At 42.2% G+C, this 67,856-nt stretch overlaps 3 protein-coding genes across 3 annotated transcripts; 2 read left to right on the plus strand and 1 right to left on the minus strand.

The window, feature by feature from the left end:
• Positions 1 to 9,316: 9,316 nt before the first annotated feature.
• LOC129860109 (gastrula zinc finger protein XlCGF17.1-like) lies at positions 9,317 to 11,210 on the plus strand. The gene is made up of 2 exons (XM_055930429.1): positions 9,317 to 9,410; positions 9,701 to 11,210. The coding sequence occupies exons 1-2, from the start codon at positions 9,317 to 9,319 to the stop codon at positions 10,765 to 10,767; spliced, it is 1,161 nt and encodes a 386-aa protein (XP_055786404.1). The 3' UTR covers positions 10,768 to 11,210.
• Positions 11,211 to 30,961: 19,751 nt separating this feature from the next.
• On the plus strand, positions 30,962 to 35,145 carry LOC129860111 (zinc finger protein 239-like). Its single transcript, XM_055930430.1, has 2 exons — positions 30,962 to 30,986; positions 33,756 to 35,145. Exons 1-2 carry the CDS (start codon positions 30,962 to 30,964, stop codon positions 34,853 to 34,855), a joined length of 1,125 nt encoding a protein of 374 aa, XP_055786405.1. The 3' UTR covers positions 34,856 to 35,145.
• Positions 35,146 to 40,472: 5,327 nt separating this feature from the next.
• Positions 40,473 to 41,856, minus strand: LOC129860213 (zinc finger protein 239-like; the record flags this gene model as incomplete). The annotated part of the gene is made up of 1 exon (XM_055930603.1): positions 40,473 to 41,856. A coding segment is annotated over one exon (1,179 nt), but the record flags the coding sequence as incomplete, so codon positions are not given.
• Between the last annotated feature and the right edge of the window lie 26,000 nt (positions 41,857 to 67,856).

Below are 67,856 nucleotides of genomic sequence, written 5' to 3' on the forward strand. Positions count from 1 at the left end.
AAAAATGTTTGCAGCATTGAAGGTCCCCAAGAACACAGCGGGTCCTTCATCATTCTTAAATGGAAGAAGTTTGGAACCACCAAGACGCTTGCTCGAGCTGGCTGCCCGGGCAAACTATGCAAGCAGGGGAAAAGGGCCTTTGTCAGGGAGGTGAGCAAGAACCTGATGGTCACTCTGACACAGCCAAGACAACGCAGGAGTGGTTTCGGGACAAGTTTTGTAATGTCTCTGGAGAGACCTGAAAATAGCTGTGTAGCAACGCTCCCCTTTCAACCTGACAGAGCTTGAGAGGATCTGCAGAGAAGAATGGGAGAAAAACTCCCCAAATACATGTGTGCCAAGCTTGTCCTGTCATACCCAAGAGAACTCGATGCTGTAATCACTGCCAAAGGTGCATCAACAAAGTACTGAGTAAAGGGTCGGAAAATGTGATATTTCCAGGTTAAAAAAATATATAAATTGCAATTTATAAAAACCTGTTTTTTATTTGTCATTCTGGGGTATTGTGTGTAGATTGATGAGGGGGGGGGGGACACACACACACACACACTATTTAATCTATTTTAGAATAAGGCTGTAACATAACAAAATGTGGAAAAAGTCAAGGGGTCTGAATACTTTCAGAAGGCACTATATATCAAGTCATTTGTCACCCAGTACAGCCAGAAGAGGAGCGGCCACTGCTCGGAGCCGGGATCTTCTCTAGGTTTTTCCTAGGTTCCTTCTAAGGAGTTTTTACTAGCCACTCTGCTTCTGTATTGCTTGCCCTTTGGGGTTTTAGTCTCGGTACCTGCACCCTCAGCGGAGTCAACAAACACCGGGAGCATCCATTTTTCAGGAAGAAGGCAGAGAGGAAGCCAAAGCCTGAAACCTGGAAGGTTCTGGTTTCTGTCAACCTCATTTAGGTGTTTCTTTTACACCTTATACGTTAGGTTAGGGTATCTGTAAAGCACTTTGTGACAACTGCAGATGTAAAAAGGGCTTTATAAAATACATTTGATTGACATGTATATCACACCAACTGACTGGTTCTTTTGATGTTGTTCACACAGGAGACCATGTTGAGACATTCTCTACATCCAGAGAGCAACAACAGGAAGATCACAGAGCTCAGAGATCTCACCACTCTCCACATTGTGAGGAGATTTTCCAATTTTATCAAGCTAAAAATACAGACAATGTAGAATCTGTCTCCCTGCTCTGACTGTGGGAGAGCTGCAAAATATCAAGGGATCTGACAGTTCATAATTCAACACTGGAGAGAAGCCCTGCCCCTGTTCTGACTGTGAGAATATTTTCTCCCAGCAGAGCAACTTAAAAACACACCAACATATACACACAGGAGAGAAGCTTTACTCCTGCTCTGACCGTTGGAAGAGTTTCTCTCAACATGGCCCCTTAAAAAGACACCAACATATACATAAATGTGATATTCCTCATCAGTTCTCTGACTAGCTAAGATTAAAATCATTCCATCACTTAATTATCAAGAAAGTGTAGAACACTCTATTGTAATCCTATTTTTTCTCACTGTAAGAACTGTGCAGAGGAAAGGGAGCATTCTAGAATCTTTACTTTACTGATCAGTATTCACCTGGTCAGTTTTGGTGTGTTTTGTTAGTTTCTACTGTAAAGATATTGAGATTACCTTGGATTTGTCCTTATGATTGAATATCCTCTATGAGGCTGGTTGACGGGGTGGTACTGCTTCCCTCTGCAGTTTTCTGTCGGAATGAGTTAGTAGATACAACATGTATCAGATAGAGATGATGTGAAGATCAGTTTTCACCATTCATTTGGGTGGATACTTTTGTTTATTAAATTTGATTTGAAAATGGATGAGTTATTTTAGTCATTAATGATGAATATGTTTGGATAACTTAATTGAAACCTGCTTAATTTATCTGCCAATGAACAATAAAGTTTGTACACTTGTACTGGTCAAACTCTTCTCTTTTGTATAATGAATTACCAAAAAATGATGTTTCAAGTGACATATTTGCTGTTTTTCTGAAGCTGAACAAGACAGGAAGTTGAAATGAGCATCACAAAGCTAAATCTGACCTGTTCTCTAACATGTTTTGTCAGCATAAGCAGCTGTGAGACCTGCTAGAGTACTGCAACTTTATTGATCTACTGAATCATTGTAGTTTTGGGGGTTAACTTTACTGTAAATATAATGCTTTTGTTAAATTCATGACATTCAAATAAATATATCTGTATTTATCTACTCAATACGTGTCACGACACCTCTACACACTGGGACAAGCCAATTTGCTAGTCACCAATATTCTCTAAATCAAATCAGTGATGACTGTTTAACAGTCTTGTGGCCTGGAGATAGAAGCGGTTTCATTCTCGGTCCCAGCTTTGATGCACCTGTACTGTCTCCGCTTGCTAGATGGTAGCAGGGTGGATGAGGTTCTTGATCTTCCAAATAAAATGTTATTGATTGTATACACATGGTTAAACAGATGTTATTGCGAGTGTAACGAAATGCTTGTGCTTCTAGTTCCGACTGTGCAGCAATATCTAGCAAGTAATATCTAACAATTCCACAACAAATACCTAATACATACAAATCTAAGTAAAGGAAAGAATAAGAATATATATGAATATATGGATGAGCAATGTCAGAGTGGCATAGGCTAAGATGCAATAGATAGTATAGAATACAGTATATACATATGTGATGAGTAATGCAAGATATGTAAACATTATTAAACTGGCATTATCTCTGTGGCCTTCCACAGAGACCATCTACGATGCATATGTAATGTTTGAAAAACTTAGACACTAACACAGACAACCATTTAGTTTTCTTGAAGAGAAGGTTAATTTGTCTTGCTAATCAAGTTCACTTTATATTTTACATGCTTCAGCAGTAGTTAGTCCATCAGTCCAATACATGTCGCTGTGGCACTACGGTAGTGGGAAACAGGAAGTTCCGGGTTGGCGCCACCATTCTTCGGAATAAAGAAAACGACAGAACGGTGTTGTCCGTTTCGCTTTATTACTACAGGTATGTAATAGCACGTTTAAACAGTCTATTATCAAAAAGAACGTCATAACGTATTAGATAACACATCCTTCAAGATATTATCACGTTTGGGAAAGGTTTTGTGTAATTTCTCGTGTCAAACCGAGTGAGTGATGAACGTGATAAAAAATATTTGACAAGCACACGGAGCGGGGTCCACCACACGTTCATTTGTGAGGCTTTCCAGGTTCATACATAACACAGTCGTGTTCGCCTGGGGATGTTCAGTACAAAAACGTTGTGGAAAGTTGCAAATAGAAATCCCCTGAATAGAACTGACATGATTCCTTAAAATCAGAGGCATGTTTGTTATACATAATACATTTCTATCTGAATGTGGCCAACATTGTGGCCAACGTCTCCGTCCCCCTCCTGGAAGCAGCCATGGTACCCTCTTGTCCCTAGCTACGTGAAGCTAGCCAGAATAACGATTAGCCACAATAGTGGAATTTGCGGTTTGCCCTCAACATAAAAGTCCCCCATTGAAAGTGATGCAAACTGATACAAATTAGTGGAATCATTTCAAATGTGGATTAGGCAACACTAAACATTGTTAGAATGTTGTTACTTATTTTAAAATTGAGAAGAATGGCGCCAGAGTAGATAGCTGCCGTTTTATGGTTTTCTAACCAATTGTGATATTGTGTTTTTCGCCATTATTTGTGGGTAATCTGCCTCTACCCTCAGTCCAATTAGCCAACGTACAATGATTGGATGACAAAATAGACGAGCTTCGATCACAAATAAACTGTAATGTTTCACCGAGTCGTGGCTGAACGATGACACGGATAGTATACAGCTGGCAGGGTTTGCGCTGCATCTGCAAGATGGAACAGCTGCCTTTTGTAAGACAAGGGGTGGCGTCTGTGTATATTTGTAAACAACAGCCGGTGCACGAAATCTAATATTAAGGAAGTCTCAAGGTTTTGCTCGCCTGAGGTAGAGTATCTCACGATAAGCTGTAGACCACACTATTTACCAAGAGAGTTTTTGTCTATATTTTTCGTTGCTTTCTATTTACCACCACAAATCAATGCTGGCAGTAAGGCTGCACTCAATAAGCTGTATAAGGCCATAAGCAAACAAGAAAATGCTCATCCAAAGGCGGCACTCCTAGTGGCCGGAAACTTTAATGCAGGAAAGCTGAAATCTGTTTTTCCCCATTTCTACCAGCATGTCACGGATGCAAATAAAACTAATCTAGATCACCTTTACTCCACACACAGAGACGTGTTCAAAGCTCTCCCTCGCCCTCTATTTGGCAAATCTGACCATAATTCTATCCTCATGATTCCTGCTTCCAAGCATGTGTCAGGGCTTGCAAAATATTACAGACTACAAAAGAAAGCACAGCCGCGAGCTGCCCAGTGACACGAACCTACCAGACGAGCGAAATTACTTCTATGCTCACTTCGAGGCAAGCAACACCGAAGCATGCATGAGAGCATCAGCTGTTCCAGACGACTGTGATCACGCGCTCAGTAGCCGATGTAAGACCTTTTAACAGGTCAACATTCACAAGGCCACAGGGCCAGACAGATTACCAAGGACGTGTACTCCGAGCATGCACTGACCAACAGGAAAGTGTCTTCACTGACATTTTCAACCTGTCCCTGACTGAGTCTGTAATACCTACATTCAAGCAGACCACCATAGTCCCTGTGCCCAAGAACACTAAGATAACCTGCCTAAATGACTACCAACCTGTAGCACTCACGTCTGTAGCCATGAAAAAAGGCCGGTCATGGTTCACATCAACACCATTATCCCAGAAACCCTATTCCCACAACAATTTGCATACCGCCCCGACAGATCCACAGATGATGCAATCTCTTTTTAATTAATTTTTATTTATTTTATATATAGTTTAAAAAAATAATTTTACCCCCCTTTTTTCTCCCCAATTTTGTGGTATCCAATTGTTAGTACTTACTATCTTGTCTCATCGCTACAACTCCCGTACGGGCTTGGGAGAGACGAAGGTCGAAAGCCATGCGTCCTCCGAAACCCAATCAAGCCGCACTGCCTCTTAACACAGCGCACATCCAACCCGGAAGCCAGCTGCACCAATGAGTCGGAGGAAACACCGTGCACCTGGCGACCTGGTTAGTGCGCACTGCGCCCGGCCCCCCACAGGAGTAGCTAGTGCGCGATGAGACAAGGATATCCCTACCGGCCAAACCCTCCCTAACCCGGATCACACTAGGCCAATTGTGCGTCGACCCACGGACCTCCCGGTCGCGGCCGGCTGCGACAGGGCCTGGGCGCGAACCCAGAGCGTCTGGTGGCACAGCTAGCACTGCGATGCAGTGCCCTAGACCCCTGCGCCACCCGGGAGGCTGATGATGCAATCTCTATTGCACTCCACACTGCCCTTTCCCACCTGGACAAAAGGACCACCTATGTGAGATTGCTATTCATTGACTACAGATCAGCGTTCAACACCATAGTGCCCTCAAAGCTCATCACTAAGCTAAGGACACTGGGACTAAACACCTCCCTCTGCAACTGTCCCCAGGTGGTAAGGGTAGGTAACAACACATCTGCCAAGCTGATCCTAAACACGGGGGCCCCTCAGGGGTGCGTGCTCAGTCCCCTCCTGTACTCCCCGTTCACTCATGACTGCATGGCCAGGCACGACTCCAACACAGTCATTAAGTTTGCCGAAAAGTGTGCAAAGCTGTCATCAAGGCAAATAGTGGCTACTTTGAAGAGTTTCAAATATAACATTTATTTTGATTTGTTTAACACTTTTTATTTTGGATACTACATGATTCCATGTGTTACTTCATAGTTTTGATGTCTTCACTATTATTCTACAATGTAGAAAATAGTAAAATAAAGAAAAGCCCTTGAATGAGTGGATGTGCCCAAACGTTTGACTGGTACTGTGTATATTTACATTTTTTATGGGTTATTGGAAATGATGCAGACAATTACATTGATGGAAGCCACAATCTGTCTGCAATATTAAAGCTGATCTACCACCCCCCCAAAAAGTATAATAATAATCAACACAGACTAGAAAGCTAGTATAAAAGCCTTTGGCTAAAATGCTGCTAGCGGTACCAATACCGTGCGAGACAAACTGAACAAACTGAACATACATTAATGTTCATTGATACTCTGGTTTTAGTAGTGTAGCTCTGCTCTCAATCTGAGTAGTTGAGACATAAAAAGGGTATTGATAGAAAAGGTAACTTCTCTATTCCAGTAAAATAATGTCTCAATGTGTTTGTGTCCAAATGAACCATTCTTTTGGACCAAACCACAAATGTAAATAGCTAGTTGAAACCGCTTGCCAGAGAGGAAGATGTGATCTCGCAACTTTGTTGACGTGAAAGTCAGTAATTTATGCATTTATGTGAATTTAGGAAATATACTATAGGTTAAGTGCACTGTAATTTAAAGTGTGCACTTTGTCTAATGTGAAATTAATAAATTGTTTGTTTTCAATGTTTAGCTACCTGATCTAATATAACTTTTTGAGAATAAAGAAGCTACCAGAACTGTCAAGACAATAACTTTTGGGGGCCATTTTCTCTTCATTACTACAGGCCAACTCCGATTATGTCTGAGGCCGGTAACATCAAAAGTGAGGACAAACCCAATCTACAGTCACTGGGTCCTGATTGTGACAGTGCAGCCCAGTTTACACTGCAGGATCCAGAGATGGAATCAGTGAAGCTGGAAGACTGCAGTCAAACACTGGAGCTGAATGTCAACATTAAAGATGAGGAAGAGGAGGAGAAGATTGGCGAATCTGTTTATGATGGTAAGAGCAGGTTCTGTCTATAAGTTATCTTCATAAGTTAGACCTCCATAAGTTATTGATAGGTTTAATTCTGTAAATCTGACATCACACATCCTTGAACAAGTTCTATGAAATGAGTCTGTGTAGTTACTAACCCTTGTGATAGTGAGTGGAGGATTATATGACTCATAATATTCACCCCTTTTTGCCCTCAACTGTTGAACAGCTTTTAGGGCCAACCCCATTTAGTCGACTGGTCGATTGTTTGGTCGATAGATAGGCTGTTGGTCTACTAAGCTTTTTTTAATCGAGCAGTGGCAAATATATAAATTGCTTATATACAGTACCAGTCAAAGTTTGGGCACACAAATCAAAATATATTTTAGATTTTATATTCTTCAATGTAGCCACCCGTTGCTTTGCACATTCATGGCATTCTCTCAACCTACTTCACATGCTTTTCCAACTTTCTTGGAGTTCCCACATATGCTGAGCACTTCTTGGATGCTTTTCCTTCACTCTGCGGTCAAACTCATCCCAAACCATTGGGTTGGGTAAAAGTCGGGAGATTGTGGAGGTCAGGTCATCTGATGCAGCACTCCATCACTCCTGGAAATGTGGTTTGGGTCATTTGCCTGTTGAAAAACAAATGATAATCCCACTTAGCGCAATCCAGATGGGATGGCGTATCGCTGCAGAGTGCTGTGGTAGCCATGTGGGTTAATTGTGACTTGAATTCTAAATAAATCAATGACAGTGTCACCAGCAAAGCACCATCACAGCTCCTCCTCCATGCTTCTCGGTGGGAACCACACATGCGGAGATCATCCGTTCACCTAGTCTGTGTCTCACAAAGACAGAGGTTAGAACCAAAAATCTCAAATTTGGACTCATCAGACCAAAGGACAGATTTTCACCGGTCTAATTTCCATTGCTTGTGTTTCTTGGCCCAAGCAAGTCTCTTTTTCTTATTGGTGTCCTTTAGTAGTGGTTTCTTTGCAGCAATTCAACCATGAAGGCCTGATTTAATGCAGTCTCCTCAGAAAAGTTGATGTTGAGATGTGATGTGTCTGTTGAACTATGTGAAGCATTTATTTGGTCTGCCATCTGAGGTGAAGCTGGATAACAGGTACACATGTTAAGTGAAATGCATTCCAGGTAACTTCCTCATGAAGCTGGTTGAGAGTATACCAAGACACTGCAAAGCTGTCATCAAGGCAAAGGGTGGCTACTTTGAAGAATCTCAAATATAAAATATATTTTGATTTCACTTGATTTAGTTAATACATGATTCCATATGTGTTATTTCATACTTTTGATGTCTTCACTATTATTATACAATGTAGAAAATTGTAAAAATAAAGCAAACCCTTGAATGAGTAGGTGTGTCCAAACTTTTGATTGATACTGTATATATAAAAAATGACATCTGTCTTATTCACGTCTGTCTGAGTGGACTAGTCCATTGCGGAGGGCATGGCTCACCAATAGTACATTTAGCCTACCTTTTAATTGCCATAATTTCTAATCTACAATGTTTGTTTGGTTACGGTAATGCATAAAATATATTATTACAGTCTTACCATTGTCATTGTAGGAGTGGACACATTGTTTGCAGAGCCTACAACCTTGGCTATGCTTGTGAGAAAAAATTATTATTATTATTATTATTTGTCTTTTGTTGAGAGTGCTCCTGTCAATGTTGAGTAAGGACACGCACCTGATTATGCATAGAAGTAGTCCTATAGGCTACCTGGCCCTGATTACACATAGAAGTAGGCCTATAGGCTACCTGGCCTGATTACACATAGAAGAAGTAGGCCCATAGGCTACCTGGCCCTGATTACACATAGAAGTAGGCCTATAGGCTACCTGCCCTGCTTGCAAATGTAGGCCTATAAATGTGCCCATTTGGGGATCTGATACTATTTCTGATTGTCTTTACTCACCGTCACTGTGGAGTTTCTCAGATAAAAAATGTTCAGCTCAAACAGCAAGTGAGCAAATTTTTTTTATACAAAACAATCCAGTTCTCTACCTTTTGATAACCACTCAGCATGAAAGGGGGGGAAAAGTCATGCATTGATCCGGTGGAAAAGTCTTATCCCTTGTGCAAAATAGCCTACAGCTGTGTCTGTCTGTATGGAGCTCGCTGGCACGGGAAAGTCTGAGGGCCCTAAATATTTTTTACAATGTTGCAAGTTTGCTTGCACAGGCCAGACCAAATTAATAGTTGATTCAATGTTTCAAGTTTCTTGCAGATAGGCCATGTGCAGCCAATTTGATTTATAGAATATCTATTTTCATCTGGATATTTTCTACCTGCACGCTGCAATGTTTTTATTTGTTGCCTTTATGTAGGCTATTTTTACATATTGGCAATTGAAGTTACTTTTAGATTTGTATCATTTTGATAGAATTTTGATGAACCACATGACATTGATTTGAGATATGAAGACTTTATTATAAATTAAATGAAACTGTGCATATGAAAATCATAACTGGCACGCAGATCAGTAGAAATGGTACTATACATTGGCACTCAAAATGGAAAAAGGTTGCCGGCCGGCAACGTCAGGAGCATAACGGAAGGCCAGCAGCAGCGGGAGGAGGAGAGTCGGGAACAGATTTTTAAAAACTTCTGGTTATGCTATATTGATCTCTGGCTGCCTCTTGAGTAATTTGTGTCTTCATTTTCAATCGCAGTGCTTAAAGCATCAGACAAGCTCAGTAGCCTCCATATAGTTGATTTTATTTCAACACATATGTATGGAAAAATACACGTTTTAAAATTAAAACATTTGGTCAAATGAAAACAAGACTCTCGGTCGACCAGGAATATTTGTTTTTGTCGGGACAGCCCTAATAGCTTTATTCCCTGTATTGTACAGCCTACTGATATGAAGTTATATGTATATCACCCCAACTGACTGGTTCTTCTGATGTTGTTCACACAGGAGACCATGTTGAGACATTCTCTATATCCGGAGAGCAACAGCAGGAAGATCACAGAGATAAGAGGTCTCACCACTGCCCACATTGTGAGGAGATTTTCCCAATTCTATCAAAACTAGAAATACACTTAAAAATACACACAGGAGATAATCTGTATTCCTGCACGGACTGTGGGAAGAGTTTCACAACATCACAGGCTCTGACAGTTCATCTGCGAGTCCACACTGGAGAAAAACCTTACTCCTGCTCTATCTGTAGGGAGAGTTTCTCTCAACAGAGCAGCTTAAAAACACACCAACGTGTACACACAGGAGAGAAGCCTTACTCGTGCTCTGACTGTGGGAAGAGTTTCTCCATATCAAGCAACTTAAAAACACACCTAAAAATACACGCCGGGGAGAAGCCTTACTTCTGCTCTGACTGTGGGGCGAGTTTCTCTCAACAGAGCCACTTACAAACCCACCAACATATACATACAGGAGAGAAGCATTACTTATGCTCTGACTGCGGAAAATGCTTCATAACATCAGCTGAGTTAAGAGTTCATCAGAGAACACACACAGGAGAGAAGCCTTACTGCTGCTCTGACTGTGGGAAGAGTTTCTCTCAACAGAGCAACTTAAAATGTCACCAGCGAATACACACAGGAGAGAAGCCTTACTCCTGCTCTGACTGTGGGAAGAGTTTCACCCATTTGGATATATTAAAATGTCACCAGCGAATACACACAGGAGAGAAGCCTTACTCCTGCTCTGTCTGTGGGAAGAGTTTCTCCCAACAGGGCAACTTCAAAACACACCAACGTATGCATAAAGGAGAGAAGCCCTACTCCTGTTCTGACTGTGGAAAATGCTTCACAACATCAAGTGAGCTAAAATCTCATCAGAGAACACACACAGGAGAGAAGCCTTACTACTGCTCTGACTGTGGGAAGAGTTTCTCCCGATTGGCTACTTTAAAAACACATCAATGTATACTTAAAGGAGAAAAGTCTCATCACTTCTCTCAGACCAGCTAAGATTAAAGTCACTCCATCAATTAATCCTCATCTCATAAAATAAGTGGTAACAGTGAATTGGATCTATTGAAGAAAGCGTAGAACACTCTATTGTAATCCTATTGTTTCTCACTGTGAGAGAACTGTGCAGAGGAAAGGGAGCGTTATAGAATGATGACATTGGAAATCATCTTTTTCCATCTTTTTTGACTTCAAAACATAGAAACGCACCATTTTCACATGTGTTGATGTTGGGGTGGTGCTGGAGATGATGAATATGAAGTTGAAACATTTTAAAATGTCCCTTTTAAGGCAAAAACAATAGGATGGTGGTTGGTCGGGTGGATGGATGTGTCAGCATATAACATGAAAGTCTAGCAACCCAACGGTTGCGTGTTCAAATCTCATCACGGACAACTTTAGCATTTTAGCTAATAAGCAACTTTGCAACTACACTACATGACCAACAGTACAATACCGTTCAAAAGTTTGGGGTCACTTAGAAATGTCCTTGTTTTTTGAAAGAAAATACTTTTTTTTGTCCATTTTAAAATAACATCAAATTGATCATAAATACAGTGTAGACATTGTTAATGTTGTAAATTACTATTGTAGCTGGAAATGGCAGATTTTCTTTATGGAAAATCTACATAGGTGTACAGAGGCCCATTATCAGCAACCATCACTCCTGTGTTCCAATGGCACGTTGTGTTAGCTAATCCAAGTTTATAATTTAAAAAGGCTAATTGATCAATAGAAAACCCTTTTGCAATTATGTTAGCACAGCTGAAAACGGTTGTGCTGATTAAAGAAGCAATAAAACTGGCCTTCTTTAGACTAGTTGAGTATCGGGAGCATCAGCATTTGTGGGTTCGATTACATGCTCAAAATGGCTAGAAACAAATAACTTTCTTTTGAAACTCGTCAGTCTATTCTTGTTCTGAGAAATGAAGGCTATTCCATGCGAGAAATTGGCAAGAAACTGAAAATCTCGTACAATGTTGTGTACTACTCACTTCACAGAACAGAGCAAACTGGCCCTAACCAGAATATAAAGAGGAGTGGGAGGCCTCGGTGCACAACTGAGCAAGATGACAAGTACATTAGTGTCTAGTTTGAGAAACGGACGCCTCACAAGTCCTCAACTGGTAACTTCATTAAATAGTACCCGCAAAACACCAGTCTCAACGTCAACAGTGAAGAGGCGACTCCGGGATGCTGGCCTTCTAGGCAAGCCAAATCTCAGACTGGCCAATAAAAATAAAAGATGGGCAAAAGAACACAGACACTGGACAGAGGAACTCTGCCTAGATGGCCAGCATCCCGGAGTCGCCTCTTCACTGTTGACGTTGAGACTGCACTGTATTTCTGATCAATTTGATATTATTTTAATGGACCAAAAAATTGCTTTTCTTTCAAAAACAAGGACATTTCTTATTGACCCCGAACTTTTGAATGGTAGTGTATGTGGGCACCTGCTCGTCAAACATCTAATTCCAAAATCATGGGCATTAATATGGACTTGGTCCCCCTTTTCTGCTGCAATAAAGGACTCCTCTTCTGGGAAGGCTTTACTCTAGATGTTGGAACATTGCTGTGGGAACTTTTTCCATTCAGCCACGAGCATTAGTGAGGTCGGGCACTGATGTTGGGCGATTAGGTCTGGCTCGCAGTCAACGTTTCAATTCATCCCAAAGGTGTTCGATGGGGTTAAGGTCAGGGCTCTGTGCAGGCCAATCAAGTTCTTCCACACTGATCTCGACAAACCATTTGTGTATGGACGTCTATTTGTGCTCTTGGACATTGTCACACTGAAACAGGAAAGGGCCTTCCCCAAACTATTGCCACAACGTTGGCAGCACAGAATCATCTATAATGTCATGTATGCTGTAGCGTTAAGATTTCCCTTCACTGGAACTAAGGGGACTAGTCCAAAAAAACGAAGAAAAAAAAAACAGCCCAGACCATTAGTCGTCCTCCACCAAACTTTACAGTTGGCACTATGCATTGAGGCAGGTAGTGTTCTCCTGTCATCCACCAAACCCAGATTCGTCCGTCGGACTGCTATATGATGAAGCATGATTCATCACTCCAGAGAACATGTTTCCACTGCGTCAGTCCAATGGCAGTGAGCTTTACACCACTCCAGCCAACGCTTGGCATTGCACATGGTGATCTTAGGCTTGTGTGCTGCTGCTCGGCCATGAAAAACAATTTTATGATGCTCCCAACGAACAGTTCTTGTGGACATTGCTTCCAGAAGCAGTTTGGAACTTGATAATGAGTGTTGCAACCGAGGACAGACAATTCTTACATGCTTCAGCACTCGGCAGTCCTCAAGCAGGGCAGACATTTGATGAACTGGCGGTGCCACATTGAAAGTCACTAAGCTCTTCAGTAAGGCCATTCTACTGTCAATGTTTGTCTATGGAGAATGCATGGCTGTGTGCTCGATTTTATTCTCTTGTCAGCAACGGGTGTGGCTTAAATAGCCAAATCCACAATTTGAAGGGGTGTCCTCATACTTTTGTGTATATAGTGTGCTTAGCATGTTAATGTTAGCAACAACAAATTGGAATTCGTAAAATATCATACGTATAGCAGATTCGTAACATATTGTACGAAATGTAATTCGTAACATACTATACATCCTACAAATCGTATTACAGTTATAGGCCAATGTAATGTAACATAACATACTAAATTGTGTGTTTTTTTTTATATACATATAGTACGTTTTGCTCTGACACCAAGTTGTCCCTCTGCAGTTCTCTGTGGGAATGAGTTAGTAGATACAGTTGAAGTTGGAAGTTTACATACACTTAGGTTGGAGTCATTAAAACTCATTTTTCAACCACTCCACAAATTTCTTGTTAACAAACTATAGTTTTGGCATGTCGGTTAGGACATCTTTGTGCATGCCACAAGTCATTTTTCCAACAATTGTTTACAGACAGATTATTTCACTCATAATTCACTGTATCACAATTCCAGTGGGTCAGAAGTTTACATACACTTAAGTTGACTGTGCCTTTAAACAGCTTGGAAAATTCAAAAAAATGATGTCATGGCTTTAGAAGCTTCTGATAGGCTAATTGACATAATTTGAGTTAATTGGAGTGCTACCTGTGGATGTATTTCAAGGTCTACCTTCAAACTCAGTGCCTCTTTGCTTGACATCATGGGAAAATCTAAAGATATCAGCCAAGACCTCAGAAAATAAATTGTAGACCTACACAAGTCTGGTTCATCCTTGGGAGCAATTTCCAAACGCCTGAAGGAACCACGTTCATCTCTACAAACAATAGTACGCAAGTACAAACACCATGGGACCACGCAGCCGTCATATCGCTCAGGAAGGAGACGCGTTCTGTCTCCTAGAGATGAACGTACTTTGGTGCGAAAAGTGCAAATCAATCCCAGAACAACAGAAAAGGACCTTGTGAAGATGCTGGAGGAAACAGGTACACAAGTATCTATATCCGCAGTAAAACAAGTCCTATATCGACATAACCTGAAAGGCTGCTCAGCAAGGAAGAAGCCACTGCTCCAAAACCGCCATAAAAAAACCAGACTATGGTTTGCAACTGCACTTGTGGACAAAGATCGTACTTTTTGGAGAAATGTCCACTGGTCTGATGAACTGTTTGGCCATAATGAGAATTGTTATGTTTGGAGGAAAAAGGGGGAGGCTTGCAAGCCAAGGAACACCATCCCAACCGTGAAGCACAGGGGTGGCAGCATCATGTTGTGGGGGTGCTTTGCTACAGGAGGGACTGGTGCACTTCACAAACTAGATGGCATCATGAAGCAGGAAAATTATGTGGATATATTGAAGCAACATTACATTTACATTTAAGTCATTTAGCAGACGCTCTTATCCAGAGCGACTTACAAATTGGTGCATTCACCTTATGATATCCAGTGGAACAACCACTTTACAATAGTGCATCTAACTCTTTTAAGGGGGGGGTTAGAAGGATTACTTTATCCTATCCTAGGTATTCCTTAAAGAGGTGGGGTTTCAGGTGTCTCCGGAAGGTGGTGATTGACTCCGCTGACCTGGCGTCGTGAGGGAGTTTGTTCCACCATTGGGGTGCCAGAGCAGCGAACAGTTTTGACTGGGCTGAGCGGGAACTGTACTTCCTCAGAGGTAGGGAGGCGAGCAGGCCAGAGGTGGATGAACGCAGTGCCCTTGTTTGGGTGTAGGGCCTGATCAGAGCCTGAAGGTACGGAGGTGCCGTTCCCCTCACAGCTCCGTAGGCAAGCACCATGGTCTTGTAGCGGATGCGAGCTTCAACTGGAAGCCAGTGGAGAGAGCGGAGGAGCGGGGTGACGTGAGAGAACTTGGGAAAGTTGAACACCAGACGGGCTGCGGCGTTCTGGATGAGTTGTAGGGGTTTAATGGCACAGGCAGGGAGCCCAGCCAACAGCGAGTTGCAGTAATCCAGACGGGAGATGACAAGTGCCTGGATTAGGACCTGCGCCGCTTCCTGCGTGAGGCAGGGTCGTACTCTGCGAATGTTGTAGAGCATGAACCTACAGGAACGGGTCACCGCCTTGATGTTAGTTGAGAACGACAGGGTGTTGTCCAGGATCACGCCAAGGTTCTTAGCACTCTGGGAGGAGGACACAATGGAGTTGTCAACCGTGATGGCGAGATCATGGAACGGGCAGTCCTTCCCCGGGAGGAAGAGCAGCTCCGTCTTGCCGAGGTTCAGCTTGAGGTGGTGATCCGTCATCCACACTGATATGTCTGCCAGACATGCAGAGATGCGATTCACCACCTGGTTATCAGAGGGGGGAAAGGAGAAGATTAATTGTGTGTCGTCTGCATAGCAATGATAGGAGAGACCATGTGAGGATATGACAGAGCCAAGTGACTTGGTGTATAGCGAGAATAGGAGAGGGCCTAGAACAGAGCCCTGGGGGACACCAGTGGTGAGAGCACGTGGTGCGGAGACAGATTCTCGCCACGCCACCTGGTAGGAGCTGGTAACATCTCAAGACATCAGTCAGGAAGTTAAAGCGTGGTCGCAAATGGGTCTTCCAAATAGACAATGACCCCAAGCATACTTCCAAAGTTGTGGCAAAATGGCTTAAGGACAACAAAATCAAGGTATTGGAGTGGCCATCACAAAGCCCTGACCTCAATCCTATAGAAAATTTGTGGGCAGAACTGAAAAAGCGTGTGCTAGCAAGGAGGCCTACAAACCTGACTCAGTTACACCAGCTCTGTCAGGAGGAATGGGCCAAAATTCACCCAACTTATTGTGGGAAGCGTGCGGAAGGCTACCCGAAACATTTGACCCAAGTTAAACAATTTAAAGGCAATGCTACCAAATACTAATTGAGTGCATGTAAACTTCTGACCCACTGGGAATGTGATGAACGAAATAAAAGCTGAAATAAATCATTCTCTCAACTATTATTCTGACATTTCACATTCTTAAAATAAAGTGGTGATCCTAACTGACCTAAAACAGGGAATTTTTACTGGGATTAAATGTCAGGAATTGTGAAAAACTGAGTTTAAATGTATTTGGCTAAGGCGTATGTAAACTTTCGACTTCAACTCTATCAGATAGAGATGGTGTGATGATCAGTTTTCACCATTACTTTGGGTGGATTCTTTTTTACTACATAATGACTTTTGTTTAATGATATGCAGGCTATGAAAGACTACATGTGTTTATTAAATTGTCTTTTAAAACTAGATTCATTATTTTAGTCATTGATTCATGTATTTGGATAACTGTAATGATATTACAGTTATTGATCTGCTAATGAAAAATAAACATTGTACATGAATTTGTGCTGGTCAACATTTGTTTTTTGGGTTATCTATACAGAAAATACAATGTTTTTGTTTAATTCATGGAATTGTAAATAATTTACATGTCTATTATCTACTCAAAACATGTCACTACACCTTTACACATCACCATGGGGACAAGCCAATTTCCTAGCCACCAGTAATTTCTACAATGCACACAAATAGATGTTTTGCAGTATAAAGGACTTACATAGGTTTCTTATTAAATAACAGTTAAATAAAATGGGGAAAAGTATTGTAATTTTTAAAGTGTTTTATATGGTACCAAAGTCCAGGGACAGCATTACCACCACAAATCAACAATGACCCACTTACTATTAGGGAATGGAACCAAAGAGGAAGATTGTGTTACCTTTCTCTTACTTATCGTAAGAGCAGGTGTGTTAACCCCGGAGTCCTGGCTAAGTTCTCATTCTGACCCTCATACCATCATGGCCATCTAATCATCCCCAGCTTCCAGGCTCATTCATCCCCCCTCCTCTTCCCTGTAACTATTCCCCAGGTTGTTGCTGTAAATGAGGATGTGTTCTCAGTCAACTTCAATGGTAAATTAAAAAATGTAATTACTTAAACATTAATGTGCACTGTTCAAAATACATCTACAGTCAATGCTGTTGCTAGCACTAGCCCCCAAAATAAAGCGTACGATCTGGGTTAACTTGGTTGAGTTTACGGAAACAAATATAATACAAGTCTCATCCCAGATGAGGAATAAGAAACGTTCAAAGCACATGTAATGTTTGGCTAAATACATTGTAATTTCTACTTCTTACACAGGATTTAGCTAGATAAAGTGAAGTGCATCTTTAGGAGTAATTCATGTGTACCTATACAGTACATTACCCACCCTGACAACCTGGCCCTCCATTTAAAGCGTGTGGAAATGACATCCAAGTGGGAGAACAAATACACTAGTACACCACAGAGTATATTTAATATATACACAAGTACAATGTAATTACTAGGTGTTACACAGGATTTGGCTGGTGATAATGAAGTCTATCTTGAAGGGTACTTACTTGTAATTACAGTGAACCAATAGCCAGTGAAGGAAAAAGTACCCAGTTGTCATACTTGAGTAAAAGTAAATATACCTTAATAGGAAGCCACCCAGTAAAATGCTCCTTGAGTAAAAGTATTTGGTTTTAAATATACTTAAGTTGCAAAAGTCAATGCATTAATAATTTCAGATTCCTTATATTAAGCAAACCAGATGGCACAATTAAAAAATATATTATGGATGGCCAATGGACATACTCCAACATTCAGACATAATTTACAAACAAAGCATTTATGTTTAGTATGTCCACTAGGTCAGAGGAAGTAGGGATGACCCGGGTTGTTCTCTTGGTAACTGTGTGAATTGGGCCATTTTCCTGTCATGCTAAGCATTCGAACTGTAATGAGTACTTTTGGGTGTCAGGGAAAATGTATTGAGTAAAACGAACATGATTGTCTTTAGAACAGGGGTCGAGAAGGTCAGCGTGCAAAATCTGGACATGATAGATTGCCGCGAAAGAAAAAAAGTGTTATAGACAAGATTAAAACGTCAAGACAGGAGAGAGAAAGGTGCGTTTTCCATGCAATTTGTTTCGTTTCCTTTTGGGAATACATGAATCCTGCTGGACGATTTAGCATAGGACGTTAGATAACTAGCTAGCTAGCATTTGGCAGCTACCTAGTAAATTGTTGGCTAGCTAGCTAACTGAAGAGCCATAACTGTAGCAAACGTAACTAACAAGGTAGCAAACGTTAGCTGGCGTAACGCTTCGAACACACCGACTGTGTTTTGCGTTTCGACACATTAGAAGTACATTAATTTCCAATGGAACGCTGCATTTGCCTTGCAGCGTTGCAGAGGCAGTTGCAGTGCGTTCTCAAATTGTATGCGTAGACTTGACAGAAAGTAGCAAAATATGAATGTAGATTTTTTTTGCACACATATTCAGTAAAAATTTGGGATTACATAAAAACAGTTTGATTGCATAATTTCTTTACATTTTTTATTTATTTATTTGCCAAGTATATTATTTATTCGATGACATCCACAAATTAATTGTGACAGCCTATAATATAGTTTCCTTCCAAAATGCAGTTTTGGAGCGAAATGGATTAATAAATAGTCAAGATAGCAGAGTAGGCTCTTTCAACAATAAGACCAACGTTGAGGAAGGTGGTCTTGATCGCGCTGTTGGGCCGGGACCAGCCCCGCCTAAAGCGCAGGTCTGTGTGGGTCCAGAGATGGTTAAAGTCCCGGAAGCAGGCAGGGGAGTTCCACCGTCTAATTCAAGAGCTTCGACTGTTTGGAGAGGAATTCCGAAGTTACTTTCGTCTGGACCGAAGCCAGTTCGATCACCTGCTCCAGATGGTTGGAGCCAGGATCACCCGGATGGATACCAACTACCGGGAGTCCATCAGCCCAGTTGAACGCCTGGCGATTTGTCTCCGGTAAGCTACATTCTAGTACATTTTTAAAGCCTTTGATACCATAATTGATTGATATTTGATACATTGTTTTTATGTGCAACCTAGCTAGCTAAAGGGCTCTAGTTAATAGTCCCTATTTGATATCAGATGTACTTTTACAGAATGTTCATTGGGACTATAACTTTTCCCAAAGTTGGTTTATAATCCTTTTTTAATTATGCAATGTTACCAAATGAAAAGAAAGGTGCCTTCTGCCCTGATGAAGGTAGGCTAGTCTTCTCCAGGACCCATTGTTGTTCAAGACAGTTACAGTCATTCATTACATTCTTATTGGACTCACATACACTCTTAGAGAAAAAGGTTCCAAAAGTGTCCCTTCTGCTTTCCCCATAGGATAACCATTTTTGGTTCCAGGTATAATACTTAATACATGGAACCCAATAGGGTTCTACTTGGAACCAAAAGGGGTACTACCTGGAACCTAAAAGGGATCTCCTATGGGGACAGCCAGAGAACCCTTTTAAGTAGATAGTACCATTCTTTCTAAGAGTAGAGTTGGCCTGGACTACAGTTTATTGATATAGTCATAGACTGAATTGTACTGTTTCAAGGCATTGTTAATGATGGTTGATGAGTATTACAATATAATTAGTAGGACATAATAAACAGTAATGAGGTAGCTATATGAGTAGATATAATATGTGGGTGGAATTCAAGTTATACACAATATTGATCATTATTTTGAATTATATTTTAGATTCTTGGCGACAGGGGACTCCTACAGGACCATAGGATTCATCTTCCGAGTTGGACGGTCCACGGTGGCAGGCATTGTCCCCTCTGTGGCACAAGCCATTTGGGACTGTCTGGTTGGTGAATACATGCCTGTCCCCAAGGAGGAAGACTGGAGGGCCATCGCTGCCGAGTTCCTGGAGAGGTGGAATTTCCCCAACTGTCTTGGCTCCATTGACGGTAAACATGTAGTAATCCAGGCTCCACCGTGCTCAGGTTCGCAATTCTACAACCACAAGGGTACATATTCAGTTGTACTCTTGGCTGTAGTAGATGCCATCTACTGTTTCCGTGTTGTCGATGTTGGTGCTTACGGTAAGGGAAGTGATGGCGGGACCCTCCGGGACTCTGCCTTTGGCCAGGCACTTCAGGATGGCACCCTGGATATTCCACCACCTGCATCACTCCCTGGGGCTGAAGACCTGGGACCTGTTCCCCACGTCTTCGTCGACGATGAGGCCTTCCCTTTAAGACCCAACCTCATGAGGCCCTACGCTGGACGCCAGCTGCCATTGCCAAAGCCTGTAAGGATCTTTAACAAACGACTTTCCAGGGCAAGGTTAGTTGTTGAATGTGCCTTTGGGATTCTGGCAGCCCGATGGAGAATGTATTGGAGAGTGCTTGGTCTCAGCCCCTCAAATGTCGCTGCCTGCGTGAAGGCCACATGTGTTCTCCACAACTACCTGCGAAGGTCATTCCAGGAGCCGCTCCGGATGGAGATGGGCACGCCAAATGGTCACCTACCTGATGTCACCAGGGCAGGTGCCAACAACGCCCCCAGACAGGCACTCCAGGTGAGGGAGAAGCTGACCACCTACTTCTCATCGCCAGCAGGTATATACTGCCGTGGAGTGAAACGGCTCTTTTAAGAGCCCCATAACACAAAGTTTATTTTAAGAACCATCCACCGTTGTCCATAAAATTGCTTTTTTCCCCCAGATTACTTTATGTATCATTGTCTCTCTTCATTTGGAAGCTATATTTAAGTGAAATTTGGGAGTAAAGACCACACCTTAAAACCCCTTCCCTCTCCCATTAACGTCAGTATTATACACACCTGGCATGGTACATCAGGTGAGCAGGAGCACTAATTAAGGTTATACGACATACAGTTAGTATGATAACAAAGGGAAAGGGTAACCTAGGGTCCATACAAATAGTACAGTTTACCACCATGTTCACTGGCCTGACAAAATACAGGTGGAAAATAAACTAATTAGGAAGAGAATGTGTTTTTACTTTCATCTTGTCTTAGATCAGCAAAGGTGTAGGGAAGAAATAAGCAGAAGTCTAAATGAGATATTAATAAACAACTGAAACAACTGACTATGAAAACATAATTTAATAAGTATTCAAGTACAGGAAAGAACATGACAGGTATGTGTGTTTTAAAATAAATATAAAACTATTGAAAGAGGTGTGTGTGCGTGCGTATAAAAAAAACATGTTTTTTTATGTGTAGCGTGTAATCTGTAAGAGAACAGCAAGAGCATGTATTTTTGGCACAACTGCAGACCGATACAGGGACTACTCATAAAGCCTAGACGTAGTAGGGGAACTTCAGACATGGCCATAAAGAGAGAGAGGGCAGGGCACTGGAGATCTGAGGTATGAAGAGGTGTGTGTGTCTCTGAAAAAAAGGAAATAATATGTAGCCATAACACAGCTAAACAAACAAATGGCCCCTGGACGTCATGGACCAGTCGATGGAACATAACTTCACAAAAAGTTTCAACACTGGTTTTCAAGTGGTTTTAAATGAAATAAATATATTGACCTTTAGTCTCGTAAAGACACCAAGAGCATCTGTGAAAACTCCGTATGAGTTTCAATTCAGAAATCTATGTAACACTAATAATGAATGTTATCCTAAGACTTTATAAACAAATGACTTTATGAATTGACTGAATTTAAACAGAACTGACGTGTGTGAAAAGAAAGGTACAATGAGGGAGGTCAAAACAACAACCAGACAACTCCTCTTCCTGTCCTTCCTGTCCTTCCTCTCCTCTTCCTGTCCTTCCTCTCCTCTTCCTGTCCTTCCTCTCCTCTTCCTGTCCTTCCTGTCCTTCCTCTCCTCTTCCTGTCCTTCCTCTCCTCTTCCTGTCCTTCCTCTCCTCTTCCTGTCCTTCCTCTCCTCTTCCTGTCCTTCCTCTCCTCTCCCTGTCCTTCCTCTCCTCTCCTTGTCCTTCCTCTCCTCTCCCTGTCCTTCCTCTCCTCTTCCTGTCCTTCCTCTCCTCTCCCTGTCCTTCCTCTCCTCTTCCTGTCCTTCCTCTCCTCTTCCTGTCCTTCCTCTTCCTGTCCTTCCTCTCTTCCTGTCCTTCCTCTCCTCTTCCTGTCCTTCCTGTGAGCTGGTCGGCTAAATTGACTAAATTTCTGGAAGGGAAGGGAAGAGAAAAACAACACATACAAGCTTAACATAATATGACACCATAAAAGGTGAGATTTATGTTAACTAAATACTGCTTGTATAGTGTAGTTAGTGGCATAAATATAGGAACAGTGTGGTAAAGTTGGTAATACTTGCTGTTTACTCATGGAATTTGTATTTCAGATCAAAAGATGAATATGACAGGCAGATATTTCGACAGCAAACTGTTTTAGGATATTTTCTAACCCAGAAACAACAGCTATACATTTGCCTCATATTAATACTTTGATCTGAAATACCAATTAACCTATATGACTATACTGTAAAAACGACCTACTTTACTTCACTGTCGCACACTTATGACACTACCTGTGATGCGGAGAGAAAAAAACGTACCATTGAACTCGGCTTGGAAAAGCAGCTGATACATTTTAACCTTGACTGCTGCTTGTCTTTGCTGAGGCAGCCTCTTCAGGGTTGGCACCAGGCTCATGGCAAAGAGGGTCTCTTCATCCTCCTTCCTGTGAGCATCAGGTTGGGCTGCATCCCTCTCGACGGCTTGGAGGAGCCTCTGCTGAAATGAGTTGAGTGGATCTGGGGTCTGGTACCTCCGATGACGCCTGGTGTGACATTGTTCCTCTTTGTTTCTCTCTCTGTTTCTCTCCACGGCCACATCCTGTTCAACGAGGTCCTCAGTGGTCACTTCCGTGAGGTTCATAATAATCTCAGGTGGTCCTAGATCCAGAGGTGCTTCCTCCATTTCATCATCTTCCATGGCTGCACCGGTGGTGGTCATACTCGTGGATGATGTTGTAGAGGGTCTCACTGCACCGGTGGTGGTCATACTCGTGGATGATGTTGTAGAGGGTCTCACTGCACCGGTGGTGGTCATACTCGTGGATGATGTTGTAGAGGGTCTCACTGCACCGGTGGTGGTCATACTCGTGGATGATGTTGTAGAGGGTCTCACTGCACCGGTGGTGGTCATACTCGTGGATGATGTTGTAGAGGGTCTCACTGCACCGGTGGTGGTCATACTCGTGGATGATGTTGTAGAGGGTCTCACTGCACCGGTGGTGGTCATACTCGTGGATGATGTTGTAGAGGGTCTCACTGCACCGGTGGTGGTCATACTCGTGGATGATGTTGTAGAGGGTCTCACTCCACCGGTGGAGGTGATGGTCGCACTTGTAGGTGACGTTGAGGGTCTTGATGCACCGGTGGCGACAACACTTGTGGATGACGTAGTAGAGGGTGTGGCTGTAAAATTGCCACTCGTTGCCCTAGGCACAATACATGGATCCAGAAAAGAAAGAATGTGGCAGAAGCGCCAAGGCTGCTGGCCTGAAGATGCTGACCCATACCTCTTCTTCTCTTTCTCTGCCCTTCTCTCTCGCTGATACCTGTCCCTGAGTCCTCTCCACTTCCTCCTAGTCTTCTTCTACATAGACATGAACATGATAAGCCAAACCATTACCTAGCATAACTATAGTTATTAGATAGCAATCATGGACATGTCACCTACTGTACACATAGACACACACACACATGGTTATCTGACCAAATTATCAGGGGTACAGTAGTATCTACCATTTCTATTACTATTTATCTAGCATACACACTCACACTCTTTCAAACATGATTATTTGGTAAAGTTATCAGGGGTAGTAACTAGCATAATTTACTTGACTATTTCTTTCACATACACACACACACACACACACACCTCATTGGCTAGGTTAGCTAGCTAGCTAACGCTAACTAGCCACATCTATCACAAGCTCGCCACTAAACTGACCTGGCAATCCTACTATCGTGAACACTTGTCTCCAAGCAGCATTTTTTGTGTTTGTGTCCCTGTAGCTGTCAGCAGTTGTGTCAAAAAGACACGGTTTTGAGGATACTGCGAAAATGATTCTCTCCTCCATGTGTCCAACGGCTTGCGACCATTTGCAAAAGGTACCTGCATCAGTATAGTTGCCTAGCTGCGCAAAATGTTATGCAGCAGTGATGCAATGACACAGTCGGTGTGTTCGAAGCGTTAATGTTAGGCCTACCAACTAGGCTAGCTAGCTAGCTAACAGGTTACCATAGCACATTGTACAGAATATATTTACCATGTAGTATGTTGAGTTTTATGTGGATTAGCTAGCACGCTAGATAGTTTTCTGACCTTGACTAGCCACTGTAGCTAAATTACCTAAAATAAACTAGCAAATAGCTATGTTATGGTCGCTACTCGCTAGCTAGCTGGACTCACCTTTGTGTGAAGCTAGCCACATTAACGATGATCCACAATAGTATAATTTACGGTTTGCCTTCATAATAAAAGTCCCCCATCGGGGAAAAACAGGGTATGGTCTATCTTGTTTTAGTTATACAAATCTTTCGTGTTAGCATGCAATTTTATAGCTAGCTGGATAACACAATAACTAGTTAGCAAGGCCTAGCTAGCCATAGCTTAAACTATGGAAAGCATGATGATAACTACTATAGGATAACATAGTGTCCAAATTGTCATACATTCTTCTTCTCTACCACAGATTTCCACAAGGTCTCAGACTCCAGGATGGGAAATACTTACTAGAAAGAAACATACGACAACAGACAGTTGTTGATTTCCATTGTTATTTGTAATGTTAAAAAGGGGAGAAAAAGACAATCCCGTTTTTCTAAATTAGCTACAGTGCATTTGGAAAGTATTCAGACCCCTTGATTTTTTCCCCACATTTTGTTATGTTACAGCGCTATTCTAAAATTGATTAGATAAAAGTTTTCCTACTGCAATCTACACACAATACCCCATAATGCCAAAGCGACAAGAGTTTTTGTTTAATTATTTAAAAAATTCAGCATAAATAACTTATTTACATAAGTATTCAGACCCTTTTCTATGAGACTCGAAATTGAGCTTTGGTGCATACTGTTTCCATTGATCATCCTTGAGATGTTTCTACAACTTGATTGGAGTCCACCTGTGGTCAATTCAATTGATTGGACATGATTTGGAAAGGCACCACAGTTGACAGTGCATGTCAGAGCAAAAACTAAGCCATGAGGTTGAAGGAAATAGCCGTAGGGATTGACAGGATTGTGTGGAGGCACAGATCTGGGGGAAGGGTACCACATTTTTTTTGCAGCATTGATGGTCTCCAAGAACACAGTGACCTCCATCATTCTTAAATGGAAGAAGTTTGGAACCACCAAAACGCTTGCTAGAGCTGGCCGATAATAGCTGTGCAACAACACTCCCCTTTCAACCTGACAGAGCTTTAGAGGATCTGCAGAGAAGAATGGGGGAAATTGCACCTAAATCAACCATTTATCGGATCATCAAGAACTTCAAGGAGAGCGATTCAATTGTTGTGAAGAAGGTTTCAGAGCGCCCAAGAAAGTCCAGCAAGCTCCAGGACCGTCTCCTAAAGTTGATTCAGCTGCGGGATCGGGGCACCACCAGTACAAAGCTTGCTCAGGAACGGCAGCAGGCAGGTGTGAGTGCATCTGCACACACAGTGAGGTGAAGACTTTTGGAGGATGGCCTGGTGGGCAGGAAGGGCAGCAAGGAAGCCACTTTTCTCCAGGAAAAACATCAGGGACAGACTGATATTCTGCAAAAGGTACAGGGATTGGACTGCTGAGGACTGGGATGAAGTCATTTTCTCTGATGAATCCCCTTTCCGATTGTTTGGGGCATCCGGAAAAAAGCTTGTCCGGAGAAGACAAGGTGAGCGCTACCATCAGTCCTGTGTCATGCCAACAGTAAAGCATCCTGAGACCATTCATGTGTGGGGTTGCTTCTCAGCCAAGGGATTGGGCTCACTCACAATTTTGCCTAAGAACACAGCCATGAATAAAGAATGGTACCAACACATCCTCCGAGAGCAACTTCTCCCAACCATCCAGGAACAGTTTGGTGATGAACAATGCCTTTTCCAGAATGATGGAGCACCTTGCCATAAGGCATAAGTGATAACTAAGTGTCTCGGAGAACAAAACATCGGTATTTTGGGTCCATGGCCAGGAAACTCCCCAGACCTTAATCCCATTGAGAACTTGTGGTCAATACTCAAGAGGAGGGTGGACAAACAAAAACACACAAATTCTGACAAACTTCAAGCATTGATTATGCAATAATGGGCTGCCATCAGTCAGGATGTGGCCCAGAAGTTAATTGACAGCATGCCAGGGCGGATTGCAGAGGTCTTGAAAAAGAAGGGTCAACACTGCAAATATTGACTCTTGCATCAACTTCATGTAATTGTCAATAAAAGCCTTTGACACTTATGAAATGCTTGTAATTATACTTCAGTATTCCCATACTGTGGGAATATTTTCTCTCAGCAGAGCAACTTAAGAACACTCCAACATATACACACAGGAGAGAAGCTTTACTCCTGCTCTGACCGTTGGAAGAGTTTCTCTCAACATGGCCCCTTAAAAAGACACCAACATATACATAAATGTGAGAATCCTCATCAGTTCTCTGACTAGCTAAGATTAAAATCATTCCATCACTTAATTATCAAAAGATTCTAACACACTCTATTGTAATCCTATTGTTTCTCACTGTGAGAGAACTGTGCAGAGGAAAGGGAGCATCATAGAATGTTAGCCTCTCTTTACTTTACTGATCACCTATTCACCTGGTCAGTTTTGGTGTGTTTTGTTAGCTTCTACTTTAAAGATATTGAGATTACCTTGGATTTGTCTTTAGGACGAATATCCTCTATGAGGCTGGTTGACTGGGTGGTACTGCTTCCCTCTGCAGTTTTCTGTGGGAATGAGCTAGTAGACACAACATGTATCAGATAGAGATGGTGTGATGATCAGTTTTCTGTGGGAATGAGCTAGTAGACACAACATGTATCAGATAGAGATGGTGTGATGATCAGTTTTCTGTGGGAATGAGCTAGTAGACACAACATGTATCAGATAGAGATGGTGTGATGATCAGTTTTCTGTGGGAATGAGTTAGTAGATACAACATGTATCAGATAGAGATGATGTGATGATCAGTTTTCACCATTCATTTGGGTGGATAGTCATTAATGATGAATATGTTTGGATAACTTACATGAATTTGTACTGGTCAAACTCTTCTTCCCTTTTGTATAATGAATTACCAAAAAACGATCTTTCAAGTGACATATTTGCTGTTTTTCTGAAGCTGAACAAGACAGGAAGTTGAAATGAGCATCACAAAGCTAAATCTGACCTATTCTCTAACATGTTTTATCAGCATAAGCAGCTGTGAGACCTGCTAGAGTACTGCAACTTTATTGATCTACTGAATCATTGTAGTTATGGGGGTTAACTTTACTGTAAATATAATGCTTTTGTTAAATTCATGACATTCAAATACATATCTGTATTTATCTACTCAATACGTGTCACGACACCTCTACACATTGGGACAAGCCAATTTGCTAGTCACCAATATTCTCTAAATCAAATCAGTGATGACTGTTCAACAGTCTTATGGCCTGGAGATAGAAGCGGTTTCCTTCTCTCTGTCCCAGCTTTGATGCACCTGTACTGTCTCCGCTTGCAAGATGGTAGCAGGGTGAACAGGCCGTGGCTCGGTGGATGAGGTTCTTCATCTACCAAATAAAATGTTATTGATCACATACATATGGTTAAACAGATGTTATTCCGAGTGTAACAAAATGCTTGTGCTTCTAGTTCCGACTGCAGCAATATCTAGCAAGTAATATCTAACAATTCCACAACAAATACCTAATACACACAAATCTAAGTAAAGGAAAGAATAAGAATATATATGAATATATGGATGAGCAATGTCAGAGCGGCATAGTCTAAGATGCAATAGATAGTATAGAATACAGTATATACATATGTGATGAGTAATGCAAGATATGTAAACATTATTAAACTGGCATTATCTCTGTGGCCTTCCACAGAGACCATCTACAATGCATATGGAATGTTTGAAAAACTTAGACACTAAAACAGACACCCCTTTAGTTTTCTTGAACCAATAAGGTTAATTTGTCTTGCTAATCAAGTTCACTTTATATTTTACATGCTTCAGCAGTAGTTAGTCCATCAGTCCAATACATGTCGCTGTTGCAATACGGCAGTGGGAAACAGGAAGTTCCGGGTTGGCGCCACCATTCTTCGGAATAAAGAAATCGACAGAACGGTGTTGTCCGTTTCGCTTTATTACTACAGGTATGTAATAGCACGTTTAAACTGTCTATTATCGAAAGAACGTCATAACGTATTAGATAACACATCCTTCAAGATATTATTACGTTTGGGAAAGGTTTTGTGTAATTTCTCGTGTCAAACCGAGTGAGTGAAGAACGTGATAAATATTTGACAAGCACACGGAGCGGGGTCCACCACACGTTCATTTGTGAGGCTTTCCAGGTTCATACATAACACAGTCGTGTTCGCCTGGGGATGTTCAGTACAAAAACGTTGTGGAAAGTTGCAGATAGAAATGCCCTGAATAGAACTGACATGATTCCTTAGAATCAGAGGCATGTTTGTTATACATAATACATTTCTATCTGAATGTGGCCAACGTCTCCCTCCCCTTCCTGGAAGCAGCCATGGTACCCGCTTGTCCCTAGCTATGTGAAGCTAGCCAGAATAACGATTAACCACAATTTGGAATTTGCGGTTCTCAACATAAAAGTCCCTCATTGAAAGTGATGCAAACTGATACAAATAGTGGAATCATTTCAAATGTGGATTAGGCAACACGAAACATTGTTAGAATGTTGTTAATTTAAAATGAATTAGAATGGCGCCAGAGTAGATGGCTGCCGTTTTATGGTTTCCTAACCAATTGTGCTATTGTGTGTTTTTTGGCATTATTTGTGGGTAATCTGCCTCTACCCTCAGTCCTATTAGACAACGTACAATCATTGAATGACAAAATAGACGAGCTTCGATCACAAATAAACTGTAATGTCTTATGTTTCACCGAGTCGTGGCTGAACGATGACACGGATAGCATACAGCTGGCAGGGTTTGCACTGCATCGGCAAGATGGAACAGCTGCCTTTTGTAAGACAAGGGGTGGCGTCTGTGTATATTTGTAAACAACAGCTGGTGCACGAAATCTAATATTAAGGAAGTCTCAAGGTTTTGTTTACCTGAGGTAGAGTATCTCACGATAAGCTGTAGACCACACTATTTACCAAGAGAGTTTTCGTCTATATTTATCGTTGCTTTCTATTTACCACCACAAACCAATGCTGGCAGTAAGGCTGCACTCAATGAGCTGTATAAGGCCATAAGCAAACAAGAAAATGCTCATCCACTCCTAGTGGCCGGAAGCTTTAATGCAGGAAAGCTGAAATCTGTTTTCCCCCATTTCTACCAGCATGTCACGGATGCAAATAAAACTAATCTAGATCACCTTTACTCCACACACAGAGACGTGTACAAAGCTCTCCCTCGCCCTCTATTTGGCAAATCTGACCATAATTCTATCCTCATGATTCCTGCTTACACGGATGTGGCAGGGCTCACAAACTATTACAGACAACAAAAGGAAGCACAGCAGCGAGCTGCCCAGTGAGCCTACCAGACGAGCTAAATTACTTCTATGCTCACTTCGAGGCAAGCAACAGCATCAGCCGTTCCAGACGACTGTGATCACGCACTCCATAGCCGATGTAAGACCTTTTAACAGGTCAACATTCACAAGGCCACAGGGCCAGACAGATTACCAAGGACGTGTACTCCGAGCATGCACTGACCAACAGGAAAGTGTCTTCACTGACATTTTCAACCTGTCCCTGACTGAGACTGTAATACCTACATGTTTCAAGCAGACCACCATAGTCCCTGTGCCCAAGAACACTAAGGCAACCTGCCTAAATCACTACCAACCCGTAGCACTCACGTCTGTAGCCATGAAGTGCTTTGAAAGGCCGGTCATGGTTCACATCAACACCATTATCCCAGAAACCCTAGACACACAACAATTTGCATACCGCCCCAACAGATCCACAGATGATGCAATCTCTATTGCACTCCACACTGCCCTTTCCCACCTGGACAAAAGGAACACCTACGTGAGATTGCTATTAATTGACTACAGATCAATGTTCAACACCATAGTGCCCTCAAAGCTCATCACTAAGCTAAGGACACTGGGACTAAACACCTCCCTCTGCAACTGTCCCCAGGTGGTAAGGGTAGGTAACAACACATCTGCCACGCTGATCCTAAACACGGGGGCCCCTCAGGGGTGTGTGCTCAGTCCCCTAATCAGCCAATTATCAGCCAATTATTAGTGCCCTGTCTTCTTCAAATTGTGTGCTATGGTTTGTAAATATTTAACACCGCTATCTAGGGGCCAATAACTGAATGACACTAATTGGTTCAGGACTCCAGCACTGCAGGTGGCGCTAACTATGTGGTGTCAACGTACTTCCGTTCAGGCAGTGCAGGTGCATGGGAGAGAGACAATTTCAAGGTTGCATTACTGTTTTGAAGCAGAACGTAATGATTATCAGTTTTCTACATGTTTAATAATATTCAGACACATTCAGTTGTTTCCATCTTTATCTATAAATGTTTCAATGGTGTGAACGGGAAATACAATTGGAGTTAAATAATACAGTGAAGAAAAGGTTATTCAGGAAAATAGTACATAGTGCTGCCTAAAACATACTGCAACCTTGTGTTTTCAATGTTTAGCTACCTGATCTAATATAATTTTTAGAGAATAAAGAAAGTACCAGAACTGTCAAGACAATAACCTTTGGGGTCCATTTTCTCTTCATTACTACAGGCCAACTCCGATTATGTCTGAGGCCGGTAACATCAAAAGTGAGGATAAACCCAATCTACAGTCACTGGGTCCTGATTGTGACAGTGCAGCCCAGTTTACACTGCAGGATCCAGAGATGGCATCAGTGAAGCTGGAAGACTGCAGTCAAACACTGGAGCTGAATGTCAACATTAAAGATGAAGAAGAGGAGGAGAAGATTGGCGAATCTGTTTATGATGGTAAGAGCAGGTTCTGTCAATAAGTTATCTTCATAAGTTAGACCTCCATAAGTTATTGACAGGTGTAATTCTGTAAATCTGACATCACACATCCTTGAACAAGTTCTATGAAATGAGCCTGTGTAGTTTCTAACCCTTGTGATAGTGAGTGGAGGATTATATGAAATGAGTCTGTGTAGTTACTAACCCATGTGATAGTGAATGAAGGATGATATGAAATGAGTCTGTGTAGTTACTAACCCTTGTGATAGTGAGTGGAGGATTATATGACTCATAATATTCACCCCTGTTTGCCCTCAACTGTTGAACAGCTTTTAGGGCCAACCCCATTTAGTCGACTGGTCGATTGTTTGGTCGATAGATAGCCTATTGGTCTACTAAGCTTTTTTTAATCGAGCAGTGGCAAATATATAAATTGCTTATATACATTACCAGTCAAAGTTTGGGCACACAAATCAAAATATATTTTAGATTTTTCAAAGTAGCCACCCTTTGCCTTGATGATAGCTTTGCACACTCTTAGCATTCTCTCTACCAGCTTCACCTGGAATGCGTTTCCAACAGTTTTGAAGGAGTTCCCACAAATGCTGAACACTTCTTGGATGCTTTTCCTTCACTCTGCGCTCCAACTCATCCCTAACCATTGGGTTGGGTTGAAGTCGGGTGATTGTGGAGGTCAGGTCATCTGATGCAGCACTCCATCACTCCTGGAAATGTGTTTTGGGTCATTTGCCTGTTGAAAAACAAATGATAATCCCGCTTAGCGCAATCCAGATGGGATGGCGTATCGCTGCAGAGTGCTGTGGTAGCCTTGCGGCTTAATTGTGACTTGAATTCTAAATAAATCAATGACAGTGTCACCAGCAAAGCACCATCACAGCTCCTCCTCCATGCTTCTCGGTGGGAACCACACATGCAGAGATCATCCGTTCACCTAGTCTGTGTCTCACAAAGACACAGGTTAGAACCAAAAATCTCAAATTTGGACTCATCAGACCAAAGGACAGATTTTCACCGGTCTAATTTCCATTGCTCGTGTTTCTTGGCCCAAGCAAGTCTCTTTTTCTTATTGGTGTCCTTTAGTAGTGGTTTCTTTGCAGCAATTCAACCATGAAGGCCTGATTAACGCAGTCTCATCAGAAAAGTTGATGTTGAGATGTGTCTGTTGAACTCTGTGAAGCATTTATTTGGTCTGCCATCTGAGGTGAAGCTGGAAGACAGGTATACCTGTTAATTGAAATGCATTCCAGGTGACTACCTCATGAAGCTGGTTGAGAGTATGCCAAGAGTGTGCAAAGCTGTCATCAAGGCAAAGGGTGGCTACTTTGAAGAATCTGAAATATAAAATATATTTTTATTTAACTTTTTTTGGTTACTACATGATTCCATATGTGTTATTTCATAGTTTTGATGTCTTATTATACAATATAAAAAACGGTAAAAATAAAGCAAAACCCTTGAATGAGTAGGTGTGTCCAAACTTTTGACTGGTACTGTGTATATAAAATATGTATGGCACACGAGACATTTGTCTGAGTGGATCTGATACTATTTCTGATTGTCTTAACTCACCGTCACTGTGGAGTTTCTCAGATAAAAAATGTTCAGCTCAAACAGCAAGTGAGCAAAGTCTGTTTCTACAAAAAAATCCAGTTCTCTACCTTTTAATAACCACTCAGTATGAAAGGGGGAAAAATGTCATGCTTTGATCCGGTGGAAACGTCTTACTTCTTATCCCTTGTGCAAATAGCCTACAGCTGTGTCTGTCTGTCTGGAGCTGTCTGTCTGGCAACTCTAAGGGTCCAAAATATTTTATACAATGTTGCAAGTTTGCTAGCACAGGCCAGACCAAATGAATAGTTGATACAATGTTTCAAATTTCTTGCAGACAGGCCATGTGTAGCCAGTTTGATTGTTAGGATAACTATTTTCATCTGGATATTTTCAACCTGCAGGCTGCAATGTTTTTATTTGTTGGCTTTATGAAAGCTAGCTTTACATATTGGCAATAGAAGTTACTTTTAGATTTGTATCATTTTGATAGAATTTTGATTAACCACATGACATTGATTTGAGATATGAAGACTTTATTATGAATGAAATTAAACTGTTCCATGAAAATGTGCATATGAAAATCATAACTGGCACGCAGATCAGTAGAAATGTACTATACATTGGCACTCAAAAAGGTTGCCGATCGGCAACGTCAGGAGCATAACGGAAGGCCAGCAGCAGCGGGAGGAGGAGAGTCGGGAACAGATTTTTTTAAACTTCTGGTTAGGCTATATTGATCTCTGGCTGCCTCTTGAGTAATTTGTGTCTTCATTTTCAATCGCAGTGCTTAAAGCATCAGACAAGCTCAGTAGCCTCCATATAGTTGATTTTATTTCAACACATATGTATGGAAAAATACACGTTTTAAAATTAAAACATTTGGTCAAATGAAAACAAGACTCTCGGTCGACCAGGAATATTTGTTTTTGTCGGGACAGCCCTAATAGCTTTATTCCCTGTATTGTACAGCTTACTGATATGAAGTTATATGTATATCACCCCAACTGACTGGTTCTTCTCATGTTGTTCACACAGGAGCCCATGTTGAGACATTCTCTATATCCGGAGAGCAACAGCAGGAAGATCACAGAGATAAGAGGTCTCACCACTGCCCACATTGTGAGGAGATTTTCCCAATTCTATCAAAACTAGAAATGCACTTAAAAATACACACAGGAGAGAATCTGTATTCCTGCACTGACTGTGGGAAGAGTTTCACAACATCACAGGCTCTGACAGTTCATCTGCGAGTCCACACTGGAGAAAAACCTTACTCCTGCTCTATCTGTGGGGAGAGTTTCTCTCAACAGAGCAGCTTAAAAACACACCAACGTGTACACACAGGAGAGAAGCCTTACTTGTGCTCTGACTGTGGGAAGAGTTTCTCCACATCAAGCAGCTTAAAAACACACCAACGTATGCACACAGGAGATAAGCCTTACTCCTGCTCTGACTGTGGGAAGAGCTTCACCTCATCAAGCAGCTTAAAACAACACCAACGTGTACACACAGGAGAGAAGCCTTACTCCTGCTCTGACTGTGGGTCGATTTTCTCTCAACACAGCACCTTAAAACAACACCAACGTGTACACACAGGAGAGAAGCATTACTTCTGCTCTGACTGTGGAAAATGTTTCACAAGATCAGTTGAGCTAAGAGTTCATTGGAGAACACACACAGGAGAGAAGCCTTACTGCTGCTCTGACTGTGGGAAGAGTTTCTCTCAACAGGGCCACTTAAAATGTCACCAGCGAATACACACAGGAGAGAAGCCTTACTACTGCTCTGACTGTGGGATGAATTTCTTTCAACAGAGCGGCTTAAAGTCACACCAACGTATACACACAGGAGAGAAGCCTTACGTGTGCTCTGACTGTGGGAAGAGTTTTTCAAATCAGAGCAACTTAAAAACACACCAACGTATACATAAAGGAGAGAAGCCTTACTCCTGCTCTGACTGTGGGAAGTGCTTCACAACATCAACTGAGATAAAAGTTCATCAAAGAAGACACACAGGAGAGAAGCCTTACTTCTGCTCTGACTGTGGGAAGAGTTTCACCCGATTGGCTACCTTAAAAACACATCAATGTATACATAAAGGAGAGAATTCACATCACTTCTCTCAGACCAGCTAAAATTAAAGTCACTCCATCAATTAATCCTCATCTCATAAAAGAAGTGGTAACAATGAATTTGATAACATTAAGAAAGAGCAACACTATTGTAATCATATTGTTTCTCACTGTGAGTGAACTGTGAAGAGGAAAGAGTGCGTTATAGAATGATGTCATTGGAAATTCTATCCTTTTTTTAATGCGCCTTGTGCACATGTGTTGATGTTGGGGTGGTGCTGGAGATGATGAATATGAAGTTGAAACATTTTAGAAATTTCCCATTAAGGCAAAAACAATAGGATGGTGGTTGGTCGGGTGGATAGATGGTCAGCATATTTCATGAACGTCTAGCAACCCAAAGGTTTCATGTTCAAATCTCATCACGAACAACTTTAGCATTTTAGCTAATAAGCAACTTTGCAACTACACTACATGACCAAAAGTATGTGGACACCTGCTCGTCGAACATCTCATTCCAAAATCATGGGCAATAATATGGACTTGGTCCCCCTTTTGCTGCTATAACAGCCCCCACTCTTCTGGGAAGGCTTTCCACTAGATGTTGTAACATTGCTACGGGGACGTGCTTCCATTCAGCGACAAGAGCATTAGTTAGGTTGGGCACTGATGTTGAGCGATTAGGCCTGGCTCGCAGTCGATATTCCAATTCATCCCAAAGATGTTTGATGAGGTTGAGATCAGGGTTCTGTGCAGGCCAGTCAAGTTCTTTCAAACCGTTTTTGACAAACCATTTCTGTATGGATGTCTATTTATGCTCAGGGGCATTGTCATACTGAAACAGGAAAGGGCCTTCCCCTTGGTGCCACAAAGTTGGCAGCACAGAATCATCTATAACGTCATTGCATGCTGTAGCGTTAAGATTTCCCTTCACTGGAACTATGGAGCATAGCCCGAACCATGAAAAGCAGCCCAAACCATGAAAAGCAGCCCCAGACCATTATTCCTCCTCCACCAAACTTTACAGTTGGCACTGCATTGGGGCAGGCAGCGTTCGCCTGGCATTCACCAAACACAGATTTTTCCGTCAGACTGCCAGATGATGAAGCGTGATTCATCACTCCAGAGAACACGTTTCCACTGCTTCAGAGTCCAATAGCGGCGAGCTTTACACCACTCCAGCCAATGCTTGGCATTGCGCATGGTGATCCTAGTCTTGTGTGCGGCTACTCGGCCATGGAAACCCATTTCATGAAAGTCCTGACGAACAGTTCTTCTGCTGCTGTTATTTCCAGAAGCATTTTGGAACTCGATAGGACAGGCAATTTTTACGTGCTACGCGCTTCAGCACTAGGCGGTCCCGTTCTTTGAGCTTGTGTAGCTTACCACTTCACGGCTGAGCCATTCTTGCTCCTAGACGTTTCCACATCACAATAACAGAACTTACAGTTGACCAGGGCAGCTCTAGCAAGGAAGAAATTTGACGAACTGACTTGTTGGAAAAGTGGCATCCTATGATGGTGCCACATTGAAAGTCACTGAGCTCTTCAGTAAGGCCATTCTACTTCCAATGTTTGTCTATGGAGATTGCATGGCCGTGTGTTTGATTTTAAACACCTGTCAGCAGCGGGTGTGGCTGAAGTAGCCAAATCCACTATTTTGTGTGTGTATATATAGTGTACTTAGCATGTTAATTAATGTTTGCAACAACAAATTGGAATTTGTAAAATATCATATGTATCGCAAATTCGTAACAGTGTACGAATTGTAATTCATACTATACATCTTAGAAATCGTATTACATTCATAGGCCAATGTAACATAACATACTGTGTCACACTAAATTGAGTGGTATGGTTTTGCTCTGACACCAAGTTCTCCCTCTGCAGTTCTCTGTGGGAATGAGCTAGTAGACACGTGTCAGATAGAGATGATGTGATGATCAGTTTTCTGTGGGAATGAGTTAGTAGACAACATGTATCAGATAGAGATGGTGTGATGATCAGTGTTCTGTGGGAATGAGTTAGTAGATACAACATGTATCAGATAGAGATTGTGTGATGATCAGTTTTCTGTGGGAATGAGTTAGTAGATACAACATGTATCAGATAGAGATGATGTGATGATCAGTTTTCTGTGGGAATGAGTTAGTAGATACAACATGTATCAGATAGAGATGGTGTGATGATCAGTTTTCACCATTACTTTGGGTGGATTCTTTTTTACTACATAATGACTTTTGTTTAATGATACAGTCATTTAACATGACCTTGTGATAGCTATGAAACAGCTACCTGTTTATTAAATTGTCTTTTAAAACTAGATTCATTATTTTAGTCATTGATAATTAATGCATTTGGATAACTGTAATGAACTTAATTTATCTGCTAATGAAAAATAAACATTCTACATTAATTTGTGCTGGTCAACCTTTGTTTTGTGGGTTATCTATACAGAAAATACAATGTTTTTGTTTAATTCACGGCATTCAAAATAATTTACATGTCTATCTACTCAAAACATGTCACTACACCTTTACACATCACCATGGGGACAAACCAATTTGCTAGCCACCAGTAATTGCTACAATGCACACAAATAGATGTTTTGCAGTATAAAGGACTTACATATGTTTCTTGTTAAATAAAATGATATTGTGCAATGAAACCAAGTGTATTCATCATTTTGTTGAATTAAAAGTACTTACAAATGTTTGATTGTGTGCACTCGCTGTGTGATCTTTCATAGAACTCACCAGCATGTGGTCCTAAAGACTGGAAAGGAGTTGAGCCATCCCTATGGGTAAAGAATATGGTTTGGGATGAATCCAGAAAATAAAGACTGAGGTTAACACAGGCTTAGGAGATCTTATACGTTTTGTTCTACGAGATAATATCAGTAATTTAACATAACCTTTATGAATTATGAAGCCTTTAATGTGCTTATTTGATACATAAATGCATCAAAATGCAAAAAAAGTGATGTTAGCTGATGGAGATTAACTCATAGAACAAAACGTATAAGATCTCCTAAGCCTGTGTTTACCACAGACCTTCTTTTAGTGCCTACAAAATACCATTACTATTGCTCTCGATTACTTTGCAGCATGGGGAGGGGGCGTGATCACTGAGCGTGCATTCTTCTTGTTGGGTGTTTATTGGTGGTGTTCAGACCAACGTTAAAGGTGCATCACTGCCACCTGGCCTGGAGTGTGATAGAGACATGTGGTTCTGTCCTGGTGACATCACAGGGTCAGAGAGAACTCCTGACTAGTCATACCAAAACACTCCAGGCACTCGCCCATAAGAGCCATTCATACTGTCAGATCTAATATGAAGAACTGAATACAACCATAAGAACCATTCATACTGTCAGATCTAATATGAAGAACTGAATACAACCATAAGAACCATTCATACTGTCAGATCTAATATGAAGAACTGAATACAACCATAAGAACCATTCATACTGTCAGATCTAATATGATGAACTGAATACAACCATAAGAACCATTCATACTGTCAGATCTAATATGAAGAACTGAATACAACCATAAGAACCATTCATACTGTCAGATCTAATATGAAGAACTGAATACAACCATAAGAACCATTCATACTGTCAGATCTAATATGAAGAACTGAATACAAAAGAGAAGAGTTTGACCCGTACAAATTCATGTAACTTTATTTTTAATTGGCAGAATAATTAACTTAACTTATGCAGTTATCCAAACACATTCATGATCAATGACTTAAACAAATCTGCTTTTAAAAGAGAACTTAATAAACACATGTAGTTGTTTCATAACCTGTGTATCATTAAACAGTTGTTTAATAGCAAAAATAATCCCCCCAAACTAATGCTGAAAACTGATCATCTCTATCTGATACATGTTGTGTCTACTAGTTCATTCCCACAGAGAACTGCAGAGGGACAACCTGAATGAAAGCAAGTGCCCACAGCAATGTTCCAACATCTGGTGGGAAGCCTTCCCGGAAGAGGCTGTTATAGCAGCAAAGGGGGGACCAACTCCATATTAATACCCATGTTTTTGGAATGAGATGTTCGATGAACAAGTGTCCACATACCTTTGTTCATGTAATGTAGAATACAAATTGTAGGACATATAAATTACAATTTGTATGATATGTTATGAATTGGAATTTGTACAATATGTTACAAATGTTCAATATGTTACGAATTACAATGTATTGTTGTTAATGCTAGCTAGGTGGCTATGCTTTGGGTTAAGTTTAGGGTTAGGGGAAAAACTTTTTTTGGGGGGGAAGGGTTAGCTAACATGCTAAGGAGCAGCATGCTAAGCTAACATGCTAAGTAGTATCTAAAAAGTAGTAAGTCGTTGCAAAGTTGCTTATTAGCTAAAATGCTAAAGTCATCTGTGATGAGATTCAAACAAGCAACCTTCGGGTTGCTAGATGTTCGTGTTATACGCCCACCCATCCAAAGAGCAGGAGTAAGGCTTCTCTCCTGTGTGTATACAGTTGGTGTGTTTTTAAGCTGCCCAGTTGAAACTCTCCCAACAGACAGTCAGACCAGGCTGAGAGGGAAGCAGTACCACCCCGTCAACTGTTAAACTATAAACTGTTTGATTTTAAAATGAGAAGCCTCACAGAAGATATTTAACACTAAGTGAAAATCCAAGGTCATCTCAATATCTTTACAGTAGAAGCTAACAAAACACACCAAAACAGACAAGGTGCACAGTGATATGTAAAGTAAAGAGGTTAACATTCTATAACGCTCCCTTTCCTCTGCACAGTTCGCTCACAGTGAGAAACAATAGGATTACAATAGAGTGTTCTAAGCTTTCTTCATTTGATCCAGTTTACTGTTACAACTTATTTTACGACTCTAATCTTAATTGTTCTGAGAGAACTGGCAGTGGTGAGACCTCTTTGCTCTGTGATCTTCATGCTGTTGCTCTCAACACGGTCTCCTGTATGAGCATAGACAGACTTTACAATTGGAGGATGCATTTAATGCATATTCTATAATGATATTCAATAGGCTACATCTGTCCTGTCGGTACATATATGTGACAAATATATAATATCTTATAACTAACTCTATTAAAGGGAAATGAAGCACCAACCAAACATCAACATGTGAAAATGACATCATCAACCAATTAGTAGGCAATGCCTCCTCATAAATTGGTCAAAAATCACACGATGCCCACCGATGATGTCCTTAGAAACACTTATCTTCCTCAATCTACAGAAACACGCAATATTTACATGTTGATGTTGGGGTGGTGCTGGAGATGAGGAATATCCCTTTAAGTTAACAGTCTAAAATGTGCTAAATGCTCTGCAGTTGTGCATTTGGTTTGCTAATTTAGTAGTTAGTTAGCTAACTACTCCTGGATGCTGTCTAAAATATATATATATTTTTTGCGTTCAGTGAACTGTGAGTACCATTTTGTTGTTGCTTGTATAACTTTGAGCTGGGATGTCTGTTCTGAAAAAATACCTCGTTAGCATTCTCTATGGGATTGGTTAGTATCGCTAACCTTCGGAGGCATTGTGGGGTTTGAAAATAGCGCCCCTTGTGTTCTGTGCCAGTATTACCTAATATTCTGGTAGATCTGTTCTATGTGCACTATTTCTATGCTTCCCGTTCTGAAGTTTTGATTTTTTGCGTTTTTTACTTCCGTTTTTGTACAACAGCTGAAAATACAATATTTTGGTTATGGAAAATATATTTCACAGCGGTTTAGATGGTACAATGATTCACTACACAATGACTGCTTGTTTTGTCACAAACTGGAGGCTATTAGAACTATTGCAATTTTAACATCCAGGAAATGGTGAAGTGATTTCTACATAGTGCATCTTAAAGTGATGGAGTGACTTTAATTCTTAGCTGGTCTGAGAGAACTGATGAGGCTTCTGTCCTTTATGTATACATTTGTGGCGTTTTAAGGTATCCAATCGGGAGAAACACTTCCCGCAGTCAGTGCAGGAGTAAGGCTTCTCTCCTGTGTGTATACGTTGGTGTGCTTCTAAGTTTCCCAGCTGGGAGAAACTTTTTCCACAGTCAGAGCAGGAATAAGGCTTCTCTCCTGTATGTATTCGCTGATGACATTTTAACATATCCAATCGGGAGAAACTCTTTCCACAGTCAGAACAGGTGTAAGGCTTCTCTCCCGTGTGTGCTCTTTTGTGAACTTTTAGCTCAGCTGATGTTGTGAAGCACTTCCCACAGTCAGAGCAGGAGTAAGGCTTCTCTCCTGTGTGTATACGTTGGTGTGCTTCTAAGTTGCCCAGTTGAGAGAAACTCTTTCCACAGTCAGAGCAGGAGTAAGGCTTCTCTCCTGTATGTATTCGTTGGTGACATTTTAACATATCCAATTGGGAGAAACTCTTTCCACATTCAGAGCAGTAGTAAGGCTTCTCTCCAGTGTGCACTCTCTGATGAACTGTCAGAGCTTGTGATGTTTTGAAGCTCTTCCCACAGTCAGTGCAGGAGAAAGGCTTCTCTCCTGTGTGTATACGTTTGTGTGTTTTTAAGTTGCCCAGTTGAGAGAAACACTCCCCACAGTAAGAGCAGGAGTAAGGCTTCTCTCCTGTGTGTATACGTTGGTGTGTTTTTAAGCTGCCCAGTTGAGAGAAACTCTTTCCACAGTCAGAGCAGGAGTAAGGCTTCTCTCCTGTGTGTATTCGTTGGTGGGTTTTTAGGTGGCCCTGTTGAGAAAAACCCTCCCCACAGTCAAAGCAGGAGTATGGCTTCTCTCCTGTGTGTATTCGATGATGTGTTTTTAAGTGTCCCTGTTGAGAGAAACTCTCCCCACAGACAAAGCAGAAGTATGACTTCTCTCCAGTGTGCACTTTCTGATGAGCTGTCAGAGCTTGTGATGATGTGAATCTCTTCTCACAATCTGTGCAGCAATACAGATTCTGGTCTGTGTGTATTTTTAGGTGTATTTTTAGATTTGATAGAATTGGGAAACTCTCCTCGCAATGTGGGCAGTGGTGAGACCTCTTAGCTCTGTGATCTTCCGGCTGTTGCTCTCTGGATGTAGAGAATGTCTCAACATGATCTCCTGTGTGAACAACATCAGAAGAACCAGTCAGTTGGTGTGATATACATGTCAGTAAAATGTATTTTATGAAGCCCTTTTTACATCAGCAGTTAAATATATCCAGCTTAAACCCCCAAAGAGTAAGCAATGCAGATGTAGAAGCACATTGGCTAGGAAAAGGAGGAACCAGGCTGTGAGGGGTGGCCAGTCCTCTTCTGGCTGTACCGGTAACATATGAACTCATCAGTAAGCTGTACAATACAAACGGGGAACACATCTATTCTAAAAGTGGGTAACAGTCAGGCTTGTAGTCTATATAAATGCAACATGTAAAGTGTTGGTCGAAAGGTTTCATGAGCTGAAATAAAAGATCCCAGAAATGTTTCATACTCACAAAAAGCTTATTTCTCAAAAATGTTTACATCCCTGTTAGTGAGCATTTCTCCATTGCCAAAATAATCCATTCACCTGACAGGGGTGACATATCAAGAAGCTGATTAAAAAACATGATCATTACACAGGTGCACATTCTGCTGGGGACAAAATGCCACTAAAATGTGCAGTTTTGTCACAACACCACCACAGACGTTTCAAGTTTTGAGGGAGCGTGCAATTGGCATGCTGACTGCAGGAATGTCCACCAGAGCTGTTGCCAGAGAATTTAATGTTAATTTCTCTACCATAAGCCACCTCCAACACCATTTTAGAGAATTTGGCCCTTATGTCCAATCAGCCTCACAACCGCAGACCATGTGTAACCACACCAGTCCAGGACCTCCACGTCTGGCTTCTTCACATGTGGGATCGTCTGAGACCAGCCACCCGGACAGCTGATGAAACTGAGGAGTATTTCGGTCTGTAATACAGCCCTTTTGTGGGGAAAAACTCATTAAGATCTTTTGGGCCTCGCTTCCAAGTGGGTGGACCTATGCCCTCCCAGGCGCACCAATGGCTGCTCCCCATGTCTTAAGTGTAAAACTAATGATGACTCAATAATCCATGCCTTCTTGGAGTGCAATACATTAAAAAGTTATGGGCGGAGTTAGAAAGTTGGCAGAAGTTTTACAATGTAAATTTACTTTGAATCTGTCTATCTGCATATTTCAAGACATGGCATATGGGGGTGCAGTGAGCTACCCAATGGGGTAGACCATACTTTTCTCGTCAATGATTTTGGAAAAAATCCTCCATCTCCTCGACAGTGGATGAATCAAATGTAATATTTCAAATATTGAAAGGGTGTAATGAGAAAAACAGAACAGTACAAGTTGAGGCCATATGGCATAGAAAAAGTTCCAGGGGATGAAGGAGAGTGTGAACCATACATGATGTGTATGGTAGCAGTCGAACAGTTGCAAATAGATTCATTTTTTCATGGCACACAAGACACCCGTCTGATTGGCTCCTGTCTCGGTGGACTAATCCATTGCGGAGGCCATAGAGATGGCACAGTCCATCACTAAGACATGTGCTACTGAAATTGTATATGGTTATATTATGTAATAACAATGGTGCAACACTAATAAAAATTACATTATTTTATAACATGCGCTTTCTCCCACGTTAGATAGCGGTCACTGTCTGCGATTCTGAAACAATACTTTTGAGGAGTGTGGAAACCAACTTAAATAGATCTGTAATCAATAGCCTAACTGTTAAATGTGCCTGGTTTTAGAAACCATCCATATTTACTGAGTGTATGAAACATTAAGCACACCTTCCAAATATTGAAAAAAAACAAAAAAAACAAGCCATGAGGTCAAAGGAATTGTCCATAGACCTCGGAAACAGGATTGTGTAGAGGCACAGATCTGGAGAAGGTCACAAAAAAAAATTCTGCAGCATTTAAGGTCCCTAGGCGTCCCACTAGCGGTGAAACTGGAGGGCGCGCAATTCAAATAAATAATCATTAAAATTATGGATATTAAACATTTAGGTAAATACACTGCTCAAAAAAATAAAGGGAACACTTAAACAACACAATGTAACTCCAAGTCAATCACACTTGTTGCCCTCCTACGGCCTCCTCCACGTCTCCTGATGTACTGGCCTGTCTCCTAGTAGCGCCTCCATGCTCTGGACACTACGCTGACAGACACAGCAAACCTTCTTGCCACAGCTCGCATTGATGTGCCATCCTGGATGAGCTGCACTACCTGAGCCACTTGTGTGGGTTGTAGACTCCGTCTCATGCTACCACTAGAGTGAAAGCACCGCCAGCATTCAAAAGTGACCAAAACATCAGCCAGGAAGCATAGGAACTGAGAAGTGGTCTGTGGTCACCACCTGCAGAATCACTCCTTTATTGGGGGTGTCTTGCTAATTGCCTATAATTTCCACCTTTTGTCTATTCCATTTGCACAACAGCATGTGAAATTTATTGTCAATCAGTGTTGCTTCCTAAGTGGACAGTTTGATTTCACAGAAGTGTGATTGACTTGGAGTTAAATTGTGTTGTTTAAGTGTTCCCTTAATTTTTTTGAGCAGTGTATAAGTGTCTTATATCGGCTGAAAGCTTAAATTCATGTTAATCTAACTGCACTGTCCGATTTCCAGTAGCTATTACAGCAAAAACATGCCATGCGATTGTTTGAGGACGGCGCCCCACATCAAAATATTTTTCCACCGGCACAGGTTTCATAAAATCACAAATAGCGATTAAATGTTCACTTAACTTTTTGAAAATCTTCCTCTGATTTGTCATCCAAAGGGTCCCAGCTATAACATGTAGGGTCGTTTTGTTAGATAAAATCCTTCTTTATTTCCCAAAAAGTCAGTTTAGTTGGCGCCATCGATTTGAGTAATCCACTCGTTCAACATGCAGAGAAAGGAATCCGAAAATCTACCCCTAAACTTTGTTTCAACAAGTCAAAATATGTTTCTATTTACTCCTCAGATACCCTAAAATGTAATCAAACTATAATATTTCTTACGGAAAGAAGTATGTTCAATAGGAAACCGACTTTAGCAGGTGCGTCCTGTCTTCATGGCACGCGCAAACATGAATTTCCAAGACTGTGTCCCTGTACTAAAACTGATATTTCTTTTTCGTTTTTGAAGTTACAAGCCTGAAACCTTGAACATAGACTGCTGACACCCTGTGGAAGACATAGGGATTGCATCCAGGGAGCTAATCTTCAATATGACCTTATACTTGCCATTCTAAGAGGATGGCCTCTCAAAAACAAAAAATTCCCGTTGGTTGTTCTTTGGATTTTCTCCTACCATATCTATTGTATTATATTCTCCTACATTATTTTTACATTTACACAAACTTCAAAGCGTTTTCTTTCCAATGGTACCAATTATATGCATATCCTGGCATCAGGGCCTGAGCAACAGGCAGTTTACTTTGGGCACGTTATTCAGGCGGAAATTGAGAAAAAAGGGGCCTAGCCCTAAGAAGTTTTAAATGGAAGAAGTTTGGAACCACCAAGACTCGTCCTAGAGATAGACGTCCGGCCAAACTGAGCAATCGGGGGAGAAGGGCCTTGGTCAGGAAGGTGACTAAGAACCCGATGGTCACTCTGACAGAGCTCTAGAGTTCCTCTGTGGAGATGGGAGTACCTTCCAGAAGGACAACAATCTCTGCAGCAGTCCACCAATCAGGCCTTTATGGTAGATTGTCCAGACAGAAGCCACTCCTCCGTAAAAGGCACATGACAGCCCGCTTGAGATTTCTAAAAGGCACCTAAAGGACTCAGACCATGAGAAACAAGATTATCTGGTCTGAAGAAACTAAGGTTGAACACTTTGGCCTGAATGCCAAGCGTCACTTCTGGAGGAAACATGGCACCATCCGTACGGTGAAGCATGGTGGTGGCAACATCATACTGTGGGGATGTTTTTCAGCGGCAGGGACTGGGACACTAGTCAGGATCGAGGGAAAGATGAACGGAGCAAAGTACAGAGAGATCCTTGATGAAAACCTTCTCCAGAGCGCTCAGGACTTCAGACTGGGGCAAAGATTTAGCTTCCAACAGGACAACGACCCTAAGCACACAGCCAAGATAATTCAGGAGTGGTCTCTGAATGTCCTTGAGTGGCCCAGCCAGAGCCCGGACTTGAACCCGATCGAACATCAATGGAGAGACCTTAATATAGTAAAGTGACGCTCCCCAACCTACCTGACAGAGCTTGAGAGAATCTGCAGAGAAGAATGTGAGAAGCTTGTGTGCCAAGCTTGTAGCGTTATACCCAAGAAGACTCGTGTCTGTAATCGCTGCCGAAGGTGCTTCAACAAAGTACTGAGTAATGGTCTGAATACTTATGTAAATGCAGTATTTCAGTGTTTTATTAAAGATTTTTTTTCTCCCCAATTTCATCATATCTAATTACGATCTTGTCTCATCGCTGCAACTCCCCCAACGGGCTCATGAGAGGCCAAACCCTCCCCTAACCCGGGCGACGCTGGGCCAATTGTGCGCCGCTCTATGGGACTCCCGGTCACGGCCGGTTGTGACACAGCCTTGGTTTGAACCCGGGTCTATAGTGACGCCTTAAGCACTGCGATGCAGTGCCTTACACTGCTGGACACTTAGGAGTCCTTCAGTTTTTTTTATTCTTAAAAATGTCAAAAAATCTGTTTTCGCATTGTCATTACACGGGAAAAGTGGGGGGGGGGGACTATTTTATCAATTTTAGAATAAGGATGTAAGTTAACCAAATGTGGAAAATGTCAAAGGGTCTGAAAACTTTCCGAATGCACTGTATCTACATAAAGAAGTTAGATCGTGCTTCTGTTGCCTGTTTGAGTTTGTTTGATAGCCTATTGATTCTGTGAGCTCCAAGCCTCACGCAATTGCAACATGTCACATAAAGCAATTTCCCAATTTGAGCAGTTTTTTGTGCTATGCTGTAAAAGGTTTTAATGGTGTGCTATGCTGTAAAAGGTTTTAATGTGTGGTATGCTGTAATAAAGGTTTTAATGTGTGGTATGCTGTAATAAAGGTTTTAATGTGTGGTATGCTGTAATAAAGGTTTTAATGTGTGCTATGCTGTAATAAAGGTTTTAATGTGTGCTATGCTGTAATAAAGGTTTTAATGTGTGCTATGCTGTAATAAAGGTTTTAATGTGTGCTATGCTGTAATAAAGGTTTTAATGTGTGGTATGCTGTAATAAAGGTTTTAATGTGTGCTATGCTGTAATAAAGGTTTTAATGTGTGGTATGCTGTAATAAAGGTTTTAATGTGTGCTATGCTGTAATAAAGGTTTTAATGTGTGCTATGCTGTAATAAAGGTTTTAATGTGTGGTATGCTGTAATAAAGGTTTTAATGTGTGGCATGCTGTAATAAAGGTTTTAATGTGTGCTATGCTGTAATAAAGGTTTTAATGTGTGGTATGCTGTAATAAAGGTTTTAATGTGTGCTATGCTGTAAAAGGTTTTAATGTGTGCTATGCTTTAATAAAGGTTTTAATGTGTGCTATGCTGTAATAAAGGTTTTAATGTGTGCTATGCTGTAATAAAGGTTTTAATGTGTGCTATGCTGTAATAAAGGTTTTAATGTGTGCTATGCTGTAATAAAGGTTTTAATGTGTGCTATGCTGTAATAAAGGTTTTAATGTGTGCTATGCTGTAATAAAGGTTTTAATGTGTGCTATTTACATTTACATTTAAGTCATTTAGCAGACGCTCTTATCCAGAGCGACTTACAAATTGGTGCATTCACCTTATGATATCCAGTGGAACAACCACTTTACAATAGTGCATCTAACTCTTTTAAGGGGGGAGGGGGGGGTTAGAAGGATTACTTTATCCTATCCTAGGTATTCCTTCCTTATGCTGTAATAAAGGCTTTACAATCATTTTCCTTTAGAACACATTATAATAATTTATTTAGTGTCGTTTACAACTGTTCCAAACGGTCAGAAATATAATATTGTAATCTAACAGCACCTGTTTGCCACACAATAGGCTACGCAGCTCTCACTCCTATACCATCCTTTTCTTTTTTCTTTTTAAAAATAAGTAATGTCGTTATCATTAGCAGGCTTAGTATAGTAGCCTTGTATATTGTGAATAATGATGAGTGAGAAAGTTAGACACATAAATATCATAGCCCCAATACATGCTAACCTCTCACCATTAAAAGAAGAGGGGAGGTTAGCATTTGTTTTGGCGCAGGGGTATGATATTTGTGCGTCTGTTACTTTCTCACTCATCATTATTAATGTAGAAGTGTTTAGAAACATATTCTATTCTTCTTTAATAATTGGATAGGAGTGGACTCAAACTAAGGTGTACCCAAGAGCCGTCGCCAGCAATCATGGATCTTTCTTCTTCTCACCAGCATAGTCATATTTGACGTTAAGTTGGCTTACATGCATAATCGTAGCCTATTTTACAAGTGGTGATTTGCAATATCAGCCATTTTATCAATTGGTTCTTCAGCGATAAAAGTAATATTTCATTCATGCTTTATGAGTTTAGTTGACTTATTTTTACTCATTTTAGGTATTTACATTTTTACTTGCATTTCATCTCGTTATAAACAAAATGTCTTCTGCAATATCTTGATATGTTGCATCAGTCTTGGCCATTAGTCCCCATCTCATAACGGTATATTCTCCTCCCAGCTGCAAACCAAGTGTCAAGGTGGCTACCGTCAATAATGTATCGAATAAGAACTGTGGCTTTAAGCTTCAGTCACTTTGCTTGTAGCCTATTAATGCTAAATTCATGTTTTTTTTCTCCATAATTCTAACAATTTGTTAATTTGCTTCAGTTTCTATGTACCTGGATTCACCTTGCCTGAATTGATTCGGGGAAATGCTTCTCTATGCAAGTTTCAACATCCTACCCTACTAACAACGCCAGTCACCACATCCTACCCCCAGTCCTAACATCCTACCCCCAGTCACCACTTTCTAGTTGCTACCCAGCAACGGGTTTTTACCACATTGGTTCCCTTACTGGTTCATCTGTCCTTGGTTAGCGCTCAGCTTTTCATAATACATAACATAATACATAATACTACATAATACGGACGGGTGGTCCTACAGTTTCTATGGTCATGCTGCAACAGTGCCTGATCTCAAAGTTTCATGAGTTAGACAGTCGGCTTCTGAGTACAGGTTATCACACATGCTTCCCATCCATGTAGTTTTGGGGGATGTTTAGGATAAGTAGTTTGCAGTTCCCACGTGGGCCTCAGCTCATTTTAATATATTTTTTATTTACCTTAATTTAACTAGGCAAGTCAGTGAAGAACAAATTCTTATTTTCAATGACGGCCTAGGAACAGTGGGTTAACTGCCTTGTTCAGGGGCAGAACGACATATTTTTACCTTGTCAGCTCGGGGATTCGATCTTGCAACCTTTCGGTTACAAGTCCAACACTCTAACCACTAGGCTACCTGCCGCCCCATAGGCCTAGCAACAGCATGTCTCATAAGAGACAAATCACATTATTTCAGGCAGTCTAGTCGCTTTGTCTCGCAACTTATCCAGAACACTGCAGCCTGTCTGGTGTTCAACCTTCCCAAGTTCCCCCATGTCACACCCTGCTGCTCCGTACATTCCACTGGCTTCCAGTCGAAGCTCGCATCCACTACAAGACCATGGTGCTTGTCTACAGAGAAACAAAGGGAACTGCCCCTCCCTACCTTCAGGCTATGGTCAAATCCTACATCCCAACCCGAGCTAAATGATTAAAATGTAAGTGTAAAAATGTACAAAACAACCACTGCTGTGGAGTCTGGAGTTTGGCAGGGATGTGTGATGTCAGAATTACAGAATAGATTGAACCTGCTTCTACCATGATTAACAGATTTACCAATCTCCTCCTCCTCTTCTTCATCTTTAATGTTGACGTTCAGCTCCAGTGTTTGACTGCAGTCTTCCAGCTTCACTGATGCCATCTCTGGATCTTGCAGTGCAAACTGGGCTCCACTGTCACAATCAGGACCCAGTGACTGTAGGTTTGGACTCAGTGTGGAAGGAGAGAGGCAGGCTGGGTTAGTCATCACTGTTGATTTTCCCGGCCTTAGACTTCTCGGCCTGTAGTAATAAAGAGAAACGGACACAAAAATTATTGTCTTGACAGTTCTGTAACTTTTTTATTCTGTAAAATATTATGTTTTTTCCTGTTCAATTATCTAATTTCAATAGATCAAGTAGCTAAGCATTGACAACAAAAAATTAATTCCCATTAGACACAAAGTGCACACTTTAAATTACACAACGTAAGTGTGCTTAACCTATATAGTAGATTTCCTGAATTCACATACAGAGCATTTCGAAAGTACTCAGACCCCTTGAATTTTTCCATATTTTGTTACGTTTTACAGCCTTACTCTAAAATGGATTAAACGTATTATTTTCCTCATCAATCTACACACAATACCTCATGACATCACAATACCCCATAATGACAAAGCGAAAACAGGTTTTTAGACATTCTTGCAAATGTATAAAAAAAATATTTAAAAAATACCTTATTTACATAAGTATTCAGAGCGTGAAGGAATGTGAATGTATTTGTGTGTGCCGTCAATATGTGTGTGTGTTTTGTGTGTATTAGTGGTGTGTGTGGTTAGAGTCGAGTGAGTGTACATCGAGCCTGAGTCAGTGCAAAACATAATAATAGATAAGAATAAAATAAGGGGGTCAATGCAAATAGTCCAGGTAGCCATTTGATTAACTGTTCAGTAGTCTTATGGCTTGGGGGTAGAAGCTGTTAAGGAGCGTTTTGGTCCCAGACTTGGTGCTCCGGTACTGCTTGCCGTGCGGTAGCAGAGAGAACAGTCTATGACTTTTGTGGCTGGAGTCTTTTACAATTTTTAGGGCCTTCCTCTGACACCGCCTGGTATAGAGGTCCTGGATGGCAGCGAGCTCGGCCCCAGTGAGGTACTGTGCCGTACGCACTACCCTCTGTAGCGCCTTGAAGTCGGATGCCAAGCAGTTGCCATACCAAGCAGTGATGCAATCAGTCAGGATGCTCTCGATGGTGCAGCTGTAGAACGTTTTGAGGATCTGAGGACTCATGCCAAATCTTTTAACCCTCCTGAAGGGGAATAGGCATTGTTGTGCCCTCCTCATGACTGTATTGGTGTGCCTAGACCATGAAAGGTGATGTTGATACCGAGGAACTTGAAGCTCTCGACCTTCTCCACTACAGCCCCATCAATGTGAATGGAGGTGTGCTCGGCCCTCCTTTTCCTGTAGTCCATGATCAGCTCCTTTGTCTTGCACCACACTGCCAGGTCTCTAACCTGTTCCCTATAAGCGGTCTTATCATCGTTGGTGATCAGGCCTTCCACTGCCGTGTCGTCGGCAGACCTAATGGTCACGCAGTCTTGGGTAAACAGGGAGTACAGGAGGGGACTAAGCATGGATCCCAGAGGGGCCCCCGTGTTGAGGGTCAGCGTGGCGGATTTGTTATTGCCTACCCTCACCACCTGGGGGCGGGCCGTCAGGAAGTCCAGGATCCAGTTGCAGAGGGAGGTGTTCAGTTCCAGGGTCCTTAGCTTAGTGATAAGCTTAGAGGCCACTATGGTGTTGAACGCTGAGCTGTAGTCAATGAGCAGCATTCTCACGTATGTGTTCCTTTTGTCCAGGTGGGAAAGGGTAGTGTGGCGTGCAATACAGATTGTGTTGTCTGTGGATCTGTTGGGGCGGTATGCTATTTAGAGTGGGTCCTGGGATGATAGTGTTGATGTAAGCCATAACCAGCCTTGCAAAGCATTTCATGGCTACAGATGTGAGTGCTACGGGTCAGTAGTCATTTAGGCAGGTTACCTTGGTGGTCTGCTTGAAACATGTAAGTATTACAGATTGGGTTAGGGAGAGGTTGAAAATGTCAGTGAAGACACTTTCCTGCTGGTCAGCGCATGATCTGAGTACGCGTCCTGGTAATCCGTCTGGCCCTGAGGCAGCCTTGTGAATGTTAGGGTCTTACTCACATCGGCTGGAACAGCTGGTGCTCTCATGCATGATTCGGTGTTGCTTGCCTCAAAGCGAGCATAAAAGGCATTTAGCTCAACTGGTAGGCTCGCGTCACTGGGCAGCTCGCGGCTAGGTTTCCCTTTGTAATCTGTGATAGTTTGTAAACCCTGCCACAACCTGACGACTGTCAGAGCTGGTGTAGTAGGATTTGATTTCAGTCCTGTATTGACGCTTTGCCTGTTTGATGGTTCATCATAGGGCGTAGCGGGATTTCTTATAAGCGTCTGGATAAGTGTCCTGCTCCTTGAAAGCAGCAGCTCCAGCCTTTAGCTCAGTGCAGATGATGCCTGTAATCCACGGCTTCTGGTTGGGATATGTACGTACGGTCACTGTGAGGACGGCGTCGTCGATGCACTTATTGGTGAAGCCGGTGACTGATGTGGTATACTACTCAATGCCACCAGATGAATGCCGGAACATATTCCAGTCTGTGCTAGCAAAACAGTCCTGTAGCTTAGCATCCGCTACGTCGGACCTCTTCCGTATTGAGCGCGTCACTGGTACGTCCCGTTTGAGTTTTTGCTTTAAGCAGGAATCAGCAGGATAGAAGTATGGTCAGATTCGCCAAATGGAGGGTGAGGGAGAGCATTGTGCGTGTCTCTGTGTGTGGAGTAAAGGTGATCTAGAGTAGGGTTTTTTTGCATCTGTGACATGCTGGTAGAAATGGGACAAAACGCATTTCAGCTTTCCTGCATTCAAGTTTCCGGCCACTAGGAGTGCCGCCTCTGGATGAGCATTTTCTTATGGTCTTATTCAGCTCATTGAGTCCGGTCTTAGTGCCAGCATCGCTAAATAGACAGCTACGAAAAATATTATCCATGTCCTTGTTAAGCCACGACCCGGTGAAACATAGGACATAATTTTTTTTTACAGTACAGTCAAAAGTTTGGGCACACCTATTTTCCAAATCTCTGCAGAATGCTGTGGTAGCCATGCTGGTTAGGTGTGCCTTGAATTCTAAATTAAATCACTGACAGTGTCACCAGCAAAGCACCATCACACCTCTTTCTCCATGCTTCACGGTGGGTACCACACATGCGGAGATCATCTATTCACCTACTCTGCGTCTCACAAAGACACGGCGGTTGGAACCTAAAAATCTCAAATTTGGACTCATCAGACCAAAGGACAGATTTCCACCGGTCTAATGTCCATTGCTTGTGTTTCTTGGCCCAAGCAAGTCTTTTCTTATTATTGGTGTCCTTTAGTAGTGGTTTCTTTGCAGCAATTCGACCATGAAGTCCTGATTCACGCAGTCTCCTCTGAACAGTTGATGTTGAGATGTGTTTGTTTTGTACCTCTGCAGCAGAGGTAACTCTAGGTCTTCCTTTCCTGTGGCGGTCCTCATGAGAGCCAGTTTGAAACAACTTTAAGTTCTTGAAATTTTCCGGAATGACTGACCATGTCTTAAAGTAATGCTGGACTGTTGTTTCTTTGCTTATTTGAGCTGTTCTTGCCATAATATGGACTTGGTCTTTTACCAAATAGGGCTATCTTCTGAATACCACACCTTGTCACAACACAACTGATTGGCTCAAACGCATTAAGAAGGAAAGAAATTCCACAAATTAACTTTTAAGAAGGCACACCTGTTAATTGAAATGCATTCCAGGTGACTACCTCATTGTCACGGATCCCTCCGGTACTGTTGCTCATTCCGTGCACCAGTTTCGGAGGTCTACGTCACTGAACTGTGTCATTACGCTCACCTGGTCCCCATATTCTCCCCTGATGAGTAATTGTATAAGTGTGCCCTTTGTTCACCATTGTCTTGTCGATTATTGTTCCAATGTCCGTTGGTCGTGTGAGTACCTGTGCCTTGTTGTTTTGGCTTTCGTGTCGCTTGTATTGTGCAGATGATTACAGGTCTCGTCCCGTGTGGTATCATTGTGCGTGTATGTTATGGGTCTCGCACCGTGTATTTATTCGAGGTACTCCTCGCTCTTTTGTTTGGGTCTCAACCCTGTGTTTTGTATACGTGTTTGTTTGGTCTTCGTCCCCGTGCCTTTACATGGCACGCTGTAATTTGGGTAAATAAAAAACCCTATTACACATTTCTGCGCCCGTCTCCCGATCCCTTTATACCAACATGACACTCATGAAGCTGGTTGAGAGAATGCCAAGAGTGTGCAAAGCTGTCATCAAGGCAAAGGTTGGCTACTTTGAAGAATCTCAAATATAAAATATATTTTGATGGATTTAACACTTTTTTTGGTTACTACATGATTCCATATGTGTTATTTCATAGTTTATGTTTTCACTATTATTCTACAATGTAGAAAATAGTAAAAAGAAAAGAAAAACACTTGAATGAGTAGGTGTTCTAAAACGTCGAAACCTCCTTCTCCTTTTTTTTACGTTGTTTTCTCCCCAATTTCCTGGTATCCAATTGCTAGTTACAGTCTTGTCTCATCGCTGCCACTCCCGTACGGACTCGTTAGAGGCGAATGTCGAGAGCCGTCCGTCCCGAAACACAACCCAACCAAGCCGCACTGCTTCTTGACACAATGCCCACTTAACCCTGGAAGCCAGCTGCACCAATGTGTCAGAGGAAACACTGTCAGTGTGCACTGCGCCCGGCCCACCACAGGAGTCGCTAGTGGGTGATGGGACAAGGACATCCCTGCCAGCCAAACCCTCCCCTAACCCGGACGACGCTGGGCCAATTGTGCACCGCCAATTGTGCACCGCCCGGCGACAGAGCCTGGACTTGAACCTAGAATCTCTAGTGACACAGCTATTAGACCACTGCACCACTCAGGAGGCCCCAAACTTTTGACTGGTACTGTATATCCCGTTGATAGTATAGTGTCGAACGGAGCTCATCCAGTTTATTCTCCAGTGATTGCATGTTCGCCAGAAGAACAGAGGGTAGAGGCCGATTATCCACTCGTGGACGCAGCTTCGCCAGGCATCCAGCTCGCCGACCCCTGTAGCAGTCTTCTCTTCTTACGAATGACATGATTTGAGCCTGGTCCGGGAGGAGCAGTATATCCTTCGCTTCAGACTCATTAAATACAAAATTGCCACAGTGTGTGCCATGGTGAAACTTGCACTCCTGTAGATCTGAAATAATTGGAGGGTGAAACTTGCACTCCTGTAGATCTGAAATAATTGGAGGGTGAAACTTGCACTCCTGTAGATCTGAAATAATTGGAGGGTGAAACTTGCACTCCTGTAGATCTGAAATAATTGGAGGGTGAAACTTGCCAGAAAAGCAAGGTGAAGCAATTCAGGCATTCTCTAAAGTCAGGACAATCATTGTCCTGCAAAGAAACATTTTTATAGCTGAAAAAATAAATTGTAAGCAGTAGGCATTTTAAATTAAATATGTGGTAGAGATCTATAGTTACACAGCGACATTGGTCAATCATTTATTTGAAAAACACTTTCCATCATAATTTGTCACAATAAAGAAAGATTCGCAAAATAAAAATCCACCCGTCGAATGGATAAAATGTTTAGAGAATTTTTAGACAAATGTCATCTATATATGCCGTTTCCAGTAGCAACGTCTGAAACCCTCCCTCTTCAAAGAGCTTCTTAAATAAGACATAGTCTTATCCTCCCCCAAACAATTACACGTCTTTTCCCACTAGCACTGACTTTGCTGATACAACTTTGAGGAACAATGTAAACTCAGCAAAAAAAGAAAGGTCCTCTCACTGTCAACTGCGTTTATTTTCAGCAAACTTAACATGTGTAAATATTTGTATGAAAATTAACAAGATTCAATAACTGAGACATAAACGGAACAAGTTCCACAGACATGTGACTAACAGAAATGGAATAATGTGTCCCTTAACAAAGGGGGGGTCAAAATCAAAAGTAACAGTCAGTATCTGGTGTAACCACCAGCTGCAGTAAGTAGTACTGCATCTCCTCCTCATGGACTGCACCAGATTTGCCGGTTCTTGCTGTGAGATGTTACCCCACACTTCCACCAAGGCACCTGCAAGTTCCTGGACATTTCTGGGGGGAATGGCCCTAGCCCTCACCCTCCGATCCAACAGGACCCAGACAAATCACTCACAGAACGAGCAGTATGGCTGGTGGCATTGTCATGCAGGAGGGTCATGTCAGGATAAGCCTGCATGAGGGGTACCACATGAAGGAGGAGGATGTCTTCCCTGTAACGCACAGCGTTGAGATTGCCTGCAATGACAACAAGCTCAGTCCGATGATGCTGTGACACACCGCCCCAGACCATGACGGACCCTCCACCTCCTAATCGATCCCGCTCCAGAGTACAGCCCTCTGTGTAAAGCTCATTCCTTCGATAAACGCAAATCCGACCATCACCCCTGGTGAGACAAAACCGCAACTCGTCAGTGAAGAGCACTTTTTGCCAGTACTGTCTGGTCCAGCGACGGTGGTTTTGTGCCCATAAGCGATGTTGTTGCCAGTGATGTCTGGTGAGGATCTGCCTTACAGCAGGCCTACAAGCCCTCAGTCCAGCCTCTCTCAGCCTATTGCGGACAGTCTGAGCATCTGAGCACTGATGTAGGGATTGTGCATTCCTGGTGTAACTCGGGCAGTTGTTGTTGCCATCCTGTACCTGTCCCGCATGTGTGATGTTCGGATGTACCGGTCCTGTGCAGGTGTTGTTACACGTGGTCTGCCACTGTGAGGACAATCAGCTGTCTGTCCTGTCTCCCTGTAGCGCTGTCTTAGGCGTCTCACAGTACGGACTTTGCAATTTATTGCCCTGGCCACGTCTACAGTCCTCATGCCTCCTTGCAGCATGCCTAAGGCACATTCACGCAGATGAGCAGGGACCCTGGGCATCTTTCTTTTGGTGTTATTCAGAGTCAGTGGAAAGGCCTCTTTAGTGTCCTAAGTTTTCAGAACTGTGACCTTAATTGCCTACCATCTGTAAGCTGTTAGTGTCTTAACGACCATTCCACAGGTGCATGTTCATTAATTGTTTATGGTTCATTGAACAGTGTTTAAACCCTTTACAATGAAGATCTGTGAAGTTATTGGTCATGTCCAAGATGGCGTAGCAGTCAGACGTCTTTGTCTTTGTCCTGTCGTGTCCCTTAGAAAAAGATGTAAAAGATATTTACATCTTTTTCTTCGCATATCTTTTAAAAATATTTTCCTAAACCTCAACTTCTAAATACTCTCCTGCAACCCGCCTCACCCAATGTGGCGTGGATCTGCTTTTTTCTATAGTATTTATATTTACTTCGGATCTGGAATCCCTCAACTGATGCTAGCCAGCTAACTACCTACCAGCTATCAGTTAGCAAACCATCAGTCATCAGCTAACCTTTAGCTCGGAAAGCTCTCGCCAGTTCGAACAACGTGACTCAAACCAGAGCATAACGGACCTATTTCTCTCCATATCCCCGGATTCCTACCACAAACTCTGAACATTTGCATCTGGATCTTCACAACTAGCTAACCGCAATCCCGGGTGACCACTCCTGGCTAGCGTTTCCATCCTGGAGCAAGCACCAATTAGCCTGAAGCTAGCCCGGCAAGGGCTCCTGTGCTACCCCCGAAGCCCACTCCTGGGCTACAATATCCGGACCCCTTCTACTGCCGGTATGGGGCACGGAACCCCGCCGATCCTCTACGACTGGAATACCGACATAATCTGCCCGAGGACTCCAACAGGCCCCTTAGGCGCAACGTCCACTGAAGGCCCATTCTGCTAACCTGCTAGCTACCTAGAGCTACCTGGAATCCTACTAATTCCACAACTGGTCTATCGACGTCACCGCACGATGAGGCAAAAACAGACTTACCCCCATCGTGACGTCCCCCAATGGCTAACTTGCTAGCCCCGGTCTGCTAACTGCTAGCTTGCCTGCCCCGGTCTGCTAACTGCTAGCTTGCCTGCCCCAGTCTGCTAACTGCTAGTCCCTGCTAACTGCTTGCTTGCTAACCCGGTCTGCTAACTGCTAGCTTGCCAGCCACGGTCTGCTAACTGCTAGCTTGTTTAGCCCGGCCTACTAACTGTTAGCTTGTTAGCATTGGCCTGCTAACTGTCTGAATCGCGTGTCCCCAGTCAGCCCAACCACTCACTGGACCCATATGTTCACTTGGCTACGCATGCTTCTCTCTAATATCAATATGCCTCGTCCATTACTGTCCTGGTTAGTGATTACTGTCTTAATTCACTGTAGAGCCTCTAGCCCTGCTCAATATGCCTTAACCAACAATGTTGTTCCACCTCCTACATATGCGATGACATCACCTGGTTTAAACATCTCTAGAGACTATATCTCTCTCATCATTACTCAATGCCTAGGTTTACCTCCAATGTACTCACATCCTACCTTACCCTTGTCTGTACACTATGCCTTGAATCTATGCTATCGAGCCCAGAAACCTGCTCCTTTTACTCTCTGTTCCGAACGTGCTAGACGGCCAGTTCGTGTAGCATTTAGCCATACCCTTATCCTACTTCTCCTCTGTTCCTCTGGTGATGTAGAGTTTAACCCAGGTCCTGCAGTGCCTAGCCCCACTCCCACTCCCCAGGTGCTCTCATTTGTTGACTTCTGTAACCGTAAAAGCCTTGGTTTCATGCATGTTAACATTAGAAGCCTACTCCCTAAGTTTGTTTTACTCACTGCTTTAGCACACTCTGCCAACCCGGATGTCTTAGCCATGTCTGAATCCTGGCTTAGGAAAACCACCAAAAACCCTGAGATCTCCATCGCTAACTATAACATTTTCCGCCAAGATAGAACTGCCAAAAGGGGCGGTGTTGCAATCTACTGCAAAGATAGACTGCAGAGTTCTGTATTACTATCCAAGTCTGGACCCAAACAATTTGAGCTTTTACTTCTAAAAATTCACCTTTCCAGAAACAAGTCTCTCACTGTTGTCGCTTGCTATAGACCTCCCTCTGCCCCCAGCTGTGCCCTCAATACCATATGTGAATTGATTGCCCCCATCTATCTTCTGAGCTCGTGCTACTAGGTAACCTAAACTGGGACATGCTTAACACCCCGACCATCCTACAATTTAAGCTTGATGCCCTCACACAAATTATCAATGAACCTACCAGGTACAACTCCAAATCCGTAAACACGGGCACCCTCATAGATGTCATCCTAACTAACTCGCCCTCCAAATACACCTCTGCTGTTTTCAATCAAGATCTCAGCGATCACTGCCTCATTCCCTGCATCCGTAATGGGTCTGCGACCAAACCATCACCCCTCATCACTGTCAAACGCTCCCTAAAACACTTCTGCGAGCAGGCCTTTCTAATCGACCTGGCCGGGGTATCCTGGAATGACATTGACCTCATCCCGTCAGTAGATGATGCCTGGCTATTCTTTAAAAGTGCCTTCCTCACCATCTTAAATAAGCATGCCCTATTAAAAAAAATGTAGAACTAGGAATAGCTATAGTTCTTGGTTCACTCCAGACCTGTCTGCCCTTGACCAGCACAAAAACATCCTGTGGCGTTCTGCATTAGCATCGAATAGCCCCTGTGATATGCAACTTTTCAGGGAAGTTAGGAACAAATATACACAGGCAGTTAGGAAAGCTAAGGCTAGCTTTTTCAAACAGAAATTTGCATCCTGTAGTACTAACTCAAAAAAGTTCTGGGACACTGTAAAGTCCATGGAGAATAAGAGCACCTCCTCCCAGTTGCCCACTGCTCTGAGGCTAGGAAACACTGTCACCACCGATAAATCCACTATAATTGAGTATTTCAATAAGCATTTCTCTACGGCTGGCCATGCTACCCCTACCCCGGTCAACTGCCCGGCACCCTCCACAGCAACCCGCCAAAGCCCCCACCATTTCTCCTTCACCCACATCCAGATAGCTGATGTTCTGAAAGAGCTGCAAAATCTGGACCCCTACAAATCAGCCGGGCTAGACAATCTGGACCCTCTCTTTCTAAAATTATCTGCCAAAATTGTTGCAACCCCTATTACTAGCCTGTTCAACCTCTCTTTCGTATCGTCTGAGATTCCCAAAGATTGGAAAGCTGCCACGGTCATCCCCCTCTTCAAAGGGGGTGATACTCTAGACCCAAACTGCTACAGACCTATATCTATCCTACCCTGTCTTTCTAAGGTCTTCGAAAGCCAAGTTAACAAACAGATTACCGACCATTTCGAATCCCACCGTACCTTCTTCGCTATGCAATCTGGTTTCAGAGCTGGTCATGGGTGCACCTCAGCCACGCTCAAGGTCCTAAACGACATCATAACCGCCATCGATAAGAGACATTACTGCGCAGCCGTATTCATCGACCTGGCCAAGGCTTTTGACTCTGTCAATGACCACATTCTTATTGGCAGACTCGACAGCCTTGGTTTCTCAAATGATTGCCTCGCCTGGTTTACCAACTACTTCTCTGATAGAGTTCAATGTGTCATATTGGAGGGCCTGTTGTCCGGACCTCTGGCAGTCTCTATGGGGGTGCCACAGGATTCAATCCTCGGGCCGACTCTCTTCTCTGTATACATCAATGATGTTGCTCTTGCTGCTGGTGATTCTCTGATACACCTCTACGCTGACAACACCATTCTGTATACTTCTGGCCCTTCTTTGGACACTGTGTTAACTAACCTCCAGACGAGCTTCAATGCCATACAACTCTCCTTCCGTGGCCTCCAACTGCTCTTAAACGCAAGTAAAACTAAATGCATGCTATTCAAATCGATCACTGCCCGCACCTGCTCACCCGTCCAGCATCACTACTCTGGACGGCTCTGACTTAGAATACGTGGACAACTACAAATACAAACTCTCCTTCCAGACTCACATTAAGCATCTCCAAACCAAAATTAAATCTGGAATCGGCTTCCCATATCGCAACAAAGCATCCTTCACTCATGCTGCCAAACATAACCTCGTAAAACTGACCATCCTACCGATCCACGACTTCGGGGATGTCATCTATAAAATAGCCTCCAACACTCTACTCAACAAACTGGATGCAGTCTATCACAGTGCCATCCGTTTTGTCACCAAAGCCCCATACACTACCCACCATTGCGACCTATACGCTCTCGTTGGTTGGCCCTCACTTCATACTCGTCGCCAAACCCACTAGCTACAGGTTATCTACAAGTCTCTGCTAGGTAAAGCCCCGCCTTATCTCAGCTCACTGGTCACCATAGCAGCACCCACTCGTAGCACGCGCTCCAGCAGGTATATCTCACTGGTCACCCCCAAAGCCAATTCCTCCTTTGGTCGTCTTTCCTTCCAGTTCTCTGCTGCCAATGACTGGAATGAACTGCAAAAATCTCTGAAGCTGGAAACACTTATCTCCCTCACTAGCTTTAAGCACCAGCTCTCAGAGCAGCTCACAGATTACTGGACCTGTACATAGCCCATCTATAATTTAGCCCAAACAACTACCTCTTCCCCTACTGTATTTATTTATTTAGCTCCTTTGCACCCCATTATTTCTACTTTGCACATTCTTCCACTGCAAATCTACCATTTCAGTGTTTTACTTGCTATATTGTATTTACCTCGACACCATGGCCTTTTTTTGCCTTTACCTCCATTATCTCACCTCATTTGCTCACATTGTATATAGACTTATTTTTCTACTGTATTATTGACTGTATGTTTTGTTTATTCCATGTGTAACTCTGTGTTGTTGTATGTGTCAAATTGCTATGCTTTATTTTGGCCAGGTCGCAGTTGCAAATGAGAACTTGTTCTCAAATGGTCTACCTGGTTAAATAAAGGTGAAATAAATAAATAAAATATTTGGATTTTTAGGAATGATCTTTGAAAGACAGGGTCCTGAAAAAGGTACGTTTCTTTTTTTTGCTGAGTTTATTTACTATGACATGTGGTTGTCTCAACAAGCTATCTTAACATGAATGCACTGATGAAGATAAGTTGCTCTGGATAACAGCGTCTGCTAAATGATTCAAATGTAAGTGTAAAAATGTACATAACAACCACTGCTGTGCAGTCTGGAATTTGTCAGGGATGTCGGAATTACAGAAAAGATAGAGCATGCTCTTACCATGACTAACAGATTTACCAATCTCCTCCTCTTCATCTTTAATGTTGACATTCAGCTCCAGAGTTTGACTGCAGTCTTCCAGCTTCACTGATGCCATCTCTGGATCCTGCAGTACAAACTGGGCTCCACTGTCACAATCAGGACCCAGTGACTGTAGGTTTGGATTCAGTGTAGAAGGAGAGAGGCAGGCTGGGTTTGTCCTCACTGTTGATGTTACCCTCCTCAGACTTAATCTGAGTCAGCCTGTAGTAATAAAGAGAAACGGACACAAAAGTTATTTGCTTGACAGTTCTGGCGCTTTCTTTATTCTCTAAAAATATATTATATTTTTTCAAATTCAATTATCTAATTTCAATGGAACGATGTAAAGCAGAAGTGGGGGTTTCCAAAGGAATGATATATGGACAAGTGGGGGTTTCCAAAGGAACGATATAAGGAGAAGTGGGGGTTTCCAAAGGAACTATATATGGAGAAGTGGGGGTTTCCAAAGGAACGATATAAGGAGAAGTGGGGGTTTCCAAAGGAACTTATATATGGAGAAGTGGGGGTTTCCAAAGGAACGATATAAGGAGAAGTGGGGGTTTCCAAAGGAACTTATATATGGAGAAGTGGGGGTTTCCAAAGGAACGATATATGGAGAAGTGGGTGTTTCCAAAGGAACGATATAAGGAGAAGTGGGGGTTTCCAAAGGAACCGTGGGCGTTAAAATATGCATATCCAAATACTACATAGTAAAATAAATGTTTTTTTATAAGGTAGCTATAACGTTAGCTAGCATTTACATTTACGAACAACTTAATTATGGTTAGGTAGGTCAAGTTCAAAGATACAGTTCAGTGAGTGAAATTCCTTACTGTCATTTCTGCAGATCATGACTAAAGTCTGATAAACCAAACAAAGTTTTGAGTGGCACCTTTCGAAACCACCACTTTTCCCGAGAGATGCACTGCACCGATAGACGACCTATCGGTAGTGGGTAGGCAGCACAGAGACCCTGAGAGGCGACTGCTCTGAGAGATGACGTTGCAGCTGGACCCCTCTCCTTAAAGCTAATTGAATTCGGTCAGGTCAAATATTTGGGCCACGCCAAGGGTCGGCTGAAATTGTAAAACATAAACGTCTATAATTGGATAAGATTGGGACTGTTCGTGGATGTTGAAATCCAGCCCGCCGGACCGCACCAAAAAGACCCCCAAAATAGACTTCCAAAAGAAGTCGAGGGGCTCCTCCGCAGACAGAGTGGACGCCGCCATTTTACCAGCCCAGGAGCTTCATTTTACACAAAACCAATAACATGTAAAACGAACAAAAAATTCTCAAATAAATAGATTGTTTATGAAATGACCTTGTCGAAATGATGTACATTAACTCAGAAGATCACCAAGTCTATGTGACTTGTAAAATAGTTTTTAATAATCACGTTTTTCACTCACTGGATTTGACACAAACAATAACTCATAAAACCGGACGGATTTGTTATCTAGCATGTTATGACGTTCTTTCGATATTAGACTGTTTAAACTTGCTATCACATACCTTTAGTAATGAAGAGAAACGGACACAAAAGTTATCCTCTTGACAGCACAGTTATGGCGTTTCTTTATTCTGAAGAATGGGATCAGGGTTGCCAGGTGTATGAAAAATGTCTAGCCCAATGATCAAAACCCGTCCACAAGGCCTGAAAACTTGCCCAGTTTTTTTCAGCCGCAAGAGGAGTTACACATTTTGCCATAGTTATCGCCTTTTCCATAACGTTATGGAGCGAATTAAGAGGTAATATCGACGTAAGAAGTTACATTTGGTTTTCCATCAAAATAATCATTATTGCAAGCTAACATGACTAATAAAGGAATTTAAATATGTCCCAAGACAAAAGACAATTCGCTATTATTAAACTCGCCAGATCATTTTCCGTCATTGGATGTAGACTTAACTGCTATGGTTGTAAATAAATCCCTTATGCGCATGTGCATAACTATTGATCAATCCAACAGGAGAGTTTGAGGGATGAAAGTTGGACAGAGGATCTCGAAATCTCTGTGCAAGAAGCACTTGGACGAACTTCAAAAAACGAATGTTAGGCTATTAACTTGTCATTTCAAATAGGCATAGGCTAGGCCTACTGACTAAAATCTGCGTTTATGATTGTAATTCAATTTTGCCATGGTTTGGTTAGCTAGATGCAAGTAGTATATAGCCAGATAGCCTAGAGTAGCCTAGGAAAGATATAAGATGAATGATTTAGCAGCTTGCTTAGTTCAAATTGACAGAGCATTTAGTTAACATGAATAGCGAGACGATTGTTAGGTAAGAGGCTATTGTTGCCCAATAGCCTCCTGGAATAAGCTACTGAGGATGGGGTCTTGAATTTCAATCACTGAATCATATATTAATAATTTGTATATTTACCTGTAGCCTAATCTGACTGACTGTTACCTTCAATCAAATGCATTCTAGCAACAGCTGATAGATAGAACTGTGACCACAATCACAACTGATAACTTCCCATTTCATTAACTAAACATGGCCATTAATAATTGCATAATAACACAAGGCTACAAGAACAATAAACTGAAGTTATAGGCTATGTATTAAATCCGTTTGCTAGCTCCAGGTAAGCTACACAAGTGGCACAAATTCATTTGCAATGACTCCAGTGATATCGTCATCTCAACATGTTTATTGTATGAAATGGTAGGCTACAGTAGTTTACATAGGCATACACATTAATAGGCTACTTAATGACCAACATATGTATCATTCTCCACATTTAATGTCAGTTTCATTGTGGACTTTTCCGTAACAGAAGAACGCGAGGGAGTTCCATAACTTCTATTTAAAATGTCCTGCTCGAGATTCAAGAACTGAGCATGCTTAAAACCCTTCGCTTTATATGGTTTTCGCGCGTGCTGTTCTGTCTCCTCTCACGCCTCGATCACACCGACAGTGAAATTGCATTTTGGTACACCAGAAGTGCAATTCGTTTCCAATGGAACGCTTTGTTTGCCTTGCAGCATTGCGTTGCAGAGGCAGTTGTAGTGCGTTATGAGTGGTGCATACATTGAATGTATCGAACGTGTGAGTGAAACTGTATGCGTAAACGGTTTGACAGAAATGGTATCAGAAGGTGAATGTTGAACTTTTGTTGCACACATATCCAGATGATGCTATCAAGGCGTCACTCACGTTACTCAGCTGCCTGCTGCAGCGCTCAGTCTCAAACCACACACACCTCGGCCTCCGGCCCTCCCACTCCCCACCACTCACTCGCTCAGCAACAGACTGCCTCACTGCCTAATAGTCAGCAGCAGGTCACAGTGAAATACATATTTGAAAGAAAAATGCTATGGCGGCTACGGTGCAATTAAGAAGTAAACCCGCAACCCGCCACCAATACATTTTCACCCGATATCGTTTCCCAAGTAGCCCACAGGAAAACCACAAACATGGCAACCCCGAATAGGAGGTACAACGTTTCCCGGTTGCAGAAACATCTCTCGATAGAAAATCCAATATGGCTGCCAACGCAATACCATATATGGACAAGTGTTTGTGACACCGAACTCAGTAGCTCTACTCTCATTGGTCCTAACGATTTTTCTTACGTTTTTGCATTTAGCTTGCGACACGGCCGTCAAATCAAATCAAATTGTATTATTCACACGCGCCTTATACAACAACCGTATACTTTACCATGAAATGCTTACTTACCAGCCCTTCCCAACAATGCAGTTAAAAAATAAGAAAATTAACAAATGGATCAAAATAAAATAGTAACACATTGTACTAGTAAGACATCATGAATGACATCAATGGATCATCAGAAATGGGGATAGATAGATGTGTGTGTATATATATATATAGATATATATATAGATATAGATAAAGAGAGATAGATAGATTGTGCATATTTAATGTGTTAACAAGGCAAATAGTTATATGTATTATATTTACCTGCATGTATACCTAGCTAATTGTCTGTATCTGTATTGCAGAGATAAGTAGTGTCTTGCAGAGTAAAGATCAGAGCTCCAGCAAGCTCGTTTTGAGACCTAGCTACTGTAGCTAGCAACCCAACAACAGTGTGTACCAATACCAATTTCAAATACAAAAAACAACACAACCCAACAGGACATTTCCTTAATCCCACCTGGCCTATCAGAGTTCCAGATGGAGCTACCAGCATATTGCTTACACCTATCCAATACTTACAGATCTACACAATAAGATCTACTAGGGGTTTATTGGGGTTTTCAGGGATTTGTGCCAATGAACCAAGACCCTGGGCTCTGAGTTCAGGCCCAGATCAACACCACAATAACAAGAGACTCTATTTGTGCTATTAAATATAGTAGGTCTGCCCATACTAGGGATCAGGCTTTCCTGACCTGTCATGGTATGTAGGGCATTGGCCACCAACCCTGTTCCTGGAGAGCCACCGGGTGTGCCTGCTTCTGTTCCAGTAAACACTATGAGACTCATATACTGGAGGGTTTGTAAGTGTTGGTCTAAGATCCCTCGTACATACATTAAAATGAGGGATATTTAAACAGAGTTATAGGGGAACATAGGGTTGTGCTTAACCATAAAGAGAGCGAGAGTAGTATTTAGGGAATAACATCAAATCCCACTTTTCTATATGCAATAGGTTGGGACCAGCAGAAGCACCAGCCCTGACAGTAGGTCTGCTTAGTACAGGAGCAGCCATGGAAGCTCCATCAGTCTGACAGTAGGTCCACTTAGTACAGGAGCAGCCATGGAAGCTCCATCAGTCTGACAGTAGGTCAACTTAGTACAGGAGCAGCCATGGAAGCTCCATCAGTCTCACAGTAGGTCCTCTTACTACGGGACCAGCCATGGAAGCTCCATCAGTCCGCAATGTAGTTCCACCAATCTGTCTTACAGCCTCTGCATATGATACATCATGACTGATTCTATATCTCTGAGCCTCTCTCTGCACCTGGCATCCACCAAATGCTGCACAATGCACAAGACTGTAACTACCAATTGGATACCACAAAATTGGGGAGAAAACAGGGTAAAAAAATTCAAAAATATATTTTTTAAATAACACCCTTCCAACTTACCCTACACACAATTAAAAACCCACTACCCCATTCCACTACTTTGACCCTATCTGTTCCTGCACTATGCCAACTGCCTGGGAGGATGGGACACCACCACTCAACACACCCTGTAACTCTTCTGAAGTCAAATCTCATTCAGGATCCCTCACCTTTGACCCAATCTCCTCTACTTTCTTCACTGCTTCAGCATATGACACCTTCTGCACTACTGTGACTCTGGACATCTCAACCTGCCTCTCTCGCACTGGACATTTCCAATCCCCAGCAACATGGGCACCCCTACAGTTGACACCACTGTTCCCTCTAAACTGCACTTGGGCACAGCAGTAACTCAGAGATTGACGCGCAGCTCCCCCAGGACTGCAGCACAGAAGTATCAGCCCACGGAGAGAGGCATGAGATTGAACTTCACTCAACTTTCTAGAGTTTTCCTTATTATTTAACAACTTTTCCCTTTACTGTGGCAACTGTGATCGAATCAACACAATATTAGCCACTTTCAATATAACATACCGAAACAAAATGAACTATGCAAGACTTAGTATGCAAAACTAACTATGCAAGATACTTTGTTGTAGGCAGAACACATCAGAGTAAGATTCTATTGCGTTGACCTGCACAACTCAGCCCGTACTCGACGCAGACCGGTGCGGCATAACCAATCAGAGCTGCAGTAGGCCTATATGCAAATAGATATATGCCATATATTGATCTGTGCCATTTAGTTTGAACTGGACTGTTTTTACAGCATGAAGGGTCGTGAGTTGATGCGGTTGTTTTGAAATCAAAGCAGGAGCTGCATGTAGCCACGTGTGCACATTTTGTACATGTCCTTTGCTGGTTAGTGAGTTATTAGCCCAGTTATAGATTATTTGTAGTCAACAATGGGGGAGTGATTGCTTCCTACAAGACCACAAAATGTATACATTTCTAGACATCTTTGAAAAGCAAGTCAGGTAAAGAGCTTTTTTATGTCTTAAAAGGGCAGTGTTTTATTTTGAGAAGGTCTTG

The sequence above is a fragment of the Salvelinus fontinalis genome, chromosome 7, assembly GCF_029448725.1.
Source record: "Salvelinus fontinalis isolate EN_2023a chromosome 7, ASM2944872v1, whole genome shotgun sequence".
NCBI lineage: Eukaryota > Metazoa > Chordata > Actinopteri > Salmoniformes > Salmonidae > Salvelinus > Salvelinus fontinalis.

Coding starts and splice junctions, on each gene's coding strand:
- LOC129860109 (XM_055930429.1), top strand. CDS start 9,317: ATGGTACTATACATTGGCACTCAAAATGGAAAAAGGTTGCCGGCCGGC. Junction 9,411..9,700: donor GCAGCAGCGGGAGGAGGAGA/GTCGGGAACAGA, acceptor ACTGATATGAAG/TTATATGTATATCACCCCAA.
- LOC129860111 (XM_055930430.1), top strand. CDS start 30,962: ATGTCTGAGGCCGGTAACATCAAAA. Junction 30,987..33,755: donor TGAGGCCGGTAACATCAAAA/GTGAGGATAAAC, acceptor TTGTTCACACAG/GAGCCCATGTTGAGACATTC.